Source organism: Ipomoea nil, unplaced genomic scaffold (assembly GCF_001879475.1).
Source record: "Ipomoea nil cultivar Tokyo-kokei standard unplaced genomic scaffold, Asagao_1.1 scaffold0470, whole genome shotgun sequence".
NCBI classification, from domain to species: domain Eukaryota; kingdom Viridiplantae; phylum Streptophyta; class Magnoliopsida; order Solanales; family Convolvulaceae; genus Ipomoea; species Ipomoea nil.
Window position 1 is genome coordinate 45,673 of NW_017616898.1, and position 72,089 is coordinate 117,761.

At 36.6% G+C, this 72,089-nt stretch overlaps 3 protein-coding genes and 1 long non-coding RNA gene across 6 annotated transcripts; 3 read left to right on the top strand and 1 right to left on the bottom strand.

Annotated features, from left to right (window-relative positions):
* The first annotated feature begins 15,680 nt into the window (after positions 1-15,680).
* Positions 15,681-17,388, top strand: LOC109173328 (ethylene-responsive transcription factor RAP2-3-like). Of its 3 annotated transcripts, none has more exons than XM_019322559.1 (2): positions 15,681-15,944; positions 16,581-17,388. In XM_019322559.1, the coding sequence occupies exons 1-2, from the start codon at positions 15,749-15,751 to the stop codon at positions 17,147-17,149; spliced, it is 765 nt and encodes a 254-aa protein (XP_019178104.1). In that variant the 5' UTR covers positions 15,681-15,748; the 3' UTR covers positions 17,150-17,388. The 3 variants fall into 3 exon arrangements, with proteins under 3 accessions (XP_019178104.1, XP_019178105.1, XP_019178106.1); XM_019322560.1 differs by having other exon boundaries at positions 16,587-17,388; XM_019322561.1 differs by having other exon boundaries at positions 16,602-17,388.
* Positions 15,974-16,216, bottom strand: LOC109173329. The gene is made up of 2 exons (XR_002052878.1): positions 16,133-16,216; positions 15,974-16,101 (listed from the first exon to the last, which is right to left on the bottom strand). It is a non-coding gene; the product is annotated as an uncharacterized LOC109173329 (long non-coding RNA).
* Positions 17,389-47,957: 30,569 nt separating the features above from the next.
* Positions 47,958-48,911, top strand: LOC109173322. The gene has a single exon (XM_019322553.1). It carries the CDS (start codon positions 47,958-47,960, stop codon positions 48,909-48,911), a length of 954 nt encoding a protein of 317 aa, XP_019178098.1.
* A 5-nt stretch (positions 48,912-48,916) lies between these two features.
* LOC109173320 lies at positions 48,917-50,668 on the top strand. Its single transcript, XM_019322552.1, has 4 exons — positions 48,917-49,025; positions 49,136-49,876; positions 49,989-50,107; positions 50,270-50,668. The coding sequence occupies exons 1-4, from the start codon at positions 48,929-48,931 to the stop codon at positions 50,606-50,608; spliced, it is 1,296 nt and encodes a 431-aa protein (XP_019178097.1). The 5' UTR covers positions 48,917-48,928; the 3' UTR covers positions 50,609-50,668.
* Positions 50,669-72,089: the final 21,421 nt, after the last annotated feature.

Consider the following 72,089-nt stretch of genomic DNA (forward strand, 5'->3'; position numbering starts at 1 on the left):
GTTAGTGGGTGGCAGCACTCCTTCTTGAATTATCTCCCCATCCTCTTTTCCAAATGAGCACATTCCTCCGTTGTGTGGGTGTAGGATTTGTGACAACGGCAATATCGTGGTGTCTGACTAGGCTCAAGGACATCCGAGTGATCATTCGGTTTGGTTGGAGGAGGGGATGGTATGCCTTCTTGGACTGCATGCACCGGCTGGGCCAGAGTAGGGCAGTAGGGAGGAGCACTCAGTCTCTCAGAGGCCTGCTTCCCTTCTATTCGATTAGGCTATCACTGGTGTATTTTCTCTTATGTCGCTTTTCGCCCGTTTAGAACTTGAGGCGCCACCCGTTTTGCGCTGCCTTTGGTACTTGACTACCTCCTCTGTATCAGCTCACTTATTTGCCAAATGTATGGCTTCTGCATAAGTTTTTGGCCGGTTATCGCTAAGGTCAGCATACAATTTTCCCGACCGTAATGATTCTATGAAGAAGGTGAGCGCGGTCTGGTCCTCTATCCCTTCTATGGCTTGTACCTCTTTTTACCATCTCGCCAAATATACTTTCAATGACTCGCCTTCGCCTTGGTGGATATTAGAGAGTTGGGTTAAATCTCGTTGAGGTTTAATGTTGGCCGCGTAATGGGTCATGAACTTGTCGGCCAAGTCCTCAAAGCTTCTAATCGACCAAGGAGAGAGAGACACGAGCCACCTTTGCGCGGGTCCCTTTAGAGTCGGTAGAAAAGCACAACACATGATCGGGCCTCTAACCCCCAGGACTTGTATTTTGGCTTGGTAACTCATGAAATGCTCCCGAGGGTCGCCCGTCCCATCAAATGTTGTTTATTCAAGGAACTTGAAATTCATCGGTATTCTATACGCCATTACCTCGGGCGTAAAGGGCAACGCGGTGAGTAAGGCACAACCAGGAGATTTGGATTTTTCATCCATCCGATCTTTCAGGTCTCGAACTTCATGTGCCAGGTTAGCTACTTCGTCTGGATTCACAACTTGGTTGCCGGTGGACTCGGCGCTCTCCTCCTTTTGAAACTCGGCACATTGTCTTTTGGCGGCTTCCTTTCTTCGCTTTCTCCGACTCTCGGATTTAAATCGTTGAGTGGACACGATTTCCTCCTCGGCTCCCTCCACTTGTCGGGCAGAAACCCTTGCCCCCAGCGGTTCTTGCGCCGAGCGTCGAATGGCTTTGGGACCCAATCTAGAATGCACAGATTGAGTCCGTTGGCTCCTTCGATCTCGGCTTATTATAGAGACTTTGATTGCCCAACGGTCACTAAAATACGCGGCCCTCCGACTCCTACTGATGTCAACTGGTTGGTCTCGACCACCTTCCTGGCCGAGTCCTGAAGTGACTCGTCTAGTTCATCTTGTCGAGAGGACTCCTTCTTCTTTCTTTGTCAACGAATTCCCCCATCGACCCAACTCTGGCCCAACCTATTTGTTTGGTCTTCTAGGCCCATAGCCCATTCAGGGCCCAGTGAGGCCCATATCCCATCACATATATTGTTAGCCTATCATAAATATATTATTTTCTTCATCCCATAAATTTTAGTGTCAGACATAAATTTGAAAAATATATTTAATAAATTTAAAAAATTTATTATATTTAATATATTTAATATAATATTAATATATTAAATATAATATATTAAAATATATTTAATATATTATTAAATTTCCTCGGTAATCTTTTCATAATAAATGTAATTGAATAATGAATTTATAAATATTATGTTTTGAGCAGCATGGGAACCCGCAACGGTAAATTATACTATGGAGCAATGTGAAACATGAAAAAATATTCATTTTTAATATATTGAAGTTGGTTTATTTGTATACTAAAGATTTAGTATTGGTAGTATATCAAATAATGAGCCTTCTGTACTCAAATAATATACCTACAAAAAATAAACTTTAGTGTAATAAAAATGTACATTTAGTATTGATGGGGATATGGGTTATGAGCTAAGGTTTATTGGGCTTGTGTTATTAGGTTAGATTTGGTAGTACAGGTATAAGGAGGTGGAAGGTTATGAAAGGCGCGGTGGACTGAGGTCGGCGATTGGAACCTGACGTTGGTGGGTGGCTGGTGCACAAAAGGTGGACGACCGACGTGGCTGGCGCACCTGATGCACCCCCCTGTGCACCCTAGTCGTGCCCCAGTGGGGTAGTGCGGGGTGGTGGCGAAGGGTGCTGCGGGCTGCCGTCAGCTGCCCGGGTGGCCGGCACCGATGGGGGCGCTGGCCCCGGGCGCCCGAGGCATGCCTCGCGCCGCCCGGCGTGCCATCTGCGCTCCCTCTTCTTGAGGGGGTGTGGTGTGGTGTGTGAATTGGTGTGATGGGGTGGTGTGGCATGTTGCATGGACGTGGGACACATGGAGGCTAGAGGAGAAGTGAACTAAGAGACGTACATGTGGACGATGCAGATGTGGGGGATTCTAGTATAAATAGGGTACCCTGCCTCTTGTCAAGGGTACTGTCTGAAAACTACAGGCACCCTAGTCTAGTGGTCCTTGGTTTATACTCTTAGCTCATCCACTTGAGTTCGATTCTTGTCAATAGCATAGTTAGCGATAGCCTAGTCTTCGGGCCTTAGTCTTTGTATTTGGGCCTGTATCTCGAGCTATGTACGCATTATTTGGGCTTACCGCATCGAGTAATAATACCATTATTTTCCTACCCCATGTTCTATATCTTTATACTCAGTTTATAGTGGACCTGATTCCAACAAAATTATCAAGTATATTAAAAATGTACATTATGTGCACATTATGTTAGTTGGCCTAGAGGTGGCCACGGGCCGGTTCAAGGTCGAACCAACCCTGAATCGGCCCGGTAAAAAGTGGGTCTGGGCCTCACTGGGCCTGAACCCGGCTTAGCTCGAATCGGAACCGCCTTGTTAAGGGCCCGTTCAGGTCCTTTTAAAAAAATTCGAGGCCCAACACGGAACCGACCCATGGCCCAGACCCAAGCCTAAGCCCGGGAAAACACAGCCATGGCAGCAAAGCATGCGAGCTTTGGTTCCATGGCTAAATGCCTAAAATTTAAAAAAAAACAAAAAAATTAGTAATTTTGATTGTGGCAGCTAGACTTATTACTTACTACTCATCCCTACAACGTGCAACGGCCAAATATATTTGGCCGTTGCATGTAGTCTCTGTCGGAGGCTAGACTAGGCTTGGCCTCCGGTAGAGGCTACTCCTATTCTCGCCTCTCGGCCAGTGCAACGGATAAATATTTTTATTCTTCTTCTTTTTATTTACCATTTTACCCCATAAATACTCTTATCCAATTTATTTTTATCACACAAAAATTCTTAATCCAACACTTTCTTACTTCTACTCACAACAATTCTCCATAAATTAAAAGCAAACCCAATTTAAAAGTCTTTTTTAAATTTTTAATTTATCATCTAACATAATTTAGTGAGTAAAAATCAAATGAACTTTATAAACTATACTACATTTTATAATATTTATAAGTTATCAAATAATATTAAGTCAATAAATCTTATATAAAGTTTTAGTACAAGATTACAAGTTCAAATGTATTTAACGTCATTTATAAATTTTAATTTAGTAGAAAATCATGTTAATTTTAAATTTTGAGATTAATAACAAAAATATTAATTTTAGAAAAGTGTGTGAGTGTGTGTAATGTGTATATATACATTAATTATTATTAATATAACAAGAGGTTCTAGTAGCTTAATTGGGAAAAACTTAAATTGGTAACTAAGATTAAGATTAAGAGGTTAAGGGTTCTGATACTGCTAATTGCCACGTACGCAGTAATTAAATAAATACGAGACCAATCAAAGCAAGTAAATATCTTTATTGATCACGGTGAAGACCCTGAGTACAATCTACTTGGTTGCTCTGAGTACCGACTGACTGCGGTCGGGATTCTCTAACAACAACCTATCGATCGTCCAAAAGTCCCTCACACTGTAGCTATCGCAGGTATTTATAGTCGCGGAGCCGGAGACACATATCCGGCCGTTCGGCATGTCCCCCACGTAGCCACCACGTGTCAACCTCCCGGGTGCCCTGCCTGTCGTCGCATGGAGCCGCCACGTGTCCTTCGTCAGCTCTCTCGCCTAAGGGCTACCGCTCGGTGGTCGACACTGCCGCTCGGGTAACTCCCGGTCGTGTCCCGACCGGGTCTTTCACAAGAAACCCGACCTGTTACCTGCAAAGACAAGAAGAAAAGGACCAAGGCACACGGATCGGGGTAAAGCTATGTCGGTCGGGATATTCCCTACCAGGTTCAAATCTCATTTCAAACAAAAATATATCAATTTATAAAAAAAATTATATATTTAAAACAAAATAAACAATATAATAAATTACGGACCTAGCCCGGGACCGGCCCTGAATACTATGGACCGGTCCCAAACTGTGCTGGCCGAGACGCTAGCCTAGCCCAGGCTCGGACTTACCAAATCAAAAATTTAACTTATTTCTCCTAAATTAATAAGTATTATTATATTTATGAGAATGGAAAATTCTCAAAATATGGGAAAACCTTATTTTTTTTTTTACAAGAGTAAATAACTATATAAATTACTACATGCCAAGCACCTTATGCACAGATGGCACCTGGATTGGATTCCCATATGAGAGGTTGTGAGTTCGGGGGTGTTATTGACTCTGTGTGCTTCAGTAGATTGAGAAAGTAGTTATGAGCAGATACTACAATGTAATAGAGTCATTAAAAAATTACATTGTAGTATTTGTTCAAACATACTTTCTCAACCTAATGAAGCACAAAGAGTCAACAACGGCTCTACTGAGGTTCAATCTCATAACCTCCTACATGGGAGAGGTCACTACATGCCATCCGAACACAAGGTGCTTGGCACCTTAAAGTATTTAATAATCCTTAAAATGTTATTACCCATTCTAACACTAATCATAAATGTGTAACGTTATGAAAATACAATATAAACAAAACGTACTATTTTGTATATATAAACAATTTAATCAACTTATAAGAACCATATCTATAAAGTATGGCATATAATTGAATTAATAATAACATCTTTCATGATTAAACATCTTAATTATAATAAAGTCATATGGTCTTGTGAAAATTAAATGTTGATATTAATAGTTAAATGTTGGTATTAACAACATTTAATTTTCACAAGACCATATGGCTTTAAGAAGCATGCATGCACACCACACGTGCAACCCCAAAGTCCATAAGTTTGAAATTAATATATAGCATAGCTAGGCGGCCGAATATTTAAGATTGTTGATGTGCATATCGAGGACTACGGAGACAAAGATGCGTTATTCGTGCATTTATCGGATACTATCCAACAACACTCTCCAACTTAATTGACGTGAAGTAGGCTTAGTAACATTAAGATTATATTCTCGAATTATTAGTTCTCATCTTTTATTGATTACACACTTAATTCGATAGTATTTGGAAGAAAAGATTAATGTTCGAACTAAGATTGTGATTGTTTGGTCTTTAAAGGTCAATTGTATGTTGCTACATCTAGAGTTAGAAATATCAAAGGTTTAAAAATTTTGATCTGTCGTGACTCTAAAATTGTAATTCAATTACTATTGTAGTTTACTAAGTTCTTAAAAATTTGTAATATTAAATACTATGTACTGTTATAAATATTCTATTAGTGGCCATTAATCTTGTGACTCTCCATTTTCCTTCTACTTAATATATTGTTTATGTTAAGCATATGAAGGGTTGTATGGATTAGTATAAATACATGTGAAGGCTTAATGAAATAAAGGACTCATGTTTGTGCTCTACATCTTGTGTCATTCTTCTCTTCTTACATCTCTACACTTTATAATCTTATATATATAATCTCCGGGCAATTACCGTGTAATCATCACGCAAGAACCAACGAGTTGATAGGCCGAATTACAACACGTTATCAGCACGAATCGCCAACATATTCCTCGGTGAACGGTATGCTCGGACATGTTATAATACATATTTTTATACTAGGCAAGCATGTTCCTATGTTTCATATAATACATGTTTTTATATGACACATGTTGATTCTACACCTCTTGATATGATTATGAAATGCATGATTGATATGATACATATTGATTCTAAAATTTGAAATATGAATTGCACATACTGGTTCGTATATATATGATTGTGTAAATTCCTGAATATATATTTCTGATTTTATTTTTGATTCTTCAAATTGAAAGAAAAGCATGTGATATATATGTTTGTGTAAATAGAAGTGACTTTTCGTATGAAGATGCAATGTATGTATACATATTATTTTCATTTCGCATACTTTGTATGTTATATACCCTATGTTGTAGTGCATTATTATGCTTTTATGGTATGTCATTTGCATGTGATTAGCAATTCGTTTTTGTGACTGATTAGGCAATGAATGAATGGTTTTTAATTAAGATTGTTAAAGTTTATTTTGTGGAAGCTTAAGAGTGAGTAAGACTTTAAAGCTTAATTGATGACTTGGGAGCATCAATTCGGTGTATTGGAGAATGAAATACCACTCGTTGCCTGTAGCGCGAGTTGATGCTATAAACACGAGTCGATGCTTGCTGCATCAATTCGGTGTTTTCGCGCCGATTCGTGCCTTGTTGCTTGTAGCACGAGTTGATGGTATAAACACGAGTTGATGGTATAAACACGAGTCGATGCTTGTTGCATCAATTTGGTGTTTGCCTCACCAATTCGTGTCGCACCATTTCGGTTTTTGTGTATATTCGAAAGATCAATTTGTTTTCTGATTTTATCTTTTGACTTCATCTCGGAAAGTTCATTTTGCATCTAGAAGATGTTAGATTCCTTATTTTGCTATAAACATGTGATATTATGAATGTATATGAGAACATATGATATATGTTTTGTAGATTACGTATTCAATTGTCAAATGTGATTTTATTGAGCTCGCTCATGTCGATAGCAATTATTTCATTTGGGCTTTGGATATTGAAATATATTTGGCATCTAAGAAATCGAGCCAAAATTTTGTTGCTAAGTCACAGAGAACCGATGCCCAGAAGGCACAAGCTCTCATTTTCATACGTCACTACTTGAACTACGATCTTAAAAATGAGTATTTGATTGAAAAAGTCCCTATTGCGTTATGTAAGTCCCTGAAGGACCATTTTGACTAGTAGTCATCTATTGTCCTTCCTCGGACACAATTTGACTAGATTAATCTTAAGTTTTAAGATTATAAGTCAGTAACTGACTATAATTCAACTCTGCATAAAATAGTCTCAGAAGTGAAACTCTAAACAAGAAGTTTTAGAGAAATATTTAATTGAAAAGACATTGTCAACTTTTCGTGTGAGTAATTTGTACTCCAGCAGTAGTACAAGACAACAAATTATGAGAAGCATCCTAAGGTGATTTTAGCACTTCTTGTGGCTAAGAAACATAACTAGTTGTTGATGAAGAATCAAAATGCATGTCTGGTTGATTTTACACAGGTGCCTGAAGCACATAATGTTACCTAGTTGAGTAACTTCATAAGGGGTTGTGGTCGAGATTATAACTAGTGTGGTATGAGTTTCGAGCTCAGAATAAGAAACAAAGTGATCAAGATATTCAAGGACGACCAAACTTATCGAGGCAAAATCTTAGCCAAAAGCAGATTTGCTAACAATGTGGGTCTGAAGGGCATTGATCCCTATGTGTCGCACACCAAAGCATTTGGTCATTGGGGAATGAACCTCATCTTGATGATTCTAGGTAATTTGCCTGAAGCAAATATTGCGATAAATGCTGATAATGAAATGACGAGGTATTGATGAAGAAATGATTGGTGTCATGATAATGTTTTGAACAATGCATGAATATATATTCATGGCCAAAAAAAAAAAAAAAGGGGGTTAGTTCATGCCTGAAGCATGAAGTATCCGAGTAGTTAGCTCATTCTTGAAGCATCCGAGAAGTTAGCTTATGCTTGAAGCATCCGAGAAGTTAGTTTATGCCTGAAGCATCCTAAAAGTAAATTCATGACCGCAATATTCGAAAAGTTAAGTTATTTTTGGATGCAAATTATTATGAGGGCAAAGTGATTTTACTTTACTGATTTTACTACTCAGATTAACTATCTGAAATGTACTATTCAGGAAGTTTACTTCTCAGAGTTACTTCTCTTAATTTGCATGCGTATTTACTCAATTTTGTTCTCATGCATGCAACATGACTCTCGTATGCAATTGACTGGTTGTTAATTCAAAATTGAATTATTATTTTTTCCATAAATCCTATATCAATCCCAGAAGGATTTCTATTATCAACAAATTATGATAATAATCTTTTGACTAAATTTAAGATGTCAAAATGTCGAATCCCTCTCCGAGTATGGCTTATTGCAATTCTGTGTTATTTAAGGGGTAGTATACTATACCCCTTTATAAGAATGATCTTTGACTTATGCCTTACATGATATGATTGATTTATATGTTATTAATTTGAAAGATATGAGAAAATGATATCATATCAGTTTGCCCGAAGCAAACGAAGGAATAAATCATTTCATATTAGTTTGCCCGAAGCAAATGAGGGAGTGGATTATATCATGTGAATTTGCACGAAGCAATTCCCAAACCAGTGAGTGAACTAATGTAAAGTTGAGAATAAGGATTTTTTGGGAGATCTTGAAGATCTATTTTATTTGACAAGCTTCACAGCTTCCTTATGATTGTTGTGTACCCTTATAATATCATTTGATATGTATGCTTTCATATCTGATTATATATGTTTCTCTTAGATGATTGCATATATGTTTTGGGTACTTCATATATTGAGATGCACTTTTAAAAGCTTTATAAACCCACATGACTTTATAGTATAGCATGTATATTTTCTTGTTGGGGACATCAGTTTTATATGTTATTGTTGTTATCACAATCTGGCCTGCTGCATATCATAAGAATTCCCCCTAACACCTAGTACGTGGTATAAAATCAAACATTTCCCATCTGCGTTTTATTCACAGTGTGCAGTCTTTTTCCTATATCACCACCATAGCGTACCTTTGTGGGCATGTATATGTTGATTATAAACCTCCGTCTGTTATTTAAATTCTTAGAGCCCATGATAAGGGATCAATATATAATTAGGTACGCTGACTGCACACTTTATGAAGATCATTTCACGGCATTAGGGGGAGATAAGATCTCAAATTTTATAGATTGCCGAGAAATTCTATGAATGATTGATCTTCAATATTTAAATCCACGTACTAGGTAGACTGAACTAGAAGTTCAGAAGAAGTAAACTGAACTAGAAGTTCAGTAGATAATTAATCTGCCAATATATATACTCATGAGTGACTAGGTCCTATATATTTTCCCCAACTTGGACCATATATATCTACCAATGCTCCTTGACGCCAGAAGCGTGGAGACATGTTGGTATAATCCGCGGAAAGCTAAATCTAGTAGAAAATGATGTCATTCTTGAAATCGCTTAAAGAAGTATGTCCTGCAGATATTCGTCCAGAAGACATTCGTCTGGAAGGCGAAAAACCCAAGTAAAATTATAGGTGCACCCAAAATCATAATACTGGGATGCGGAACGACCAGATAAAAATACCTTTGGGAAATGGCTAGAGTCTGGTTGAATTAGAAATTGCCATTATTTTATATATATGGGAGAAATTTATGAAAAATGTTATAGTTGTCGACAACACAATTGCCTTATAAATTGCTCTTAGTATATGAGAATCTGGATCCAGAGCTAGGCACCAGTAGTGCCTTGATTTTTTTTACGTATAAAAGAGCAATTAAGGCATGTATAGCTCAGCTCGCTAAAACTGTATTCTCTTTATAACACGTACACCATTTAATGTTAACCCTGTAGGTCACAAATGGGTGTTTGTACGAAAGAGAAATACAAACAATATGGTGGTATGATATAAAGCGAGACTGGTAGCTTAAGGGTTTACGCAGAGACCCTGAATTGATTTTGATCAAATATTCTCTCCCACAACATATGGCATTACGTTCCGCAAATTAACATTATTGGCAGTGAATTATAAATTTAGATATGCAGTTGATGAACGTCATGACTAACAAACTTATGGGTCATTAGACGCTAATATTTATTTGTAAATCCCTGGTGGATTGAACACTTTTGAAATAAGGAAAGTGAAAATCGCGACGTGTAGCATTAAATTGCCAAATCTTTGTATGACTTGAATATTATTGACTGAGTGTTTTCCTCCTGAAGAAGGAATATGTAAATAATATGTACCATTATGTGTTCGTTAACGAATTGCTAATGGAGTTATTTATTTATCTGCTCAGTCGATATTGATGGATTAAATGTTATTGACACATAAAGAAAGCTTGGTGATATTAGCTCATGCCAAAAGACGGAGTTTTGAAATAAAAGACTTGGGAAACCCAAGTATTGTCTCGACCTGAAGATCGAGCTTCTCCTTGAAGAAGTTTTATACACCAGTTAGCCTACTTGAAAAATATCTTGAAGATGTTTTATATGGATAAGTATTATTTACTTATCACACCAATGGTTGTCCAATAATCTCTTGAAGTAGATAAAAGACCATTTAGACTCGAAGATGATAATGAGGATATTTTAGGACTAGAAGTCTATTACTTCATTCCTATTGGAGCACTATTATTGAACTAGAAGTTCCATAATCGCATCAGGCCTGATATTGAATTTGCGATGAAATTGCTAGCAACATTTAGTGTTTCCCCCTACAATGAAAGTTGGAATGGTATTTAACATATCCTCCAGCACCTTCGAGGTACAAATATTTTGACGTTTATGTAAGAAACCAATATGTGGTTTTGATTGGCTATTTGGGCACTGGCTCTTTTATTTGATCCCTATGATGCTAAGTCCAAAACTGGTTATGTTATATTTTTACCCCCAATGTCCCATATGAGGACAAATAAGATTGTGTTGCACAAGCAAGTAATAGTTTTGTTAAGGGGAACCTTACAAAACATGTTGCACCTAAATCCTTCTACACACATGAACTCTAGAAGAGTTATAAAATTCTTGTTGCGAATGTTTTCCCCACTGAACAATCTTGCAGATATGTTCACTAAGTCTCTGCCTACATCCACTTTTGAATAATATGTTTATAAAATTGGGATGCATAGGCTTAGAAGATTGTTATCTTCAGGGGGAGCGACAACCCCTAGCTGTGCTAGAATGGACAATCTAGAGGACTTTTGATATCCTAAAGATTATGCTACGAAAGCATATGGTTGTACTCTTTTTCCCTTAGCTAAGTTTTTCCCACGGGGTTTTCTTAAGCTAAGGTTTTTAATGAGGCAACCGATGTTGGTGCACTTGAGTGGATAGTCCTGAAGACCCTTGAAATCTTGAAGACTATGCCCAGAAGGCTTATGGTTGTACTCTTTTCCTTGGCTAAGTTTTTCCCACTGGGTTTTCTTAGGCTAAGGTTTTTAATGAGGCAACCGGTGCAACACATGGATCAACATACTTCGTGTACTCTTTTCCTCGTCTAGGTTTTTCCCACTGGGTTTTTCTAGCGAGGTTTTTAACGAGGCATGAGTATAGTTATTTAATGACCAAGGGGGAGTGTTATAAATATTCTATTAGTGGCCATTAATCTTGTGACTCTCCATTTTCCTTCTACTTAATATATTGTTTATGTTAAGCATATGAAGGGTTGTATGGATTAGTATAAATACATGTGAAGGCTTAATGAAATAAAGGACTCATGTTTGTGCTCTACATCTTGTGTCATTCTTCTCTTCTTACATCTCTACACTTTATAATCTTATATATATAATCTCCGGGCAATTACCGTGTAATCATCACGCAAGAACCAACGAGTTGATAGGCCGAATTACAACCTAAATTTTTAATATAGTTTAAGATTTGTAGTAAGCACCCACCTTAAATATTATTTTAATTGTAAATATATTTATGTTCATAATTTTATCATAGGAATTCACACATAATAATTACTCCCTCCGTCCCGAATTGGTTGTCTCATTTGCTTTTTGCACGCTTTTTAAGGAATTAAAGTAAATGCTATGTATTTTCCAATTATGCCCTTCACTTTTTCACTTTTGGAAATAAAAACAAAAGTCATAAGGGTAATTTGGGAAAAAGTATAATGATGGTGATGTTCAATTTTGGAAAGAGGACAACATTTTGGGACAAACTAAAAAGGAAAGTAAGACATGCAAAATGGGACAGAGGGAGTATTAAATAACAAAAATTTTATATATTAATAAACCTCATATAGGGTATATTTTTATAACATATTTTCGTGCATTGCACGGGACAAATACTAGTTAATACAATACTACGGAAAATGGCAAATTTTCCTCCTGAATTATATGCTTATAGCGCTTTTGTCGTCTGAATTGTTTATATATCCACATTAGCACCCTCAATTTTTTAAAAGTGACAGTTTTTCCCATTTTTCTATTAAATAGACATTTTTATACTAAAATAAGTATTTCATTTATTTTACTTTTCAACAAATTATTACTTATATATGAAAATCAGAATAACTATTAAAAAAAAAAAAGAGCAAACACAATTTGTATAAATTATAATTTAATTTTAAGTTAATGGTAGTAACATTTAAATATAACCACAATTATTCGGTTCGAATCAAATCGAATACTATAGCAATCAAATCAAAATTGAAAATATAGGGACGATTCTGGTTACGGTTCAGAACCGAAACCCAAAAGATTCTCGTTTTGGTTTATTAAAATGGGAAATCAAAACGCCTCCGGTTCATAACCAAAAGAAAAAAAATTTTTAAAATTGTTAAATTTGGATTATTTTTAAAATAGAAATAGAATTTACCAAAAACAAAAAAAAAGTTCGAATTGGCGATTAAAATCAAACTCGTTGGTTTTTCATTTCCCAGGATCATGAAGCGTCGGCTTGAAATCAGAACCGAGGTCATATCTAGTAACATTAATATTAATGTTATAATTAATTAGCATTAATAAATTATTTTTGTTCAAATCTTAATTTTGTTTCTAACATTAGCTTAAAATTATAATTATAATTGAAGCATGTGCTCCATCCATATTGTATGCTCAACACGCTCCCTCATGTGTACAGGCCAATTATTTTTTATGGGTCCCCTCACGTGTGCGGGCCAATTATTTTTTATGGTTTTCAAGCAACACGTGGACCATACTCAACTCATGACATTTGGCATGACTCTGATATCAAATTGAAGCATGTGCTCCATCTCAACTCAAAGCCTAAACGGATAGTTGAATTGCACATTTATGTTTATATATATTGTATACTCAACAATTATAATATTTACAAATAGTGTTTGCTCTTTTTCGTATTTATTATGATTCCGACATATAAGCACTAATTTGTTAGAAAACTAAAATAAATAAAATACTTATTTTTTAGAGTAAAATTTTATATTTAATAGAAAAGGGAACAAAATTTTCACTTTTAAACAACTGAAGGGCTAATGTGGATACATAAACAATTTAGAGAGCAAAAACGCTATAATCATATAATTCAAGGGAGAAAAAAATGTCATTTTCCTTAATACTATTATATGATATTTTGTGAATCAAGTTGAATATATAAGGTGGGTTTATTAATTAAAAGAAAAAACTTTTTTTTTTTAGGATATGATAAAAGAAGAAAGAATTAATTTCACTTTTGGTCCCACGACTTTTGATGTTCTATCATTTTTGGTGCACAACTTTAAATTTTTGTAATTTTGGTGCCTAACTTTGTTATTTTTATCAGTTTTGGTCCTTTCGGCCAAATTGATAGCGAAATGTTGCTGGATTTTATATTTTTAGGGGTAAAATCGTCATCCCAAGGAAACATCTTCAATATCTAAACAAAATTACTGTAAAATCATATCTATAGGTGTTTGATCGATGAGAATAATGGGGAAGACGGGCAGAAACCAGACAACTCTATGGGATTTATAGTTTCAACCATTGGCAAACTCTTCTTTTCCTCTTAATATGATTTTTCTTTTGTTTAAATATTGAATATCTTTCCATGGGATGACGATTTTGCCCCTAAAATATAAAATCAGAAAATATTTTACCATCAATTTAGCTGAAAGGACCAAAACTGATAAAAATAACAAAGTTAAGCACCAAAATTGAAAATATTTAAAATTGTGCACCAAAAGTGATAAGAACTCAAAAGTCATGGGACCAAAATTGAAATTAATTCAAAGAAGAAAAATAGAATTTACGTTATATTTGGACATTTGAGATACAAAACTAGAGAGTAAGAAGAAAAATTGAATGCTTTACATTCAGAGTCTTTTATTTAGCCTTTTGGTTTTCTGATTAGTGATGTAAAAGAAATAACATCCTACATTCATGATATTAGCTTCTGTTTTGTAAAGAGATCTGCGAACCAGGTTACCCATACTATAACTAGGGAGGTCGTTTCTATGTCAGATTGCAGGGAGTGATTTGATGATCCTCCCATGTTCCTTGTGGACTGTCTTCTGTCCGATTTAATAAATTAAGTCCTTTCTTCTAAAAAAAAAAATTGAAGGAAAATTAGTTAAGTGGAACTAATTATAAAAATATTAATTAAAAAAATTATTTATTCTTCTTCTAAAATGTTGAATCCCCAACTCGATTGAGCATTTGGGAGGAGATAAATCACGGTGACTCAATGACTCAACAGACAAGGCCGATTGTCAGTGCACACACGGAATCTATCGACTTTGACTATAATCCTCACACTACTGTTGCCAAAGTTTAAACTTTGGTCTCTTCTCTCAAATACAGCTTATTGAACCATTGAGTTAAACTCATACGGGCATTTGTTGGTTGTTAGTTGTTATCCTTTTGAAGTATTGTTAGTTGTTATCAACAAAAAGAAATGTGAATTATATTAGACTTTAGCATTCAATAAGTTTATAAATAATTAGGGGATGTTTGGTTCATGGAAAATGTTTTTCAAAGGATAACATTTTCCTTAAAGTGGATGAAAATGTTGTTTTCTTGTGTTTGATTCATGGAAACAAAATTCATGGAAAAATGAATTCCTCAAATTTGAGGAAAATAAAATCCTTGGTTGGACTAAGGATTTTGTTTTCCAGGGAAGATGTGAAGAAAAAATAAAATGGAATGTCTATTTTACCCTTGTTTATTTTTTTAATTATATTATTTTTATTAATTTGTAGGGGTATATAAGTCTTTATACTCGTTATTCCTTACAATTCTAAATCTAACCAAATAATAGAATTAGTATTCCTAGTAATTTTTTTTCCACCAACCAAATAATGAAATTCATATTCCTAGTAATTATTTTTCTATAAAATTTCAATTCCACTTCCTTTAAAATATTTTTCGCGAACCAAACAAGCCCTTAGTTTATGAATTAAGTGGTGATTATTATGATAGTTATGCGAGGAAAGTAGGAAACGGATACTTTTTCTCTCCGTTAAGCAATGACAGAATGGTAGGGAGAAAACAACCAAAAAGAGCTTGAGTCCAACCCGCTGGCCCCACCAACTCACAAATCTTACGGACACACACCAAAGTTCCAGAAAACGGATCCGTTACACTCCTCATTTTGTAGCCGTGGACCCCACTCTATTCTCAATTAAAGTGATCAAGCCTTCTCCGCCGTCGGATCTCTCCCCCATATTTTTGTCCTTTCTACCCTTATTTGCTGATTGGCGTAACTGTCTCCCTATAAAACCACCAACAAAACCCCTCTCTCTCTCTCTAACGTTGAGTCTCTAGAAATCTTCACCGGAAAACACAGAGCAAAAGATGTGTGGCGGTGCAATCATCTCCGATTACGACCCAATCTCCGAGCGCCGCCGCCGCAAAATCTCCACCCATGACCTCTGGGCCGAGCTCGACCCCATCTCTGAGCTCTGGTCCTTCAACTCCTCATCCGCCATTAATGGCCTCAAACAAAGCTCCCCGTCCACTCTCCCTGTTGTTACCAACCGCCTAAATCAAGGTAACATTTCTTTTTGTTTTTTTTTTCTTTTATTATGTAAATAATTTTCGTTTTTATTCAGCATACCTATAGTGTATTTCTAGGTAATAAAATGACGTCATAAAAGATAGCCGAGTAATTTTTTGTGGTATGGAATAAATGCATGATGCATAAAAACCTGGCATGTCACATGTGTAGTAATTCACAACGTGGCAGCGTTTGATGGCAGCAGAGACCTGTAACTGCTGCTTTTGAATGGACAAATTTTCTGATTTTTGCATCGGTATGTGGGCTACGTGTGTATATATATATATATACACATACTTACAAGTATTATACATCCATACGTATACAACACGTATATGCATTAATATTGTGCATGAGCTTAGCTCACTGGTTTGGTAAGTAATATTTAAAGAAGATATTAAGATTTGAATTAAAGTGGACAGATCTTTTGTATGGCCATTTAACATGTTTGTTAAGGATTGAGTTACTGTGATTTAAATTTGTTATGTCGGGTCAGTATGTGAGGTCATTGGAATTGAGGATTAAACATTTTGGATGTAATATTGGGCATCATATATGTATATACCTGGAATTATACGTATTTATAGGTGCATGTAGAGGTAACTTTATGATATATGGAGTGACTTGAACTTTTACTGTGCAAAGATGGAGGAGCTGAAAATGCGGAGAAAAGTGAGAAGAAGAGGGCGAGGAAGAACGTGTACAGAGGAATCCGGCAGAGGCCGTGGGGGAAATGGGCGGCGGAGATTCGCGACCCTCAGAAAGGGGTTAGAGTCTGGCTGGGGACGTTCAACACCGCGGAGGAAGCGGCCAGGGCATATGACGTGGCAGCCACGCGCATCCGTGGCAAGAAGGCCAAGCTCAACTTCCCATCTCCGGCGCCGTCGCCGGCGACCAAGCCAAGCTGCGGCAGTGTGGCGGTCAGGGCTCACAGCCCTCAGGAAAGCTCTGACTCCTCCTCTGCTACGGCGGCGAGCCTGAACCCCTCCCCATTGGTGGGAGCGGCGGACGGCCACCATAACCAGGGCGGATCCGAGTTTAAGGTTCAGATATCAGACTTGGAATCGTTCCTCGGACTGGAACCGGAGCCGACTCAGTTGGGTGCCGAGTTCGACTCGTTTGATCCCTTCCTGGTGGGCCCCGTGGAGGAATGTTTCCCTGCTACGCAGCAGCACCAGGTGTTCTACACCGTACCCTGATCATACATATTGTGTGTATAAATATTTGTGATTTCCTTTCGGAGTGTTGTACTTAATACCTAAGAGTCTAAGACGGAGTTTGATGGTTTGTTAACGGCGTTAAACTCCCGCCTATGATAATAAGGTGCACGCGGTTGTATGTGATCCGGACGTATGTGATCTAAGACGTTGTCGTTTGTGCCTGTGTTTTTCTAAACCTAGGATTTTGCCGATAATTTAAAAATGCTTTGGTTCATGCATCTTCTACTTTCTTTTTGTGCTTATATATTTGGTAAATAATTTAATATTAATTGATTATGGAGCTAGATACATAATTTAGTAATATAATAATTATTATGTAAATTATTATTTGGTGTGGGTAGCATCATACATCATTATGAATCTCATAAAAGATTGTTTCATAATAATCGAATAATAATACGCAATTCATAATTGCCTTTTTATGTTCCTTTTGTTTTTCTTTTTGAAAATGTCAATTGTGTTAATGTCATTAAGTAGTTTTTTTTTTTTTTTAAATAATAAAAATGTCATTAGGTAGTTCTTATTCTTTTTGGGTTAAACTTGGAGCTTTGTGATTAATTAATTACTAAGTTAATCGTCTAATTGGCGGTAGTTTTTATACTCTTTTTGACAAATAAAACGGTATTTATATTTGCTAATCACCTTATACTCAGATGACATGTAGTGACTTCCCCATATGAGAGGTCATGAGATCGAGCTTCAATGGAGACAATGTTGACTCTTTGTGTTGTTATTTATATTTAAAGTAATACTTTATATCGAGCACGAACTTTTGTAGTTTGATTTGTTAAAACCCTTAAGGCATGCTTGGTTTGCTAGAAAATGTTTTCTTTGAATTTGAGAAAACTATTTTTCCTTTGTTTGGTTCATGAAAAATATTTTCCTCAAAAATGAAGAAAACATTTTTCATGACTCCCCCTCACTATTTTGTTTTCCATTAAAAATGTTTTTTATGAAAAACAAGTAGGACAATTATGTCATCGCTAACTTTTTTGATATGTCTTCCACTCATTAAATGTTTATCAATTTACTGGTCATATCACTAATTAAAAAAAAAGTAATTAACAATTAAATATCAAAAAGTCCAACCATATAATGTCACATTGAAAAAAAAGATTAGAAAAATAAATATAAGAGAGGTATGTAGCATTATTCATAGAAAAAAATATCATTTTATTTTATTTTTTGGTTTTAATTAAAATTTTCTAAGTAATCGAACACTACAAAATTAAATTTATATAATAAGTGTTAGATATATTAAATATAATATATTTAATATAATATATATTAAATATAATATAATATATCTATAATATATATATAATATTAATATATTAGAGAAAGAGGGAGAGAGAGGAAAGAATGCTTTGTGATTCAAATTGATGATTTAAAATAGTTAATAACAAGCCTATTTATAGTGAATACAAAAACTAGTAAAGCATAAATTTAGGAGATGCATGCTCCATGTATTGTAAAGTCATGACCCACTTACTGCATCCTCAATCTGCATGCATTGCCACAACTCCCACATACTTGGTTTAATTAAATTATAATAATAATATTATTATAACATTGCCTCCTTTAAACCAAGTTGGATATATTGGTCATCCCAATATCTTTCTTCAATTTAAGAAATGTCTCTGTCTTCAACGGCTTCGTAAAGATATCTGCAACTTGACATTCACTTGAACAATACTCAATGTTGATTTGTTTTTCAACAACCAACTCTCTGATTTTGTGATACTTGATATCAATGTGTTTGCTGCGACCATGAAAGACAGGATTCTTGGACAACGAAATTGCTGACTTGTTGTCACAAAAAATAGTTGTTGGTGCTTCTTGCTTGTGTTGTAAGAACTCCAAAATTCTCCTCAACCAAACTGCTTGAGTAGCACAGTTTGCTGCTGCAATATATTCTGCTTCTGCGGTTGAAAGTGCTACAATCTGCTGCTTCTTTGAAGACCAAGAAAATATGGCTGAACCAAGATAGAAGGCATATCCTGATGTGCTTTTCTGGTCTCAATATCTCCAGCCCAATCACTGTCTGTATACCCAACAAGTTCCACAGCTTCATTAGTAGAGTAAAAAAGTCCATCATTACTCGTACCTTTCACATATTTCAGAATTCGCTTTGCTGCAGCCCAATGTGATTCTTTTGGCTCCTCCATGAATCTGCTAAGTATTCCAACTCCAAAAGAAATATCTGGCCTTGTTGCCACCAGATACCTCAGACTTCCAATTAAACTTTTATAAGCTGTAACATTCACATTCTTACCACACTCATCTTTGGACACCTTTAACTTTTCAGCTACCGGAGTTGAAGCTGGTTTGGAGTTTTCCATTTTGAACTTTTTCGAAATATCAACAGCATACTTCTTTTGTGAAATAAAGATTCCACCATCCATCTGAACAACCTCAAGGCCAAGAAAGTAAGACATAAGACCCATATCGGTCATTTCAAACCTCTTAATGAGTGCCTCCCTGAATTCTGAGATTAACTTCAAGTTATTTCCAGTAAAAACCAGATCATCAACATACAGACAGATTAGAACAATATCACCAGAATCCGTGCATTTAACATACAAGGTGTGTTCATGAGGACATCTCATAAAACCACTTTCAACAAAATATGAATCAATGCAACCATACCATGCCCTAGGCGCTTGCTTTAAGCCATACAAAGCTTTTCTCAACCTGTACACTTTATTTTCCTCCCCTTTCTTCAGAAATCCTGCAGGTTGTTCAACATATATTTCTTCTTCAAGAAAATCATTCAAAAAAGCAGACTTGACATCCATTTGATGCAATTTCCAATCATTTTGAGCAACAAGAGAAATAACCATTCGAACTGTATCAAGTCTACTTACAGGAGCAAAAACCTCAAAATAATCAATACCTGGTTTCTGCTTGTAACCCTTTGCTACTAACTGTGCCTTAAAACGGTCAATTTCTCCATTTGACTTGTACTTCGTTCTGTAAACCCACTTCACTCCAATTGGCTTCTTTCCAGGAGGTAAATCTGTTAACTCCCAGGTACCATTCTTTTCAATGGCACGTATCTCCTCATCCATCGCCTTAAGCCAATGAGTTTCTGTAGCAGCCTCCTCAAAAGTTAAAGGATCACAATCTGCAAAGAGAGCAAATTGAACAATCTCTTCATCAGACAGGTCATTATCATGACCCAAAACATAATCTTGCAAGCGAGCTGGTAAGTGGCGCTCGCGCTGAGATCGCCGAACTGACGATTCTGGTTGTGAAGGAGACTGGACATTATCTGGAATCGCTTGCTCATCAACAATATTTTCAACAACAGGAATAACAACTGAACTTTCATCTTTAGCTAACCAATCCCAGACACCATATTCATCAAAAGTGACATCACGACTTATAACAACCTTTTTAGTTTCAGGATTGTAGAGTTTATAAGCCTTTGAAGCGTCACTATAACCAATGAATATGCACTTCTCACCTTTATCATCCAACTTCTTTCTCAATGGATCCGGCACGTGGGCATATGCCAAACATCCAAAAACCTTGAGATATTTGATAGAGGGTTTTCTCCCACTCCAAGCTTCTTCGGGCGTCTTATCACGGACACTCTTAGTTGGACACCTATTCAACACATAGACAGCACAAGCAACAACTTCTGCCCAAAAAGGTTTAGGCAGATCCTTGGATTTCAACATGCACCTCACCATATCCATGATTGACCTATTCTTCCTCTCAGCCACTCCGTTTTGTTGTGGAGTGTATCTAGCTGTCATTTGGTGCTGAATACCCTTTTCTTTCAGAAAATTATCACAAGCAATATATTCTGTACCTCTATCAGTTCTCAAGATTTTAACTTCATAACCACTTTGCTTTTCAACAAAAGCCTTAAATTGTTTGAAAACATCACATGCTTCAGACTTTTGCTTCAGAAAGTAAACCCATGTTTTCCTACTGAAATCATCAATGAAAGTAATAAAGTACTTACAACCTCCATGTGAGGGAACCTCCAACGAACACAGGTCTGAGTGAACAATCTCCAACTGTTTTGTAGCTCTCCTTGACTTGCCCACGGGAAAGGAATCTCTATGCTTCTTCCCAATCACACAAATCTCACATATACGATCAGGGACATTCACAACAGGTAAATCAGAAACAAGTTCCTTTCTCGCAAGATAGTTTAATCCAGAGAAATGAAAATGCCCAAACCGCATATGCCATAACCAATTATCATCACAAACTTCAGAATTAAAGCAAGCAAGGAGAGTATGCTTAATTTTCAAAGGAAATAGTCGATTCTGGGACATATTTACCTTTGCAATCAAGACTCCCTTAGCATCTGCAATGGTACAACACCCCTGAGCAATATGTATTTTATATCCTTTTTCTGACAACTGACCCATACTCAACAAATTTTGGTCTAGTTCAGGAACATAGAACACATCGGATATAAAATTTTGAGTACCATCCTTCAACTGAATAGAGATTTTATCTTTTCCCAAAATTGGCACCTTTGACTTATTGCCAAATGTCACTTCAGACCGGATTGATTCATCCAGTTCAGAAAACAATTCTTTCTTACCACACATATGGTTACTACACCCAGTATCCAAGAACCATATGTTCTTATCTGCAGAAAAACTATCGCTGGCTAAAAGTAAAGTTTAAGAACTCTCACCAGACTTTTCAGCAGTGTTTTCAGCAATGTTTGCTTGATTTCCACGATTGTTGTCCTCATTATACCAACAATCTGCAATCTTGTGCCCATACTTGCCACAATTGTAGCAATGAAATGGAAATTTACCTTGTTTGGTATTACCTCCACCTCTTCCTTGGTTGGAGTTACCACGTCCTCCTCCTTGGTTGAAGTTACCACGACCTCTTCCACTAGAACCTCCTCTTCCTCTTCCACGACCTCTACCAGATCCTCCACCTCTTTGATTAGTGCCAGTCACATTAAGGGTGACTTGACTCTTCAAAGCTTCTTCTGCTAGTGGTTCCGATTTTGACGCAATCCTGTCAATATGACTTTCTACCATACCTTTCAGCTCTGCAATTGATAAGAGCTCGGTTTTGTGTGACTCTGTTATTGAAGCCACCACATGGTCATACTTCATCGGCATAGTTCGAAGAACTTTGTCAACCACTGCACCATCTTCAATCGTATCTCCATATAGCCTCATCTTATTCACCATATCAATAAGACGAGTGAAATACGCATCTACTGTTTCTGTAGAGGTCATCTCACAATTATCGTACAACCTTCTCAACGACTGCAACTTACACTTCTGTGCCCGATCGACTCCTTTGTGTGACACCTTTAAGATGTCCCAAGCTTGTTTTGCTGTTTGAGCACGAGCTAATTGCCCAAAAATGGAATAATGAACACCTTGGTGAATCTGACCCAATGCCAATTTATCTCGCCGTATAGCGCCTGCATCAGCTCCTTCGGGTAGACCGGGATCAACAAAGCTCCAAAGATTTTGAGCTTGCAAATGTGTGGACATCATAATTTGCCAATAATTGTAATCGAGGTTCCCGTCCAATTTGGGACCCGACCATACAATATTGAAATTTGTGGCCATAATTCACTATGAAAAATACCTCGGGGTTGAAAGGTTGACTGGCTCTGATACCAAATGTTAGATATATTAAATATAATATATTTAATATAATATATATTAAATATAATATAATATATCTATAATATATATATAATATATATATATATATATTAGAGAAAGAGGGAGAGAGAGAGGAAAGAATGCTTTGTGATTCAAATTGATGATTTAAAATGGTTAATAACAAGCCTATTTATAGTGAATACAAAAACTAGTAAAGCATAAATTTAGGAGATGCATGCTCCATGTATTGTAAAGTCATGACCCACTTACTACATCCTCAATCTGCATGCATTGCCACAACTCCCACATACTTGGTTTAATTAAATTATAATAATAATATTATTATAACATTAAGTTATGTAAAGACCCTTTAATTAATCTGGTAAATTTATTTTATATGATACTCCGTACAAAATTTCGTCTGTAAAAATTAATACAAATAATAATATTCATTTTTTACAGTATAGGGCAGATCCTCTTTCATCTGTTGGGTAAATTAATAGGTGTAATACATTTCACAATCCCCACCACCGTGACAAACAAAAAATCCAAAATAGATAGATTCAGTTAATCGGTATCGGATAAGATAACAAATGTCACTTCATAAATTTCTTAGGCGATACCACATTATAATAACATGGAAAAAAATACAATTTTGAAAAAGGAAAATACCAAAGAGTTTTTTTTTAGTCACATGGGCATTATATCATAAATTTTCATCTTAGATTCTCAACTACTATTTTAAAAGTTATGGTACACAATTTCAAAAGTTGTGTCATCTTTTGTCCATTTGGCTTAAAATCTCTTCATCAACTTTTAGAAAATGTACTATGTGAAGCACGTAACACGTACTTTTTAAGTTCAAAAATATCTTTTTATGCATTTTGAAGAAAAAAAAAGGAGAAATTTTAGTATTATGATATTCCAGCGTTTGGTCTAGCTTTAACTATTTATTTATTTATTTATCTTGGATGAGAAAAACTTGCCGTCAGTACTCAATTGATGCATTCCGTAAGTCTCATTTTATAACTTTAGCAGGCAAAAGGCTACAAGAATGTAAAAATAACTTTTTTTTTGAATGCTACTGGCTCTATTACATTGTAGTATCTGTTCATATACTTTCTCAACCTACTGAAACACAAAGAACCAATAACGCCTCCACTAAGGCTCGAACTCATAATCTTCCAAATGGAACTCAAATCAAGAAGACCAATATGCCGCTCCCACTTTGAGTTGAACTTATAACCTTATACTTACCAAATCAACAACATGATCAATTTGGTTGGAATTGCCTCCTCAATTATTTATTTTCCACTTTGGGTTCATAACTTTATATTACATTTAATAAAACACTTTTTTTTTTTTTTTTGAAAGCAACACTTACTTTTAATTAGCAGTAAAATAAGCACTTGTAGTTACTTCATATTTCTTACATTGAATTTTACTTTTCTATTTTTAAATAGATAAGTTATTTGAATAACAAATGTATAATTTAGTTATTAGATTGGAAAACTTTTATTATTCTATGTTTTAATATACTTAGTAAATTTTATTATGTTTAAATAATTTAAATATTATTTTTAAAAAAGGATAAAAATTTGTGAATAACTATATCTAGTAGGACAGGGCCACAAGGATGAGTTTTGAAAATATTTATTCACCGGTAGACAGAAGTGACCCAGTAGGTAAAGAAAGTATAGGGCAGTAAATGTAGTCATCTTAACCTATTTCCATCCAATGGATACTAAAACTATATGAACGCTACTACTTTATAACAATGAATTATTGAGCACTTTGAAAGTCTCCTGGCATCACTAAGACACAAGATAAAGGAATGTTTGATAAATTGATTGGGTTAGTGGATTTGACTAATTGATAGCATTAGGTGGGTGATTGAAGAAAGATATTTGATAAATTAATTGAAAAGTTGATCGAAAAAACTTTTTTGAACAGTTTTTTAAATTTTAACATTTTGGAGTAATAAGCTGTTATAGAAAACTAATTAATCAAACACTCATGTTGACTATTTAACCTTCTTTTCAAACACTATAAAATCACCATATATCACATATGCAGGAATTCCAAAACACCTAATATTGATCAAACAAGTTAAAATTGACTAATAAACTATGTTACCAAACAGGCCAAAGTTGCTGTCTAAACATCCAAACCTGCTAAGCACGTCAGGGTTGTGAACAGATCAGATACGCTAACTAGCTAAGCTAGTTTCGGTTAAAGTTACTTCTTCATATGATGTTCACGCATCGCAAAACACTTTTTCAATAAATCAAGCCGGCAAAATCGACATTCTGTTTGTGCTAAATTAGATGAAATATTAATAGTGTAGGCACTTACTACCTACATTCATTATGCATATATACGTGAAGTTGTAATGAAGGTAAGATAAGGGTCTTTCAAGTGTACATTAGGAAATTAGAACTCCCAATTCAATATATGTAACCTATTCGTTTAGACTTGGGCTCTGTTTGACAAACCTAGCTGAAAAGTTATAAGTTAGGAGCTGAAAGCTGAAAAGCTATAAGCTCGGAGCTGAAAACTGAAGAGCTGTTAAGCTAGCTATTATGATTGAAAGTGTTTGGTAAAATTAGCTTTTTGATAAACTGATAAATGTAAAAAGACTAAAAAGAACATCTTCATAAAATTTAAATTAGTTTGTTTACATATTAAAATTTAACATTTTGTCTTTAAAAAAATTAACATTTTGAAATAAAACTATTAGCATAATCATGATATAGCATCTCATAATGAAGTAGCAATATTGTTACAAATATAATAATAATAATAACAATAATAATAATAATAATAATAATAATAATAATAATAATAATAATAATAATAATATTTGCGGTGAAAGTTGCGGATAAAGGAGAAGAGAAAAGGGTTTTAATTGGGAACGGTAAATTATGTCATTTCTTTAAAATAATAAGGATAAAAATAGAAAAAAAAAAAATTAAGAAGCTAGGAGCTTATTTTGGAAACATTACCAACAGAGCTTAAACCTTATTAGTAGCTTAAAATAAACTATAAGCTCCTAAATAAGCTCTGTCAAACAGAGCCTTAGAAACTCATTTTATAAGCATTACAACTTTTGTTCGAAGTGGGTGATCGCTTATCGGAAGGAAGCGTACTTAGCCAGAAGAAAGTCCGACTAGAAGGAAGAAATCGGAAGGGTTTGTCTTGCCTCCATTCAACACTTGTCAAGTGTTTAAGGGCTAATTTTTCAAGAAAACAAAAATGTATCAACCTCTAAAGGAGTTCATATGAGGAAGGTGTTCGAAAACACTAAGGTATAAAAGAGTTGTTGGACACATCTTTCAAGTATATATGACACCTATAGCCCTATCAATGAAGGAAACAAATACATAATAAGCTATAAGAGACCTTTTGTTGAAAAGTTTTGCTTTACCCATGCAAATAGGAAAATAGTCCTTATCCTATGGATTATAGAAGTGCAAAATAAGGATTGTGGAAGCGCGAAATAAGGATTATGGCACTGTAAAATGAGGATTGTGGTAGCTTTTGGACGGCTGCCACTTGCTTGAGTGACAACGAAAGATTTAAATTTGAATCAACACTTAACTCTCAACATCTATAAAAGGAGAATCTCAAGTTTACGAAGTTTCTGAGAATACAAGATAGAATCAAAAGGCTTACTTTCAAGCAACATCTAGTGTTATGTACTACTATAAATCTCTCTTTCTTCTTTACCTCAAGTCTTTCTAATTTGTTGATCGATCCATAATTCACATATTCAAACAAACCAAACCAAGCTACACACAAACTTGACTGTCAAAGACTTATGCTACGAAACTCACAATCTTACACAAGTTTTAAAAGTTTATTCAACCCCTTCGCACTCTCCACCATACATTTATTTACTTAGGACACAAAAGTAATTTTTATATTTTTGAATGTCTGATCTCTTATTTGGTAGAAATGAGGGGGAGGGGGAGGGGGAGGGGGAGGGAGAGTTTTAATTAAATAATGGTAGTAGGTTTCATTTATATTAAGTAATAGGGATAAAAGTGAAAAATAACTAAAATTCATGAATTTATTTCATAAACCGCTATAAAACATGCATAACGTCTGATCGAAAATAAGATAAAATGGGTTAAAGTACCTGCTAGGTCCCTGTACTATAGCATTTTGTTCATTTTAGTCTCGTATCTTAATTTTGTTCAATCCAATCCTTGTACTTTAAAATTTAGAACAATTAAGGATAAAATTTAATACCGTTTATTTTTCCCGTTAAGTTTTCCCACATGGCGTTCGATTTGCCATGACAGATTTTGTCCAAAAATAATATTGTTTTATGCCACACCACAAAAGTTGAAATGGCAATACCATATCACAAAATTTGACATGGCAAATCGAACGCCACGTGAGCAAACTTAACGGAAAAAAATAAACGGTGTTAAGTTTTGTCCTTAATTGTTCTAAATTTTAAAGTACAGGGATTTAATTGAACAAAATTAAGGTACCAGGACTAAAATGAACAAAACGCTACAGTACAAGGACCTAGCAGGTACTTTGACCGATAAAATGACAATTTATTTCAAATTGATAATTTTTTACCAAGCAAAATTTATAATTTATTTACAGCTTAAAATAAGATATAAATTTTAATTGGCTCAGAATTTTAATTTATTAATTTTATTTACAGTGGAAAATTGGTTCAAAATTAGGAAGGTCCCGATCATCTCGGTAGTAATTCAACCCCGGGTGTACAAGCTTGAAACCACAACCGGGAAGCCAGTGGATCAGATTTGGAACTATGAGCATTTGATTAAATTTTACAAGTAGATCTTGTGTTAGGTGCGCTAAGTTGAGGTGTAATTCTTTTCTTTGCTTGATGTTTGGTCGGTGCATTTACTTGAGATGTATGTCAACATCTATTTTAAGCCCGACCAATAGTAGTTAGTAATATTTTCATTTATGTAATTTTCATTTCTGGTGTGTCGTTGATTTTATTATTGTAAGATTAATGGAACTCCGCTCGAAGATGCTCGGTTGAGAATCAGATTCAAGGAGCAAGATCAATGAAGTATCGAGCTCGACTCCTAGCAGATTGTGATTGATTTCGATTTCTATATCGATGAATGTCTGATCACTTGGTTGGAATCCAATCCCTAGATTAATGGCTATCCGATCTCTAGACCTTTAAATACCCGATCTTCGGGTTGAATAACTTACATTGATCCGTGATTTTGGAATCATCAAAGATACAATAAGATGATCGCGGAATGTTTGATCTTAGATCACAAGAATGTGATCGGTGGATTTGTTGGTCTCAGTGAGGGTTAGGGTACAAGTCTAGAAGGGGGAGGGATGAATAGACTTGTATAGTTTTAAAACTTTTTACGATTCGTTATAAGTATCCGAGAGGTAACTTTAACATCTTGAAAGTATGGACAGCGGAAATTGAATTAACCCTTTTAAAGTTGGTTTACACGTAATTTTAATCTTATAAAATTTTATGTTGATTCTCGGGGTTGTCGTTCTCAAAGGATGGGCAATCGTAATCAAATGCCATGATGTCAAACACAAGTCCACAATTGCAATGGAAAGCTACGGGAAAGCATTGTGCAAGGGAGAGAATGCTAAGCAAAGAAATGAAACTAGTAAGGATAGAGTTAGGTGAATTGGATTCCTATCCCTTGTGTGTGTGCGAAGTGAATCAACCTAGGAGTGCAACTAGTAGTGCATAGCCTATGTGAGATGACTTCCAATATCGTTCACCTCTCGGTTTACTAGGCATTTCCTTGGTATGTAGCACCTTTAAGTGACCATGGTCCTAAGGAGCATTTCTACAAACACCTTGTCTACATCTCATTCCCAACTCCGGCCTCTCGGATCTTAGAGGAAATGCAAGAAGGAGAAACTTAGGATCAAGCTACAATCTCTTGTTAGCTTAATCCTTCTCAAACCTACATGAATGTGGTACACTCACATCCAATGAGTCCATACAAGGTCCTCTTACAACAAGGCAACACCACATCATCTCAAATCTATAGATCAATCACATTCAACACAAGATAATAAGATCCAATTCACAAAGGATTCTAGCCAAGCATAGCTAAGTAAATTACCATTGCAATATGAAATCAATCAACAATTAAAGAGTGAAAGCTACAAGAGAATACCGAATTAGATTGCAATAGTTGATCTCTCCTACAATTGTCTCTTGAATTGAAGGTTGTCAATCTTCTTCTCCAAGTGCTCTTCAACAATGGAATTGGCTAGAGATGACTTAGATTCTAGAGAAAGAAATCCAATCTACTACTCTAATTGGGAAAATTACAAGAATGAAATGATGGATGATGTGAGAATGTAAACCTACCTTAAGAACCCTAACTAAGAATGCTCAAGTCTGATTTCTAAAAGAGGGAAATGTTAGATTATGAGTTAGATGGAGAATCCCCCTACAAGCCCTTGCTTATATCCTGAAATTTCCTTTAAGGGTGTGTTTGGAAACCTGGAAAATGAGTTCTGGAAATCATTTTTCAAGTTTCCATTGTTTGGATGTGCCTGGAAAATCAAGTCAACGGAAATCATTTTCCATTGACTTTGGAAAATAGGCTCATTTTGGAGGAAAATGACTTCCCCTTTTTTTGAGGGGAAGTCATTTTCCAACTTTTACACCAACATCACACCACCACCAACATCATCAACACCATACCACCACAACCACTACCACCACCAACACCATCAACACCATATCACCACCACCACCACTATACCACCGCAACCACCACTACCACCACCGCCGCCGCCACCACCACCACTATACCATCGCAACCACTGTCGCCGCCACCACCACCACCATCACACCACCACTACCACCACTACCACCACCGCCGCCGCCACCACCACCATACCATCGCCGCCGCCACCGTTGCCACCACCACCACCACCATACCACCGCCACCGCCACCACCACCACCACCATACCACCGCAACCACCGTTACCACCACACCACCACCATCACACTGCCGCCGCCGCCGCCACCACGACCACGACCATACCACCGCAGCCGCCACCACCACCATACCACCGCAACCACCGTCGCCGCCACCACCACCACCATCACCATACCACCGCAACCACCGTCGCCGCCACCACACCACCACTGCCACTGCCGTCATACCACCACCAGTTGTTATTATTATTATTATTATTATTATTATTATTATTATTATTATTATTATTATTATTATTATTATTATTATTACTATTACTATTATTATTATATAACAAATAACACAACTACCACTACACCACCACCACCATAATAGTTTTGATATATTATTAGTTTTTTTTTTATTATATTTAAAATTATTATTATATTATTATATTATTATATTATTATATATTATTATACATGTTGTAATATTCGAAATAAAATAATTAAAATGTTTAATTATACAATTCTACTCATTTTCCAGAAAATGAACCAAACACACAAAAACAGTTTTCCAGAATGCAACCAAACACTGGAAAGGAAAATGTTTTCCGGAAAATGACTCATTTTCCAGAAAACATTTTCCAGAAGTCATTTTCCTGCTTTCCAAACGGACCCTAAATGATCAATCCACGCCCGTCCAACGCATGTTGACGAGCTATGTTGATGTTTCTGGAATTCTTCCCTTCTTGAGAGTTGTAGCCCTTGAAAATTTCAAACCATAGCCACTTGAATTACCTCATTTGGACACTCCTAGCTCAAGATATGATCAATCTACCGAACTGTCGCCGGAATGCCTTGCAATTGACAATGTTTTGCTTTTTTCTACAAAGGCAATCACAATTAGTCCTAGCTCCTATCTCTTATCAAAATAAGAAATTTTAAGCATGTAATAGGCTCAAAGGACTCCACTTATAGAACAACTAGTATTTTATATGCGCGATGCGCAAAAAATATATGCCCAATATTAAAATTAAATATTAAAAATCTTAGTTATATTATTTTTTAAAAAATAATAGTGTGTGTGTGTGTGTGTGTGTGTGTGTATAATTGTATAATTCATATTAATATTATTGAGGTAAGAATTATAGAAATGATAAATTACTAAATATAACTATGGTAACATTTTAATTAAAACCTAAATGAATTCAAACTTACCATTGAAGGATGTAAGAAAAAATTATTGTATATGCATGTACATGGTAATAATAATATGGAAAGATAAAAGAAGTTATAACGGCAGGGATATTTTTGTCCAAAAAATTATATAATACAACTTTTATAGCACAAGGTACAACAAAAAATTAACGGAAAAAACGGACATAAACCAGGGGTATAACATGGATTGAAGCTTATTATGTTTTTAGATATGCCTCCTAAATAACACACAAAATGTAGCATCTTTGGCACTTATCAATATATATATATATATATATATATACTAGTTTTTTACGCACATTGCGCGATTGAGATAATGCCCAATGTTTTTTTTTAATAAGTACTTTAAAGTATATCAAGGCATGATTATATTAGAATTGTTCATGCATAAATAATTGAAACCAAATATGGGACATAAAGGGAGAGAAAATAAAAATTAGGGCATAAAATTTTAAATATATACTAATATTGAAGAACTAATTGTTGATTGTCAAACAAGGACATTGCGAGGTAGTTTTCCACTTCAATTTGTTGTGTAATTTGAATACTCTTTTTGTAAATAAATCCCCCAAGTAGTTAATATGATTAGCTTAATTATATTTTTTATTATTTTTTTATTTTTTAAAACAATTATTATTATTATTATTATTATTATTATTATTATTATTATTATTATTATTATTATTATTATTATTATTATTATTATTATTATTATTATTATTATTATTATTATTATTATTATTATTATTATTATACCCTTAGGTCATTTTACATGTTAATCTAAAAAGCTAATTTTTTCAAATATCTTTTTACCAACCGTTGATATAATTCGCTGGTCAAATCAGCTAATATAATCCGCTAACGCTAACCGCTAACTACTTTATTGTCAAACAAGGACATTACGAGATAGTTCTCACTTCAATTTGTTGTGTGATTTGAATACTCTCTTTGTCAACAAATTCCTCAAGTAGCTAATATGATTGGCTTTATTAATTATATTTTTCTTAATTTTTTCATGGTATTAATAAAATACTTGGTAAATAAATATATAACATTATTTTGTATTATAACTTTGATATTTAATTAAAAAAATAGTGCACAAAAAAGATAATAGACAATGTAGTAAATATAATCAATTGATGAATTTGAATGTAAAGAATTTTTACATTGGCGAAAAATAAAGACAATATAATATAATAAAATTATTTCTCTTAATTAATTTATTGATAATGAATATATATATATATATATATATATATATATATATATATATATATATATATATATATATATATATATATATATATATATATATATATATATATATATATATATATATATTTTAATAAAGACATTGTAGGGACAATGTAGCGAATATAATCAATTGATGAATTTGAACGTAAAGAATTTTTATAATGGAGAAAAATAAAGACAATATAACTAATGAAATTATTTCTCTTATTTAATTTATTGATAATGAATAATTTTTTTGAATAAAAACATTGTAGATACATAATTCTAAATTAAAGATCGAAATGCATATGTATTATATTTCGTTGTAACTACTAAATTATTATTATTTAATTTAATAAAACTAAAATAGAGTACTAAATACGCCAACTTTGATTGGGATGGGGTTCGAACTTCAAACTTAATATCTTTCTTATTGAAATCAATGAATAAGTTAACGGTAAACTAACAGAAATTAATGGAAAAAGATAATATTTAACGGAAAAGTTAACGGATAATCATATTCATTAATGATAAATTAGTAAATCTTAAGAAAAAATTAAAATCTGATCAATCTGAGCCATTCATTTGATTAAAAAACTTGACCGCCATTTTTTCTACCCATTATAGGCCTAACTCTCTTGCCCTCTTATTAGTATATATATATATATATATATATATATATATATATATATATATATATATATATATATATATATATATATATATATATATATGTGTGTGTGTGTGTGTGTGTGTGTGTGTGTGTGTGTGTGTGTGTGTGTGTGCAAAAACATATGCCCAATATTTATATCTTTTAAAATAACTAACAAATCCCTACTAATTAAAATCTATATGAAATCAAATTTTTTTTATTATAATAATTCAATATATAATGTCTACAAATATTATTATCATTAAAGAATATATAAGAAAATATATGGTGGATGCATGTGCATGATAACAATAATGGAAAAGATAACGGAAGTTATAACGGTAGGGGTATTTTTGGTCAAAAATTTATATAGTACAACTCTAAAAGCATAATGTACAAAATGATTAGCATTAAAAACATGAACATAAATGAGGGATATAACTTTGATTGAGACTTATTATGTTTATTATATATATATATATATATATATATATATATATATATATATATATATATATATATATATATATATATATATATATAGAGAGAGAGAGAGAGAGAGAGAGACTTAGTACAATATCCAAACGTTCACACTTTGAACACAAAGTCACTCGTGAACTCCACCAGGTTTTTCTACTCATCAATGAGTTTACTCCGCCTCTTTCTACTGCTACCAAGTAGAGGGTACAAGTTGGAAAAAAAATTCTTCTTTCTCTAACAAAGAGAGCTTGACTTGATGATCTTGATCTTCTCTTGTGAAAGCAACTCAAGTCTCTTGTAATTTGGATGATAACGTTGTAGCTTGTCTCTCTTTCTCAATCACTTGTCACTAGATGAAAAACACTTGAAAGCTTTGAACACTTGATAATTTTTAAAATGACCAGCACCTTCTTTAGTATTTGAAGAGGGTATTTATAGGAACGTTGGAATAATTCAGTTGGAGGGAAACTAATTTCAAACAGCTATGGACCATCGTGTAGAGACCGACGGGTAATCCTGAGGGTAGGTGGGCGTGTCAAATTTTCCTGTCGTTAAAGACTTAAATTGCGCTGAACATATCTTTTTGTTCTGCAAAAAAATCAAGGCTTTTTAAGGAAATATCTTTCTTGGGGTGTGTTCCTAGGACTCACTTTGCCTTGGACACATTGGCTCATTATTTAAGGTTTCGGAATTTAGGCTTAGAAAATGTCTCGAGCAGTCCTTGTACGAATGGTTAACTAGGTTAACGCTTTGAACCTTAAACCTCTCGGATCCGAATGGTTGACTTTACCATTCGTCCCTTTTACTCCTCGAAAGGTAGGTCCTTCCATCCTTCGACCTTTTGCAACCTTTCGGTTACGAATGGTTGACCTTACCATTCGTTTTTTTTAACACTTCGAAAAGGTAGGCCCTTCCACTTCTCGACCTTTGCAACCTTTCGGTCTTGTAGTCTTCTACTCTTCGAATCTTCAGTCTTCTAGTCTTCTTTTCTTCATCTCAGATCATTCGAGATTTAACCACTCGAGTTACTCTTCGAATCATTTGTTGAGACTGACCTCTCGAGTTAACATTTGAATAGGTTAATGAACTGAATTGACACTTCTTGAGGTAACATTCGAACCATTAGGATGTAGAGTAGAGAAAATCCTAAGTCAAAAAATAAAATAAGTTTGGGGACTAATATTCCTAATCAATTGGTATCATAAAAGTTCAAACACAATGTTCCTAACAGGATCAATGAGGGTTTAATCCTTAAAACATGAAGAAACCCGATCCCTAGATCGGTATATGCCCATACCCCAAGCTTGAAAGGTTAGAAAAACATAGGATGAAATTTTTTAATAAAATCATGCAAAAGCATATAAGTAAGTTCATGCAAAAGGCATATAAAGACAAGTTAAAGAAAAATATGTCTTTTTTTCGGCACAAGTGAGACTGAACTCCCAATCAAAGAAAGTAGTCTACCCGGCACAAATGGGGCGAGGTTCTTGATAAGAGATTCTTCATTTTATCGCCGGGGAGGTCTTCTCTTTCGGCTCCTTGAGTTGATTGATCGCTTGGGTGCAATATAGTGGATTGCGAAACAAACAAAAATAAATTTGTTTTAGATCGTCCTCAAGGATTAGGGGTTGGGTTAGCCAAAGAAAGTTCTAGGCACAAGCATGAAACATTTTATGGAAGCTAAGCAACAAATAATATGGTGGTAACAAGATAAGCATAGAAGTGGAAATAACGAAATAAAAACGATAAATTAAAAGGTAGAGATTGGAATGAGTATTTTTTTATTTTGTTTTTTGTCCAATTGCATCAAACAAAGGATTGAGGGTTATGAAACTTTAGAGTTAATTACCAATTTGGTCCCTCAACTATGAGGATTTCACCAATTTGATCATCGACTTCCAAAATTCCTCAATTTAGTCCCTGATTATGTTTTTTTTTTTTACCCGAAATGGTCTTTAGTGTAATTTGCTGGTCAAACTAAAAGGGTAAAATGGGGATTTGAAAAAAGCATTTTCTTCAGTCCACGGCTATTATCCTCTCCCCCCACTCGTCTTCCGCTTCCACCCGGAAGATTTAGCACTGTTCATCAGAGACCTCTCCAGTCACCTCCAGATCAGCAGGCAGCGATCTCCAACTCTCCCGCAGCCGGTAGCTTTTCACTCAACCCGATTCACCTCCACCTCTGCCGTGACTTCGCCACCCTCATCTCTCTTCTCCGTCGGCACCGTTGGCGGCTGATTTCCTCGATTTCGACGGCATTCAAGCAGCAGGTAACCAAATCGCTTGCAATCGCTACAGAATTTAGGAATGTGTTCATACTCAATCCTCTGCCAAAATCCACGCACTTCTCCTTCCTGATTCACAACCTCAATCCAAATCTTTTCCTCCCGATTCTGAAGCAAATCCAGCTCCACCTTCACTCGAGTTGTACTCGGCCTTATTCGACGAACCATGGTTGCATCCAAGGCCAGGAGTTTACCAATCAGAGCACACACCAGCTTCAACATCTCTAATCAAAAAGATGATAAGGCAATTTTGGCAACGTAATCCATATGGCTGCGAACGGTAAATCTCTCTTCGAGCTCCAATCCGGCAACAACGAGCGAACTGAACCCATTTTCCTTCGATTTCTACTCTGCCTTTCGCCAAAATTCGTGTGCAATCGATTTCTTCAATAAATTTGATGAGCAAGTTCCTTGAATCTAACGATCCGATGTATGCATTGCCAGAAATAGGTAGGATTTTTTGAAATTGAGCCCTAATTGCATCGAGAAGGCATTTTCATCTCCACTCTTTGGTCCACGAATCCTTGCTCGGTCTGTCGCCACCTCGCTCGCCGCCTTGTGCAGATAGGGGTGAGTGATGTCTTCGTCGTCCCTGGTGACTTCAACCTCATGCTGAGATGCTTCAAATCAGATGGTAATGGCGATGCAAAAGGGTTTCAGTTCCGTCAGCTACTCCCTGCTTTGTGGACCAAAGAGTGGAGATGTAAATGGACAGCCAAGAAGGGAAATAAAAGTGAAATTACAAATCTACCCTCAATTTATTTGCTTTAAAAACGCTGGTTTGACTATAGGACTAATTCGGGTAAAAAAAAGACATATTCGGGGACTAAATGAGGAATTTTAGAAGTCGAGGACCAAATTGGTGAAATCCTCTTAGTCAAGGGACCAAATCGGTAATTAACTCTGAAACTTCAACTTCGAGTTCAAGACTACGAACACCAATTCGGTATACTAACACGCCACTCTTGTGATCCAATGTTAGGCGAAATCGAAACACGGGGGTTGTCCCACTCTCGTGACGCTACCAATCTCCCTCAATAAGCACGAGTAATATTGACATTTAACATTCCCTACTCTGTTAAGTGAACCTGAAGGTCGTGAGATCTGGTCCAAGGGAAATTTATAGTTGAGAGGCGAGTCTAGGGGTGTGATAACTTGTGGACTCCTTGCTCATTCGATTGCCAAAATCCCATACTAGACAAGTATTGATACAGTTGTGCAAAAACCTATCCACACAAACATACAAAATATATCACTAAATCATGAACCCTAGGTTGGGTTTCAAACCCTTGTATGAAATCTTAACTATAATAAAGTTATATTGTTTGGGAAGTAATTAATGTTACAATTAATGCCTCAACATCCTTTATTATTAAAAAAAAAAAAGCAAAACATTTGAAAAATAAAATAGCTATATATTATATAATCATATAAAAAATGTGTTCAATTAGAGTTTAAATTTACTCATACAAAATTTGAAATTTGCTTTCCAAATGTAATTATCTTAGTTATTATTCGTATTGTGAAAATTATAATATAGATGAAATACAATTAAGAATAAATCAATGTAATTATGTAAATTCTCTCTATAAGTTTATTTTAATATGCACATAATTAGAGATTATATTAACCATACAAAATTTTAATTTTAATTTTAATTGTAATTTGTATTTTATAAAAATAATAAATACTTGACCAATGGAAGCTCAAAAATGTTATTATATTAAACAATTTAAAATATTTTAATTTTTCTATTTTTTATTTATATTTATAATAACATAATTTTTTTCCGTGCATCGCGCGGGTGAATTACTAGTAAGTATTAAATAGACACCAAACACAATAAACACTACTATCCAACCCCTAAACTACTTTACTCACTCATAATAAATGAACAAAACACGAGAACATTCATAAATAACATCATCCAACAATGTATTAAAGAAATAAAGCTAAAAATAATCCTTCAAACAAGTAAAGATTCACAAGATAAAGTCAATAAACACAAAAACAAGATAATATAAACTAAGAGATACAAAATATTCAAAGATAACAATCTAGTAACAATGAAATGACAAAGAAAGAAAGAAAATAACCTAAACTGGAATTTCCCTACTGCTACAATTCTCCTCTGGCGGCTCTCTCTATGCAAAAGAGGAAAAAGATTTCCAAGGTTCGACACACGTACACCCGCACGGGAGTGTCACTGCCCGTGCAGAAGGCAGGCCACATCGCTGCTTAATGCACGAACAACGCACGGGAGTGCCATCTCCCGTGCGTAACATTCCTTCATGCTACGAACTCTAATTTCTCTCCTTTTGAGCGCCTTTTTCCGGGTTTGTTTTTGCATGCTCTTTTGCTCCAAATTGATCAACTTTTGCTTCATTTTCCATTTTCCTTCCTTAAAAGTGCATTTGGGTGATTCTGAGCACAAAACACAACTTTTAGTTCTAAATCCCAAATAAACACCTTAAAATGAGCATAAAAATGAGTTAAGAATGGGGTGAAATATGATATAAAATGAGAGTCATCAACTCCCCCACACTTAAACTAGTGCTTGTTCTAAAAAAACTATGCTAAGGGCGCCGACAAAAATGGAATCAACAAATGATCAATTAAAAGTTTCAATGAGGCAACAATTTGTATATACAAGTGTTCAACCAAAAAATCTAAAGAATTTTAAGATACATTAAATATATATATCCACAAGTTAAGCAGGTATAGAAAAACTCTTTTTAGTTAAGAACTCTACGAAGATGTTACACTCTTGGAAGATAAAGCTTGCACACTCAAATTTCTTACAGTTTAGGTTCTCACTGCACAGTCCTAAATATGAGATAAAGGTCAAAAGGGCTTGAAATTAAATAAAAAGGCATGAGACAAATGGTCAAAATGGATTGCAAAAACCTAAGAAAACTCAAACATAGCACAAATCCTTATCAACCATACATACCATGGTTCCATGATCCTTATTAATGAAGCAAGGAATGACATAAGCCTCTCTTATCACACTTTTTAAAGGTTTTTTCTCTCTCAATTTTTGCAACTTCCAGAGCAACACCATAAAGAATCAGATTACCCCATCAAAGATCACTGCAAAAAAAAAAAAAAAAACCTATATAATGACGAAACTATTTCGTTGCTAAATTAGGAATGGAATAGCGACATCTTAGCGACAGATTTTAATTTTTGTTTCAAATAGACATTTAGCAAGGGATTAGCCATGGATATTACGGCGGAATATATCTGTCGTTAAATACGTAACTAATTTTAGAGGTAAATTCTAGCGCAAAATATAGCGACAGATTTGCGACGAATTTTTTGCGTGTTCACTTCAAAACTCTTATTAATTTTAACTAGTATTTTCACCCGTGCGATGCACGGAATGGAATTGTTGTAATATACTAAGAATATTTAAATCGATATATAATTATTTAAGAGTTAATTTCACCAGAGGTCGCTTATAGGATTTCTATTACCATCATTAATTATCCCTAATCTACCATAATTAAATAATTTGACCAATTATAAAGAGAGATTATTAAAAAATGCACGGGACAATTTTTTAATTAAAAAATTTAAAAATTCATTAATAAAACATAAAGTTCTTATAGTTTTTTCTTAGAAACTATTTAATAACGCATTTCTTTTAGAAATTGGTGGGCCAAACCGCCTACGGCTGTTTGCGATGGATATATCTCGAAAAAATACACAATTTAAAAAAAACATTTGTCCAAAACAGACAACCGAGTCAAAACTTATGCATTGCCAAACTTTTTACACTTCACAGCTTTTACCCAGAATTATTGTACGAATGGAAAGTAGAAATCAATATATTTTATTGGGAAGAGAGATTTTTAGGAATTGGGCGGAAAGTTAAATTTCAGGATTTTGTTTTTATATATAGTATAGATTAGATGTGCAAAGAGAATTGTATTACACTATTTTAAAATTTTAGTATAGAATATTTACCCAGAATTATTGTACGAATGGAAAAGTAGAAATCAATATATTTTATTGGGAAGAGAGATTTTTTAGGAATTGGGCGGAAAGTTAAAATTTCAGGATTTTGTTTTTATATATATAGTATAGATTAGATGTGCAGAGAGAATCGTATTTCACTATTTTATAATTTTAGAATAGAATTTTTACCCAGAATTATTATACGAATGTGAAAGTAGAAATCAATATATTTTGTTGGGAAGAGAGATTTTTTAGGAATTGGGCGGGAAGTTAAAATTTCAGGATTTTGTTTTTATATATAGTATAGATTAGATGTGCAAAGACAATTGTATTTCACTATTTTATAATTTTAGAATAAAATTTTTAACCAGAATTATTGTACGAATGGGAAAGTAGAAATCAATAAGTATTATTGGGAAGAGATATTTTTTAGGATTTGGGCGATAAGTTAAAATTTCAGAATTTTGTTTTTATATATAGTATAGATTAGATGTGCAAAGAGAATTGTATTACACAATTTTATAATTTTAGAATATAATATTTACCCTGAATTGTTGTACGAATGAGAAAGTAGAAATCAATATATTTTATTGGGAAGAGAGATTTTTTAGGAATTGGGCGGGAAGTTAAAATTTCAGGATTTTGTTTTTATATATATTATAGATATAGATTATAGATATTATAGATTATAGATTAGATGTGCAAAGAGAATTGTATTACACTATTTTATAAATTAAGAATAGACATTTTACCCAGAATTATTATACGAATGGGAAAGTAGAAATTAATATATTTTATTGGGAAGAGTGATTTTTTAGGAATTGGGCGGGAAGTTAAAATTTCAGGATTTTGTTTTTATATATAGTATAGATTAGATGTGCAAAGAGAATTGCACTACACTATTTTAAAATTTTAGAATAGAATTTTTACCGAGAATTATTGTACGAATGGGAAAGTAGAAATCAATATATTTTATTGGGAAGAGAGATTTTTTAGGAAATGGGCGGAAAGTTAAACTTTCAGGATTTTGTTTTTATATATAGTATATATTAGATGTGCAAAGAGAATTGTATTTCACTATTTTATAATTTTAGAATTGAATTTTTACCCAGAATTATTGTACGAATGGGAAAGTAGAAATCAATATATTTTATTGGGAAGAGAGATTTTTTAGGAATAGGGCGGGAAGTTAAAATTTCAGGATTTTGTTTTTATATATAGTATAGATTAGATGTGCAAAGAGAATTGTATTACACTATTTTATAATTTTAGAATAGAATTTTTACCCACAATTATTGTACGAATAGAAAGTAGAAATCATTATATTTTATTGGGAATAGAGATTTTTTAGGAATTGGGCGGAAAGTTAAAATTTCAGGATTTTGTTTTTATATATAGTATAGATTAGACGTGCAAAGAGAATTGTATTACACTATTTTAAAATTTTAGAATAAAATTTTTACCCTGAATTATTGTACGAATGGGAAAGTAGAAATCAATATATTTTATTGGAAAGAGAGATTTTTTAGTAATTGGGCGGGAAGTTAAAATTTCAGGATTTTGTTTTTTTTTTATATATAGTATAGATTAGATTAGATGTGCAAAGAGAATTGTATTACACTATTTTATAATTTTAGAATAGAATTTTTACCCAGAATTATTGTACGAATGGGAAAGTAGAAATCAATATATTTTATTGGAAAGAGAGATTTTTTAGGAATTGGGCGAAAAGTTAAAATTTCAGGATTTTGTTTTTATATATAGTATAGATTAAACGTGCAAAGAAAATTGTATTACACTATTTTAGAATTTTAGAATAGAATTTTTACCCAGAATTTTTGTACGAATGGGAAAGTAGAAATCAATATATTTTACCAGGACTACGTGGTCTAATGGTATCCGGGTTGGGCTTCCAATTGGAAGATTATGAGTTCAAGCCTCAGTGGAGGCGTTATTGGTTCTTTGTGTTTCAGTAGATTGAGAAAGTATATGAACAGATACTACAATGTAATAGAGCCAGTAACTTTCAAAAAAAAGAAATCAATATATTTTATTGGGAAGAGAGATTTTTTAGGAATTGGGTGGGAAGTTAAAATTTCAGGATTTTGTTTTTATATATAGTATAGATAGATTGTTACATTTTAGCGATGAATTTTTTAAATATTGGATTAATAAAACGAATTTTTAAATCCATCGCTATATTATTCACGGCCAGAACAAGTTTTATTTATTTTAGCGCACAATCCGTGGCTATTTTAATTTTAATTTTTTTTGAATCTAATGTTTAACCCTAACCCCCAAAATTCCCTAACCCTATTCTAATTTCTAATATGCACAGAGAGTAGCAGAGAGTAGAAGACGCGGGACGTGTGGACGTCGACGTCCGGTGAATCTCCGGCATGTTAGAATATGGTTCAAATTATGTGGCTCTAATTAATGCATGAAGACTCTTCCACAACCTTCCGCATCGCATATGTCGCATGCTGTCCTTGGCTCTAATTATGGCTTTCTTGCACGTTCTCCGATCTCCATGGGTTACTACAAGAGTTGCGCTTTTCTTGCGAAATTGTACTGTTTAAATAGGAGCTTAGTTTTTGTTTGTAATACACATTTTGATTAATTGAATTCTTCCTTCTTACCTTTTAGCTATATCACACGTGAGCATATATATATATATATATTTAATTTATATTCTCTCTAAGAGATTAATATATATATATATATATATATATATATATATATATATATATATATATATATATATATATATATTTCCCATTGGTCCTTATTCTTTGTCATTTATATATTTTCCCTATTATTTAACTTCTATAATTCTCAATTTTCGATTCTTCGCTTCCGCATTATTCCGCTATATTCCTAACAAGTGGTATCAGAGCGGTTTAATTGAGAGTTTTTTTCAAAGATGTCAACTGTTACCAAGTTTGATATCGAGAAGTTCGACGGGAAAATTAGCTTTTCTATCTGGAAGGTTCAGATGGAAGCCGTTCTAACCCAGAACGGTTTGAAGAAAGCGCTAGCTGGGAAGAAGAAGAAACCGGCTGCAATGACAGATGAAGATTGGGAAGATTTGGATGACAAGGCACGTTCAACCATTCAATTGTGCCTGTCTAAAGAGGTTCTACGTGAAGTGGTAAGTGAGAAGACTACGTCAGATTTATGGTCCGAGCTGGAATCGCTTTATATGGCCAAGTCTCTGGCGAACAAGCTGCGCCTGAAGGAGCGTCTGTACACAATCCGTATGACGGAAGGTACTTCGATTAAATCTCACTTGGATGAATTTAATTCTATTTTATTGGACTTGGAAAATATTGATGTCGTAATTGAAGATGAGGATCGTGCTGTTTTATTGCTTGTCTCTCTCCCTAAATCATACAAGCATTTCAAAGAAATTATGCTGTATGGTAATAGTAGTGATACCCTTACTTTTGACAATGTTAAGTCAAACCTATTGTCCAAAGAAAAGTTTGACTCTGAAATTAAGTCTGAAGACAAAGGTGAAGGCTTGACTGTAAGGGGTCGTTCACTTGAAACAGAGAGTAGCAATAAAAAATCTAGATCCAAGTCCAAAGGACGTAAGTCCAACAAATCCTGTAAGTACTGCAAGAAGCAGGGTCACGATGTGATTGAATGCTTCAAGTTGAAAAACAAGCAAGAGAGAGAAAAGAAGTCTGCTGAAGCTAGTGTTGTTGAAAGTGATTCAGAAGGCGATGTTATGTTATCTGTTAGCTCCGGTGACAAACGGAGCAAAACTGAGTGGATTCTGGACTCTGGTTGTACATTCCACATGTGTCCTCACAAAGACTGGTTCGTCTCTCTGGAACTGGTTGATGGTGGAGTTGTCTTGATGGGTAATGATACCCAATGCAGGGTTAGTGGAATTGGAAGTGTTCAGATTAAAACTCATGATAATGTTGTCAGGACTCTTACCAATGTTCGGTATATTCCTGATTTGAAACGCAATCTGATATCCTTGGGCACCTTGGAATCTCTGGGGTGCAAGTACATAGCTGAAGGTGGAGTTCTGAAAGTCATAAAAGGCTCTCTTGTTCTCATGAAAGCTTCTCGTTCTGGAAGCTTGTACGTGTTGCATGGCAGTACTGTGACAGGTTCAGTAGCGGTGTCCTCATCGATGTCTGATGCGGATCTCACTCAATTATGGCATATGCGTCTAGGGCATATGAGTGAGAAAGGAATGCATCTCCTGAGCAAGAAAGGTCTCCTTGGTGATTCAGGTACAGGTAAATTACAATTTTGTGAGCATTGTGTTTTTGGGAAACAAAAGAGGGTTAGTTTCTCTACTGCTACACACCGTACCAAAGATGTATTGGAATATATACATTCTGATTTATGGGGACCGACTAAATTCCAGTCTATGGGAGGATGTAGATATTTCATGTCTATTATTGATGACTTTTCCCGTAAGGTTTGGGTCTATTTCTTGAAACACAAAAATCAGGCTTTTCCTATTTTCAAAAAATGGAAAATACTTGTTGAGACTCAGACAGGGAAAAAGGTCAAGAAGCTCAGAACAGACAATGGCTTGGAATTCTGTGCGTCAGATTTCAATGACTTCTGTGCGGCAAATGGAATCGCCAGGCACAAGACCTTGCCTGGTAAACCCCAGCAAAATGGTGTTGCCGAACGTCTAAACAGGACATTATTGGAAAGAGCTCGTTGTATGCTCTCTAATGCTGGGTTATGGAAACAGCGTGATTTTTGGGCCGAGGCCGTTTCTACTGCTTGCTATTTGGTGAATAGATCTCCACATTCATCCCTTGATTTCAAAATTCCAGAGGAAGTTTGGTCAGGTAATCCTGTTGACTACTCTATCTTAAGAGTTTTTGGATGTCCTGCTTATGCTCATTCCAGTACGGGTAAATTAAACCCGAGAGCTGTCAAATGCATTTTCCTTGGTTATGCCTCTGAATCAAAAGGGTATCGTCTATGGTCTCCTGATTCTCAGAAAATCATTCTGAGTCGAGATATCACTTTTGACGAAAATGCACTACTTTCTTCTGGAAAAGATTCCAGTACAGGTGAGACGCAGAGTACTGGTGATAAGGTGGAGTTTGAGTTCAGGCCTAATGATAGTATTACTACCACAAATGGTAATACTAAAGATGATGCATCTACAATTACCGCACCTCTCGTCGAGCCACAGCGAGAATACTCTATTGCCCAAGATCGGCCTAGAAGGACAATTAAAAAACCTGCTAGGTACGCTAGTGACGATGAAACCCACTTGGTTGCTTATGCGCTTTCAGTTGCACATGAGGTTGATGGTGATCCATCCTGCTATTCTGAGGCTATTTCCTGTGCCAACTCGTCCAAGTGGTTGGTTGCTATGCAAGAAGAGATGGAAAGTCTCCATAAGAATGAGACTTGGGAGCTGGTAGAGTTGCCGAAAGGTAAACGCCCATTGAGCTGTAAGTGGATTTACAAAAAGAAAGAAGGCATTCCTGGGGTTGAGAAAGCACGGTGGAAGGCACGGTTAGTTGTTCGAGGTTTTGATCAACGTGAAGGTATTGACTTTAACGAGATCTTTTCTCCAGTTGTTCGTCATACTTCTATACGTGTTCTACTTGCTTTTGTTGCTCTTTTTGATTTGGAGTTGGAGCAACTTGATGTAAAGACTGCTTTCCTACATGGAGAGCTTGATGAAGAACTTTACATGTACCAACCTGAGGGATTTGAAGTTCCTGGGAAGGAACATTGTGTCTGCCGTCTACAAAAATCTCTTTATGGGTTAAAGCAAGCTCCAAGGCAATGGTATAAGCGGTTTGATGCGTGTATGTTGGGGCAAGGATTCTCAAGAAGCCAGTATGATAGCTGTGTCTATTTTAAAGAATTTTCTAATGGGTCTTTTGTCTATTTGCTTCTTTATGTTGATGATATGCTCATTGCTTCCCCTGATATGTCTCTGGTTGATGACTTGAAGTCTCAACTAAGCAATGAGTTTGAGATGAAAGACCTTGGTGCAGCAAAGAAGATTCTTGGCATGGAGATACACAGGGATCGTCAAGCGGGTAAACTTTATCTATCCCAGAAAAAGTATGTTGAGAAGGTGCTTGATCGATTCAATATGTCCAATTGTAAACCTGTGTCTACTCCACTTGGTGCACATTTTAAGGTATCCTCTGGTTCATGCCCTAAGTCTGATGTTGATGTGGCTTATATGTCAAAAGTTCCTTACTCTAGTGCTGTTGGAAGTCTTATGTATGCTATGGTATGCACTAGACCTGATTTGGCTCATGCTGTAAGTGTTGTGAGTCGTTACATGCATAACCCTGGTAAGGAACATTGGAACGCCGTTAAATGGATTCTACGGTACCTAAAGGGTACTTCGTCTTTGGGCTTGGTTTTTGATCGAAATTCTTCTGCATCTACTGACATTATGGGATTTGTAGATTCTGATTATGGTGGTGACCTTGACAGACGTCGATCGCTTTCCAGTTATATTTTCACTCTTTGTAATTGTGCTATCAGTTGGAAAGCTACGCTTCAGTCTATTGCTGCGTTATCTACGACTGAGGCGGAATATATTGCAGCCACAGAGGGTGTCAAAGAAGCTACTTGGCTACGAGGTTTGGTTATGGAACTTGGTGTTTCACAAGGTCAGACCGTTGTGTTCTCAGATAGTCAAAGTGCTATCCATCTCACCAAGAATGATACATATCATGCCAAAACCAAACACATTGATGTCAGATACCATTTTATTCGAGATGTTATAACTGCAGGAGATATAACCATTCAGAAGATTCATACATCGGAGAATCCAGCAGATATGCTCACCAAGCCTCTACCTATCACTAAGTTCAAACAGTGTTTGAGTTTAGTCGGATGTTTCAATTGTTAATTTTTCACCGTGAATTTGATCCAAGGTGGAGATTGTTAGAATATGGTTCAAATTATGTGGCTCTAATTAATGCATGAAGACTCTTCCACAACCTTCCGCATCGCATATGTCGCATGCTGTCCTTGGCTCTAATTATGGCTTTCTTGCACGTTCTCCGATCTCCATGGGTTACTACAAGAGTTGCGCTTTTCTTGCGAAATTGTACTGTTTAAATAGGAGCTTAGTTTTTGTTTGTAATACACATTTTGATTAATTGAATTCTTCCTTCTTACCTTTTAGCTATATCACACGTGAGCATATATATATATATATATATATATATATATATATATATATATATATATTTAATTTATATTCTCTCTAAGAGATTAATATATATATATATATATATATATATATATATATATATATATATATATATATATATATATATATATATATATATATATATATATATATATATACATTTATATTTCCCATTGGTCCTTATTCTTTGTCATTTATATATTTTCCCTATTATTTAACTTCTATAATTCTCAATTTTCGATTCTTCGCTTCCGCATTATTCCGCTATATTCCTAACACGGCAACAGGTATTATTCTGACTGACTCCTTAGTTACTGTATTGTTAGTTTGTTACTGATGTCTGCAATCTCTATGCCACTTTTGGGATTTTTAGATGTGGCAATGATCTGTGTCTCGTGCTTGTTGGTTGTATGATTGGGTCAGTGGTGCCTGCCATTGTTGGATTATTGAACGTAGCAAGCAAGCTATGAACGCTAGCTAGCTACATTGTATATGTATGTTTAGATAGATTTTGAAATTTCTCAAACTTTAAACATAATGTTTTTGTGGGGATGTGTGTGTGAGAACAGTGGATAGAGGCCTTGCCGCAGACTCTGTAGATGTAGAGTCTCCAGTTCAAATTTCCCTAATAATCTGTAAAACCATTTCCTTTGTATAAAAAGGATAAAAGGAACTAGTTTAATTATTCTTCTGCCCTTGATTGGACTTTTGTGTTTGTGAATAAAGAACAAACATGTAATGGTTACCAAACCTGCAAATTCCAACCAAATCAAGGACTCTAGATCAAAACTATGACAGAAAGTTCAGAAGTTTAAAATACTCCAATGTCATAGTACTTGTTAAAATCTTGGGCCAGAACTTAAATATTGGAGGTAATTTCTAAGCCAGAACTTAAATTTTCGAGGTAATTTCTAAGGACCAAATTTGATGATTAAGTTTACTAACTTCCAGCCAATACATTTCATATTTAACAGGCATTTCATCTTGTCTAATGCTCATTCTAGATTTCCATTATTTTAATATTTTCAGAAGTAGCAAATCCTGAATTGGTTCTTGAATCTTGAATTGGTTGTATTTGGTTCTTGAATCTTGAATTGGTTGTATTTGGTTCTTGAATTGGTTGTATACTTGTATAAGTTGTATTTGGTTCTTGAATTGGTTGTATTTGTCATTTATTTGAGGTGTTTGAGCTATTTTTCTTTAGGGGAATTAATACTTTAGTGGCATCAACTCCAAGTATGGCAAGTTGCGATACTAATACTTGTCAAAGTGTTGGATCTTCTCAACCATCTACTGTAAAAAGAAAGTCTAATGATATAGGTTGGGAGTATGGAGTAATTCATGATCCGAATAAGTCAATGGACAAGGTTAGATGTTTATTGTGCAAGAAAGTAATGTCTGGTGGAGTTTATCGAATTAAAGAGCATATTGCTGGCATACTAGGAAATGTTAGCAAATGCCCCACAGCTTCAAAGGAAGATCAATTAAAATGTAGGGGAGTTCTCATGATGGCAAAGAACAAAAAGAAGAACAAGAGAGCTGAAGATGTTAATCTCAGAGCAGAGGTAAAGATTGATGTTCATGAGAGTACGAGTAATACTAATAGTATAGATGTTGATGAGTTGCAACAGTTTGGACTTGTGAAGCCACCTCATCAAATTGGCCCTATGGATAAGTTTGCAAATCAAATCAATCATGAATGTTCTTCAAGTTCAGGAAAGGGCAAGGCACAACAACGGATTATTGAGGCATTTGACAAAGAAAGGGGTAACCGGGTGAAAGAGTACATATGCAGATGGGCCTATGAAGCAGCCATTCCATTTCATGCTTTTGAGAGAGATAGCTTCAAGTTGCTACTTGAAGCAATAGGTCAATATGGTCCGGGGGCTCAAGGACCAAATAGATATGAAATGAGTGAGACGTATTTGAAAAAAGAGGTTGATCGAGTTCGAGAAGCTTTGAAAGTACATGAAGCGGAGTGGAAACTAAATGGGTGCTCAATTATGATCGATGCATGGACAGATAGGAATAGAAGAAGCATCATGAACTTATGTGTTAACTCAAGGTTGGGCACAATTTTTTTATCTTCTAAAGAATGTTCAATTGAGGCACACACAAATCAGTTTATATTTGAGTATGTGGAGCATGGCATTCAACAAGTTGGAGAGGATAATGTTGTTAAATTGTCATAGATAATGCCTCGGAAAACATGGGAGCTGCTAAGTTGTTGAAGGAGAAGAGGCCATTGATATTTTGGACTTGTTGTGCAACTCATTCCATTAATTTAATGCTTGAAAGCATTGCAGGTATGTGCAACCAATAGTGTAAAACTATAAATGTTTAATACTTTAAATCTTTAAGTCTTTAATAGACTATATGATATATCAGTAATCACTAATACTTGAATGCCTTGTAGGTTTACCAAGGTTTAAAAGAGTTCTTGAACAAGCAAAGAGTTTGACTATCTTTATCTATGCACACTATAAAACATTGGCAATGATGAGATCCTTTACAAAGAAGCGTGACATAGTTAGGCCAGGCGTGACTAAATTTGCTTCTGCATTTCTTACTTTACAAAATTTAGCTGATACGAAAGTTGAATTAAAAACTATGTTTATAAGCAATGAATGGGATGAATGTAAATTTGCCAACACAGTTAAAGGGAAACATGCCTATTATACTGTTGTGAGTCAGGCATTTTGGCAAGGGGTGGCATTATGCTTGAAGGTTTTTGCACCGTTGGTGAATGTGCTTCGTATTGTTGATCAAGATAAGAAACCTTCAATGGGATTTGTTTATGGTGAGCTTATACAGGCTAAAGAAGACATTAAGAAGGCATTGAATGGAGTTGAAAAAAACTATGAGCCTATTATTAGAATAATCGAAGAGAAGATGAAAAATAGGCTAGACACCCCTCTTCATTTGATGGCTTTCTTGTTGAATCCTTATTACCATTATAAGGATCCTCTGCTTCATTTGGATGTTGATGTTTCTATTGGAAGCATTGAGTTTATCGAGACATATTACTTTGGTGATATAGAAATGCAAAACAAGGTATTAATGGAAGAATTGTCCAAGTATAAGAAGAAAGATGACATGTTTGGAAAATCGATTGCGGTACAAGGTTGTGAGTTTAATGATGAGCAATATGATCCGGGTAAATAAAATAGTAAAATACTAGTTTTAAATTTTATTACATATTTAATATTTTTATTGCTTTAATTTTAAAATTTTAATACTAATTTTGAATTTTCGATACTTTGATGTAGCAATGTGGTGGTCAACTTTTGGTGTGGGAACTCCAAACTTGAAAAGACTAGCAATGAAGATTCTATCTCTTACTTCAAGTTCTTCGGGATGTGAAAGAAATTGGAGTATATTTGAAAAGGTTAGTTAATTTGTATTTGCTTTACATAGTTATTTTATTTGGAAGTTAAATACTTGATACTTGATACTTTAGGTTTTTAACTATCTAAGTCTCTAAGGTAGTGAATTTAATTGTTTAGTTGTTCTAACAAGTAACAACATATTTTGAATTTTACTATTTTAGGTACATACAAAAAAGAAAAGAAATAAGGTGGAATCTAACCGCCTAAACAACCTAGTCATTGTGCAATTTAATGCAAACTTGATGAACAAAAGAAAAAAAGAGAAAAATGTTGAATTATTACTTGCTAATGATGCAAGTTTCGCACAAGATTGGATTGTTGATAATGTGGAAGTTGAGGTTGAAGATGGAGTGGAATTTGATGAGGAACTGGATGAAGCACTAAGACTACGGAGGAGTTGTAGATTGAGAGAGCTTGAAGAAGATAACTTTGAATCCGAAACTGAAGAAGAAGTTGATGTTGTTGAGTTTGAAGATGATGAAAATCATGTGATAGATTAATATGGACAATGAGATGGGGAAGAAAACCTTGAATTTGACATTATTATTATTTGTTATTTACTTTGTTTTGAAATTTGAATACTTGGGTTTTTGTATTAATTTGATGATTTCTTTATTTTGGACTTTTTGGTTTGCATAGACTATGAGTCTATGATTTTATGATTTTATGATGAATTGATTTGGAAGTTTGCTTTGTGAGTTGTGAGTTGTGAGTTGTGGCTTTGTGTTTGTGTGTTTTTGTGAAATTCTGTTTTAATTTTTAGTTCTTTAAAGTTGTATATAATTTACAATTAAATTAATCAATTATGTTCTTTAGATAATTAGGTATTTAGGTTAATATTTTAGTAATTTATTATTTTAGTATCAAATTATTAACGTATTAACTATTAAGTATTTAAGTACGGAGTATTAACTATTAAAGAGTAAAGAAAAGTATTAAACACTTTACATTTATTAACTTTTAAGGGGTGTTTGGTTGGATGTAATTTAGTTGTAATTGAATTGTAATTCAATAATTACATTGTTTGGTTGGAGAGAATTGTAATTCTATGAAATTGCAATTCCCTTCTTTTTTTGAGTTGCAATTAGGGCTGTAAACGAGCCGAGCTGAGCTCGAGCTCGATAAGCATAGTTCGGCTCGAGCTCGATAAGCACAGTTCGGCTTGAGCTCGAGCTTGAGCTCAAAAAATGATGCTCGAGCTCGGCTCGGTAATTTTTCGAGCAGCTTGATTGTTTGAGCTCGAGTTCGAGCTCAATCTCGATTTGAGCTTGAGTTCATGCTCGATTTTAATCTTCAGTTTGATCTATTTGAATTTATATATTTTTTTTTTTGAAGGAAAAATATAGCTTTTATTAAATCAATTGTTCAATACAACTCGGACTAGCAAACAACCAAACAGCTAAATTCATACATAAATAATAAAAAATTCAAAAGTTCAAACTTCAAGAGTTAGGTTTTCCTACTTTGTGAGTTTTAAGTAATATATATATATATATATATATATATATATATATATATATATATATATATATATATATATATATATATATATATAAAATTTAGTTATGGCTCGCAAGCGGCTCGTTTACTAAGCGAGCTTTGACCGAGCAGCTCGCAAACCGCTCGCGAGCCGCTCGGCTCATTTACACCCCTAATTGCAATTCATGGGGGTAACCCATGAATTGCAATTCAATGCTTTTGGGAAATGAAAAAGTGTAAGAAATGACAAAAATACCCTTGTTGATTGTTATTATTATTATTATTATTATTATTATTATTATTATTATTATTATTATTATTATTATTATTATTATTATTATTATTATTATTATTATTATTATTATTATTATTACTATTAAACAAGGATATTTTAGTCTTTATACCACTTTTTCATTCTCATCCCTAATAATTCTATTCTTCCCTACCAAACAATGTAATTTGAATTCCCTACCTTATTCATTTTTTCCACCGAAGTACAATTCATTTCCTTCCTAATTCCTTTCTCCCACACCCGGGTAAAATTTTTTGGGAAACGGTATGAATAGACAATTGAACTATTTAGGGATAGCAATTAAGCTACCAAACTCGAATAAGCTCCAAATTCATCCATGAACCAAATGATTGAGATGTTATGTGTATATTTTATTTTTATTAGGGAAAAAGGTCAAATAGGTTTTCAAACTTTTGCTAAAAAGTCAATTAGTCACTCCAACTTTTTAAAGATGTAATTACACCCATGAACAATGCATTTTGATGCAATGAAGCCCAAATACAGGTAAATGACCAATCATTATTTGTGGACCATGGTCCAAACAAGTTGTATGAACCATATTTTGTATACTGTAAAATAATGTACATTCAATACAAAAATAATGTACATTCAGTACAAAAATAATGTACATTGTATTAAGGGGATGTACATTATTTTTATACTGAGTGTACATTATATTGTATAATGTACATTCAGTACAAAAATAATGTACATTTAGTATATTAAAAATGTACTTTTTCGTTATGGTCCACATAACATTGTGTGGACCCTAGTCCACGCAATAATTTGCTGTAAATGACTTGCTACATAGGTCATTGAAGATCCAACCATTTTCTGGTATATTTTCAGGCTAAAAGTGACTGGCGACTACGGAGAAGGCCAACATTGGATCGCCTTCTCCACCGGATAAGGCAACCTAGATCTGGGTTGCCTTTTCCTGGTGACCACAATGGTCAATCTTTGAAGTTCAAAAGGCCAAAATCTAGAGAAGTTAGTTCAAGATTCCTGTTGCCGACCTCAAACTCCCAGTCGGCTAATAAGATAAATGCAATGTCATCTCCGAATCACGTTCTGTCGCCGATGAAGCAGAAGCGCCGATCATCCACGGATTTTCCAAAGCATAAAGCCATCGAGAAATCGGGTTTCATGGCGAAGCTTTGGCCCTCGTCCGCCCCGTCCTCGCAATCTTCAAGCTCCAAGGTGGACACTCTTGGCAATCACCTCGGACAGAGAGAGGCTAAAAGACCTTGAAGACGAAAATCATGGAGACAGAATGGATAATCCCATGTTTCTCAATTGGCATAATAGTTGATGGGAATTTACCAGGTTTGAGCGCGAGAAAGATAAAAGAGCAAACAAAAAATCACCAGTCAATGATCTGTGGGTCCATGTCCATACACTACACCGAAAAATTCATGCTTCCCGGTAGATCTTTTACTTCTTCATCCTCGTCTTCGTCGTCTTCAAATGCTTATGCACCCATCTTAGACAGCAATTTGGTGAAAAAACTTGTTAAAATTCTGGTTCAAACCATCTCGCAGGGTATAACAATATGAAATGCATAGATAGTTGCTCTCATTTCATACCTGCAATATTGATTTTGACATGGCAACTGCATATATCAACGGGAACAATCGAGCAAATGAGAAGGCCAGTTAATGGAGGAGTAACAAGAACAAATGCAATGGTCGCTGGTCAACAGTATATTGAAGGTTCACGTCAGCTTAAACCGGTGCCATGTCATCTTGGTAATTGGGAATCCTGTGAAAATGATAAACGAAAAAAAAGTTAATGGTAAGTGGATCGAATATGTGTTTTGAAAGGTCAGGATGCGACATGAACAATCCGATATAATTCATGGTGCGGGATGACACTTTAGCCTTAATGATTTAGAAGTAATTATGAACTCCGTGTTGGGGAAAATAGCAACATCAACGCACGATCTGGAAGCCTTTTAAGAAGCACGGACACTATTGGTGTATGGTTGAAAGGAAATCTATGCCGTGTTACAATAAGACTACCTTAAAAACGTTATTTTCCCGGTAACGGTGCAGTTAGAACCCTGGCACGCTTTCGACAGGCTACACAGACCAACTACGGATAGCTTGCACTAGCAATCACGTAGGCGAACCTCACTATTGCTCAGACTTGAACAGGCAAGCATAGAATTATATATTATAATATATATTATATAATATATATTAGTAACGAAGAAGGAATGAAGAAGAAGATGTTTCTTCTTGGTGTGTTTAAGACAAAAAGGACATGCCCCTTTTATAGTACATGGGTAAGAGGAATTCAAACAACCCCATCCACACACTAGCGCAAGAAGGGGAAGTGGAAAACAAAGAAGTTCATGCAGCCACAAATTTGTCCGCACTCCCTGATGCTTCTTTGAATGGACAATTTCAGGGAGTGCGGACAAATTTGTGGCTGCATGAACTTCTTTGTTTGCCACAACTATACACACTTGTCAATTCTCTTACCAATTCAATATTCAAGCAACTCACTTTAAAAACCAATCAAAACACAATTTACTTCACTAGAAAAGCTATGAATGATCACATTATTGAAAAGACTACCAAAGCAAGAAAACAAAATATAAAAATGCACAAGAAATTAAGTTAGCATGGGGTGCCTCTCATAAAGCGCTAGGTTTAACGTCGGTAGCTCGACTCAACATCTGCACTTGTCAACCGTAGTTCAGGTTGAACAAGTATCGAACTACCTTTGCAACGATCTCCTCCATTTCTTCCTTGTCCATGACCAGCAGCTTCCTTCCGTTCTTCATCATGGTTTCACTTGGCTTCTTCTGAATATTCTCCAAGTTTGGGAAACTAGTCCCCTTCTCTTTATTACTCAAAATTCTCGAAAGATAATTACTCACAGGCTCTGTCATAGTGTCCTCCTTTAAACAAGAGGATTTCTCCTCCACTTCACAAAACATGTTAAACTCAATTTTCTCTTCTGGGAGTTCCATAAATAATGTCCCTTTCTTGACATCAATTCTGAATCCTAGAGTGGCTAAGAATGGTCTTCCTAAAATGATGGGGATCAAGGAGTCTTCTTCAATGTCTAAAACCACGAAATCACAAGGGATAAAGTGTTGGTCTATCAGGACCTTAATGTCCTCAAAGATCTCGACCAGATTCTTGATAGAGCGGCCAGGCATTTGTAAAGTCATGTTGGTGGGTACCGGTTCTTATAAGCCAAGCTTTTTGCACAGGAGAATAAGACATAATGCTAACACTTGCCCCTAAATCACACAGGGTTTTTCTCACAAGATATTCTCCTATAACACAAGGGATAGAAAGGGTTTTTCTCACAAGATATTCTCCTATAACACAAGGGATAGAAAAACTACCTGGGTCATTGCGCTCAGGAGGAATAGAATGTTGCAGTGCCAAACACGTGGTAATAGCATTTTCCTTTAGTTCCACAACTGTCCTCTCAGTGGCATCCTTGCTAGTGGTCAACATCTTCTTAAGAATCTCTTGTAAGCATGAATTTGCATAACGACTTCCATAAATGGCATTGAAATTTCCAGCTCACTTAGCCATCTTTTGAACTTGTTTTCCTTTTCAGTCTCCGATGATCTCCATAATCTTTGAGGAAATGGAAGTATGCTCTGACAACCCAAAAATTTATTTTCTAAATTTTATTTTACAATATTCCAAAATAGTCATTTTTTATTCTTCAAAAATTTTATTTTGAAAACGGTGCTTGAATTAATTATTTTGAATTACGTTTTTAAATAAATTCGACACCAAGATTTATTCTATTTCAAAAATCCTAAATTCTCGGGTACATTGTGTACCAAAGTTTTGACCCAAAAGTCAATTTGAGTGAAACCGTCCTAAATTCTCGGGTACATTGTGTTCCAAAGTTTTGACCCAAAAGTCAATCTGAGTGAAACCGGGAGAAATCTGAAAAACCTGAACCAAGTGTTTATCTAGAAAACATTTTTGGAAAAATCTATTTTTGACCCCAAACTATTTAAAGTCATATTTCTAGACTATGTTCCATGTTATAAGATGGACCATAAGCTTACTTGATATTTTGTAGAATCAACCAAATGACCACTTTGCCCTCCACCAATCATTGAGAATCCTTATAGGGTTTTAAACCCATATAAAAGCAATAGAAAGCCGACCTTGCCTCCTGATTCCATTCTTTGTCTTCCCACCCCAAGAGCTCTGCAAGCAAGAAAGAAGAAACACAGTAAGTTTCTTAGGTTCATCCTCATCCATTCATCCTTTGTTCATCTAGCTTCCTTTCTTTAGCTTCAAATCTCTGAGGTTCTCCTTTTAACTGTTGTTGCTTGGCTTGTTTGAGGTATTTAGGTGGTGAAGGGGGTAGTGGTTGAGTTGGGAAGAAGAAGGAATCCATACAAGAAAGAAGAGGCAACAAAGGTATAACCCATGGACTCCCAAATATATATATTTTTTACCATGTTAAAGTGTTAGAAATGAGAAAATGTTGCTTAGAAATGCTAGATTATTGTTGTGGTTCAGCTATTGATGAGTTATTGTTGATCTAAGTTGGATTTGTGAAGTTTTGGGAGTGTTGTTTCGCACAAGAAATGCTTACAGGTGAAGAAAAGGTCTCTGGTGCACACTGTCTGGTGCACCAGATAGCCTCACGGTCCTTGCCAACGGACCTCGAGGAGGTCCGCCGGCTATCACCGTGGAGCAACGGCTCCAGGGGGCGGACCATGGAGTGATCCGCCGCCCAGGGCCACCGCTTGGCGGAGCCAAGTGGTGGGGCTTCTCAAGCCCCGCCACCAAGCTCCGCCAGGCCAACTTTGTTTCTAGCCGGGCTCTCTGTGGCTCAGCTATGTGTCGTTCGGACTGGGACCGTGGGCTCTTGAGGCTCGGACACTCGGGTTCGTTACGACGCACTAGTAGTAGTTAGTTTCGTTGAATTTGGAGTTGAAATGCTTGTTTTACAGTAGAAGTTATGTTGAGAATCATTCTTGTTGTTTACTGTAATTGGTTTACAGTGAAGGAAAATAGAAGTATTTGAGCTTAGTTATTTTGAGCAAGAAGCATGATCATTATTTGATTGTTTTGATTGAAAAGCATGTCTAAGTATTTATTGTTATTTGTTGAGAAGTTTTTAAATAATGTGAGAAATTGGATATGTACAGTACATGATTTCCTTGTTACAATAAAGCAAATTACTAGAGTTTGAAGTATATTTTGAGTATAAAGAGCATGATCATTATTTTCTAAGTATTTGCTAAGAAGTTTTGCTAAGAGATGAGTTATAAGTATGAAATAGTACCTTATTTCTTGATTTACAGTTGAAGAGAAGTTGAGATCATTTTATAGTAAAAGAGCATGACTAGTATTTCATGATTTACAGTGCATCATTTGGCTCTTAGTAAGCCTAAGTTTTTATCAAAAATGTATATCTATTTTGGAAAATCATTATCTAGTTGCATTGAGAAGTTTGCATGATATATGATTTCCAATTTGTAAGAAAAGAGAAGTTGTTGAGAAACTATATGCATGAGCTTGCATATGATAAATTGTTGCATGAGAAAGAAGTGCATGAGTTATATCTATATATAAGTATTGTGAGAAGTTCGAGATTTGGAGGCCCGTTAGGACTATGTCCTTTCGGAAGGAAAGAGAAAGACAGAAAGTTGAGAAAGCAACGGACTTTGCGATCCGTTATGAAGTAACGAGGTCAATATTCCCGAGTTACTAGGTTGGATACTACCCGCCAGGCTTGGAATCCCGGTTAGGGGGTGTGCACACTGACAAGTACGATACCTGATTCCACAGAGTTTGAGAAAAGAACCAAGAGAGTGGTTCTGTGGGCGAGATGAGTATTAGGCTGGCTAGATGCCGAGCCCAGATAGGTCCATTCACATTATGGTGAAGTTCCAACCTTGCCCATGAGTAAAGAAAGTAAGTAAGAAAGAAAGAAAGCGAGTTAAGAGACTCAAGTGAAAGAAGAGAAAAGCGAGTCATTGTGACTCAACAAGAAACCTCCACAGAACAAGTGTTCCTTGATACAAAAGAGCGAGTGTATATGTATTGTAATTTTGCATTTCCTCAGTTTAATATTATTATTAGAAAATATCAACTGATATACTAGACTGACTGATTCAGATACTTGATATGTCAGTAATCCAGTTAGAAAGAAGATTAGTTTAGAGAGAAAAACTAAGGCAGAAAATAAAATGACACATACAATGTTTACCCAGTTCTATACAGTGTGTATCTACATATGGGGGACGATCACCGAGGCGTCCAATCCACTAAGTCATAATCCAATGTACAAAGGTAGAGAAATAACAATCTCACCCAAGTGCCCCACGCAAGGTACGTACCCAGTCTACAAAGGTTTAGTGGATTGTTGAAGTCGGAGAGCCACGCATGCAGAAGGCCAATGAAATCCCTTCAATTGGAGAGCTAACTCTGATGCAATCTGCTTCAATGATGCAGTCCCACGTTGTTCCCACAACTGAGTGATCTTCGCGTCCTTTCGATTAAGCAACGTTAATCCTTCTCAAGTTCTTCATCATAATCAACAAGAACTTAAAACCTTGAGAAGAAACATGATAATCAAAGATGTGTGTCTCTGTATAGCATTGAGTGTTTTTGCCTTCTTAAAACCGTAACCCTAATTCTTGATTGAATGAGGGTACTTATACTTCCTTGGAAGAAACACTCTCCAAAAATATCTTTGATTTGTAGATGGTAGGACGTATTTTGTGAAGAATGAAATCTTTCAGATTCGGTCCATACCTTCCAAACTGATCCACTGATATTCTTTCTAAAACTGTCTTCACAAACCACGTTCAGCATTTTTGGAAACATCTTCCATTTAACATATCATCAGTGGCAGAGCGTCTGTTGATAAAACTAATCAATCAGCCCTACAATAGAAAACAAAAACCAAGCTAAACCCTATCTTAATTTGCCATAATAATATTGTCAATTATATGTTGGGGGTTTGAACAAAATAAAACATTAACAAACTCCCCCTTTGACTATTATTTGGCAAAACAACTCGACTAAGTAGCTAACATTTAGCTAAAGATATAGAAGATAAACAACTGTGGCATAAAGGGAATAAAGTCTGAAATACAACCCATAACAATATCAGCACACAAGCCGTGCTGGATAAAAACAAGTAATAGGGCAATTCTTCACAAAACACAAGTTGGCCAACAAAAAAAAAAAAAACACGCCCAGACAGGGCCAGAAGATACTAACGATCACAACACAAAACCAAAAACCAAAAAAACTCCCCCTGAGTTCATGCACTCCCCCTTTTTACCAAAGATACACAAAGGACACATTAAGCATTTGAGGGACCTTCACTGTCAGGCTTCACATTCTCAGCAGCAGCAGACTCAGTCAAACTCAATCGAAGTAAAACAGTCGCAAGTTCAGTACGGGCTGCATTGAGCTGATTCGTGATAATGCCATTCACAGTCTCTAGCTCAGACACTCGAGCCTTCAGCCGTAGGGACAGCTGGACATCTTTAGCATGTGGCGAATCCTCAACAGTAGTGGCAGCTTCAGAGGATGGAGGAGCATTAACTGGCGTAACATCCCGGATATGTTTGCCGATCAACAGTCGCGGATCAACAGTATACAGCAGAGACGGAGTAATAATCTCACTTTGTATTGGTACCAGACCCTGTTGTAACACCCCGTGTTACGGCCTTCAATCCCGGATTAATTATTAAATTAATCCCGTTAATAATAATTAAATATGATTTAATTCGGTTAGGTCTCCTTTAAATTAATTAATAAAGGTCCACCATGAACCGTGGACCCTTGCCTAAATTAGAGTCCTAAGCCTATTAGGAATAAAGAAAGTAAACCCTTTACTATTCAGATTCTAATTAGGAATCCTAGACCTAGTTATCTATTAGGAATAAAGGAAGTAGGCCTTTTACTATTCAGACTACGATTAGGATTCCCTTTAATTAATTAATATGGTCCACTATGGACCATGGACCCTTATCCCTAAACCCAATCCTTAGTTCCAAAAGGAATAGAATTAGCAAACCTATAATATTAGTTCCTAACCAGGACTCCTAAATATATAAATAGGGGACTTAAGAGGCACCTAGAACCCCCCACCACAATAAACGTTCCACCACCCCAAAGTGCTCCAAGAATCCCCTTAGAAGAAATCAAGAAAGCAATAAAGCTTAAAGAAAGACCCTTCATAGCCAAGGAATTAATTAAGGCTAAGAGGTAACCCATGTCTCAACAAAACCTATTTTCATAGTTATGATTCCACCTTAGGGTTTCCCCATATTATTATATGTTTATGATTTGTGATGATGATTATTGATGTTGACGTGATGATCCCATGAGGGATCTTGATAATCTTGATATTGGGAGATTCTTGATGATTATATGGAGTTCTTGATGATTATGTGTTGTTCTTGATAATTGTGTGATGCTCTTGATGTTTATGTGTTATTCTTACCGAATCTTGCAATTAGAAGACGAACCGTATTCTTGTTGATATAAAAGTGATTAGAACCCTAGGTTGTATCGTATGATCTTACTCTTGGATTATCGGGTGGGGAAATCGCATGTTTGGGTGTTGATTATATTTAGAAAAGCATGATAGGTTATGTGCCGTTCGTTTCTTGTATTTGATTCGTTAATTGTCTACGTGTTGTCGTTAATTGCGTTGTAAAGTGTCTAAGCATGGTTTCGGGTTCCACAACGGTTCCCGGGGCGTAAAGTGTGTGAAAAGAGTCAGTGGGGGGTAGGTGGGGGGTAGGGGACCCGCCACCTACCCACGGCCGTGAAACAACGCCCGGCAGCGGGTAGCCGGCGGGCGGGCAGTTGCCCGCCGGCGACCCGCTGCCCGGAACAGTAATTCCGGCGGGCAGCCGGCGGGTGGCCCCCACCCACCGGCTACCCGCTGGAATTCCCCCACCTTGGGTTCCCGGCTTCCCCGTTTGATGTTCCCCCGATCCCCGTGGTGTCCCAACGGACTCCGTTTATCGTGCCTGTGTCTAGTTTGATGTTTCGAGTACCATTCGTAGGTTTATGAGTCTGTTATATTGCATGCTAGTTGAATTGGTATCCCGTTGACCTAGGTGGAAGAAGTATGAACCCCTTAGGACTATTCTTAGTAAGTGATGGATCACGCATAGGTTTTGTTATACGTTTTCTCCCCCTTCCTAATGTGTAATGTGGGTTGCATGTGCTTGCTATGTGTTATGTGTGTGTTACCCCAATTCGATTGCGATCGGATTGGTTATCCTGAGCTGCGGTTCAGAAGCTGGCTGCGGTCAGATTGATACTCTTGGGCTGCGGTCCACCGTTTGGTTGCGATCAAACGTTTCTATACGAGCTGCGGTTCGTCCTTTTTCCTGGCTGCGGTCAGATGACATTCTCTTGGGCTGCGGTCCACTGTTTGGTTGCGATCAAACACTATGATGAGCTGCGGTTCATCGGTCGGTTGCGATCGACCCCTCCGTGTTGCGATACGGGGCAGGGTGCTGCGGGGCCGTGTCAGAGCTATATGCGCTGACCCTCATGTATGGGCATGCGATTGGTCCTGTGGCGCCAACAAAGTGTGTTATGTGTTGTGACATGGACGAGTTGTGATTACGAGTGTCTTGGGGGATGTGACTATGGGATTTATATTGGGGATTGTTCATGTTGGGTTATGATCATTGTTTATGCTTTGCCTTATCTGCCTTATGTGTTGTGAACTGCATATGCTCGTTATAACTGTTGCTTGCGTCTGGCCTTATCTGTCGAGTCATTCCCGGTTTTTAAAGCTAGAGTTCGTAGGATATATCTTCATGCTCAAAATGGTTTTCGTATATCTATATGTATTGTATTTCAACGCGTTGGAGTGGGTTACCAGCATCTTTCGCTGAACAGATATATTTGGCTTTCAGGCACAGAAGATTAAGTCACTGGAGTGCGCTAGAACTTAGAAGTAGATAGTTTCCCTTTTTGGCCTGCGTGCCACGTTTACGTATTTACGCTTTGAGGATACTAGTTAGTTAGACTGTGCACTTGGGTTCTCTAGCCCAGGTGTGGCATAGCACCCCGAACGCTTGTATTTATATCTTGGGATTTAATAAGATTCTACCTTTATTATAAGTTTTAAATGTCTTGAAAATCTGGGGTGTTATAGTTGGTATCAGAGCTTAAGTTTGACCCTAGGATAAGACTCTTAAGACCGGACTTTAGGACACTAGGCTTGAACTCTAGGTACTTAGGAACATAGGATCCAGGAATCTTAGGACGCGCAGTGAGATTGTGAAACCTACAAATAACCTCCCCTCACTTCATCCCTCTCTGACTTAAAGGAACCTCCCCCCTACGCTTACCACACCAGGTAAGGGTGCGAATAGATAAGTTTACTTCCACAACTGGGTAATGTACACTTACCCGATAAATCGCCTCGTCCTAACTCCCGTCAAAAGACTTGACAAGGACCCTGACCAAAGAAAAGGAAGATTTGGATGACTACTAAGAAGAGGCGTTACAGTCAGGACTGCTAAAAGGGACGGACTGCAATACGCACCAACCCAGGGTAACCACGATAACCCCCGAGTCAGACAAATGACATGCACCTTCCGACAAGTTGCCTTATCTCGGCAAACCCGGGTTGCGGCTACAACAAACAGGAAGGAGAACTAGGACACCTATTAAAGTAGCAAAGGAACGACACCATTAGTCGAATCCTTGGGTGCAAGGTAAGTATATCGCGACACCTTGCGACCCCACCACCCCAATTTAAAATATCATCCACCCTGAAACCCCAGCATCTTGATACCCCTATTTGTTGAAAACTCCCACCCCGAATCCTTAATTACCTTAAGAGAAAATTCGCAACCGTCATGACCTTACTCACCCTTTGTTGCGCTTAACCCAAACCCTCGGAAACCCTAAATTGTTATTTCCCTTACTCTAAGTTCATATCCCCACTCCGTTTGGAAACCCTGTTAAAAACCGTAGAGCAGCATAAGGCCCGTACCCTGCCCAGGGGCGTGAAGAACCGACATTCATTGATTCAATATTAAAATAAGTTGTTAGATAGGAATCGGCGAAGTAGGTGGAGGTTACGAATACGTATCACCCCACCCTTGCACGAAAACCGTGAAGGCTTCACGAGAAACCATAGCCTGTACGTACGCCACCGAAGAACGCCATGCGTTGACAAGAGCGGGCAAACAAATACGTTCAATGTGTCAGGGGCCCTCGCTACAGAAAACATCGTCAAATAGGTGCAACAGGCCGAACCTCAAGGAGGACATAAAGCCTTGCTAAGAATTTCATCCACCAAGGAAGGGATGAAACCCAATAGAACAAGAAAGACTAAACCCGAAACCCCCCTTACCCTTAAGAACCCTCGGCAAGGATTAGGAGTCAAGACCTAGGGGTTTGACCCACTAAACCGACTGGGTCTAGACTTCTGGACATCCGAGGGGAACGTGCACGGAAACCATCACGAGAATTCCCCTGGAAGCCATAGAGACGAAGGGGACTTCGACACGGGAAAAGAAGATCAAACGAAAATCTTAGAATCAAACAAAGCCAAGGAAAAGGGATCACCAGTTCGACTGCACGCCACAACCAAGCCCCAAACAGGCATAATCACTCGAAGCCAAGAGTCCTTAGCCCCTTTCCCTCCCCTTGCCAATCAAGTACCATTTCGTTAAAGAATCCGTCCTATCACTCCAAACCTCGCTCTTGATCCCTCATTACAAACGAACCCGTACAAGGTGGCAACCTTCCTTCCTGTATTACGACCTTGAGACATCGACCCTATCCGCCCCTCGACTTTGAAACCTAGCCCTTGCACTCCTTACACCCCTTTAAACCCAGACCAAGAAAACATAGATACATATATGTATGTATATCTACCTCTAGAACTCGCGCTTAAGGATCAATGAACATTGTACGATGGGTCATCCTATGTATCCAAGTCCCTTTTATTGTGCACAAGGGCATGGGACTTGTCAGGACATGAATCTGTGCATTTTTGGGGTCTTTCCCAAAGGAATTGACTATTCCTAGTCACTTTCCCGCGGGTCCCCAACGGGTCCTTGACGGGACCTTGGCGGGTCCTTGGCAGGAGCTTGGCAGGCGGACGACCGCCCACCTCGCGCCCACTGGTACAATGTGCTGATTTCTTAACCCCTCATTTTATTGATTTGTGGCGCACTTGTGTGCCTCGATTGAGGAATATGAGTCTTGGGTAAGGAACCATGGACCACCCAAACATAGTGTCCTACGTAAAAGACCTTGACGCACGAGACACCATCGGGAAATCACAATCGATTACATTGCACGAGTAATTGAAATCGGATCCTACGATACAACCGACTAGGGATGTTTGGCGTAAAGGATTGCGCAAACCAAGGAGGCGAGTTGGGAACTCGTACTAAGAACCCACGAAAACCTTAAAAGTCAAAATGCTAAGGAGGGACCGGGACTCCTCCAAACCATGGACATCGTTCGAGCAACTCAGAGGACTCCTTACAAGTTGTATGGAATCAAGAACTACGTAGCTCATGGTGCTAAGCAAAAGGGTGAAGAACACATTCGCGCCAAGACTTCAAGGGTCATTAAGGACCCACAAGGAAATGAGGCGACTCGTAAAGTCGCCGAGTCATCCCACAACGAGATTTGGTAACCGACTGCGCTTTAAAAGAAAAAGGGCACGCAAGGACACCTTCATCATTAAAAATAACACAAACAAGGCACAACAATGCCGAACCTCGGGTAAGACATGAAGTCTTACTAAGAATTTCATCCACTAAAGAGGAGATGAAATTCAATAAGAAGAGAAATTCAACCCAAAGTCCATCAACTCCCAAGAGACTTTGGGAAGAATTTGGGAAGTGCGCCCTAAGAGATTGGCTTGGTTGACCCAACTCGGTCAAGACCTTGGGCGCATTAAAGAAGTAAGTGTTGAATCACCACGGGAAATTCCCTCAAGAAAGAAGAGAAGGATGAAACCTTAGCCTGGGAAGCAAGGTCTAACAAGGATCTTAAAGTCAAACAAGCACCAACACCATGGAAGGAGGATCATCAGCTCGTCGGCGCATCGTGATCAAAGCATCTAACCAGATTATTCACTTGGGATCGAGAAACCTTAACCCATCCTAGCCGAATTCCTTTCCCTCCCTCGGAAAATCGGCCCCTTCCTTATTTCAAAACCCTTTCTACCCTTCAGACCCCATTCTCAATCCCATGTTTTAACGATTCCATACAAGTGGCAACCTCACAACCTAAGTTGCAACCTCGAAAACTTGATCCTAATTCCTAAATTCACCGTGTCCTCAAGTTTGAAACCCACTCTCTTAGCCCTGTAAAACCTAATCGCTCCCAAAAACCCAACACACATAGGCGTGCAAGTATACAATTTCCCCGTGGAATACCTTCTCTACAGGACCACGGTTCTTCTCTTGACTCGTTAACCCTGCAATGATTTCCAAGCTTCGGGGACGAAGCTTCTCGTAAGGGGGGGAGAGTGTAACACCCTGTGTTACGGCCTTCAATCCCGGATCAATTATTAAATTAATCCCGTTAATAATAATTAAATATGATTTAATTTGGTTAGGTCTCCTTTAAATTAATTAATAAAGGTCCACCATGAACCGTGGACCCTTGCCTAAATTAGAGTCCTAAGCCTATTAGGAATAAAGAAAGTAAACCCTTTACTATTCAGATTCTAATTAGGAATCCTAGACCTAGTTATCTATTAGGAATAAAGGAAGTAGGCCTTTTACTATTCAGACTACGATTAGGATTCCCTTTAATTAATTAATATGGTCCACTATGGACCATGGACCCTTATCCCTAAACCCAATCCTTAGTTCCAAAAGGAATAGAATTAGCAAACCTATAATATTAGTTCCTAACCAGGACTCCTAAATATATAAATAGGGGACTTAAGAGGCACCTAGAACCCCCCACCACAATAAACGTTCCACCACCCCAAAGTGTTCCAAGAATCCCCTTAGAAGAAATCAAGAAAGCAAGAAAGCTTAAAGAAAGACCCTTCATAGCCAAGGAATTAATTAAGGCTAAGAGGTAACCCATGTCTCAACAAAACCTATTTTCATAGTTATGATTCCCCCTTAGGGTTTCCCCATATTATTATATGTTTATGATTTGTGATGATGATTATTGATGTTGACGTGATGATCCCATGAGGGATCTTGATAATCATGATATTGGGAGATTCTTGATGATTATATGGAGTTCTTGATGATTATGTGTTGTTCTTGATAATTGTGTGATGCTCTTGATGTTTATGTGTTATTCTTACCGAATCTTGCAATTAGAAGACGAACCATATTCTTGTTGATATAAAAGTGATTAGAACCCTAGGTTGTATCGTATGATCTTACTCTTGGATTATCGGGTGGGGAAATCACATGTTCGGGTGTTGATTATATTTAGAAAAGCATGATAGGTTATGTGCCGTTCGTTTCTTGTATTTGATACGTTAATTGTCTACGTGTTGTCGTTAATTGCGTTGTAAAGTGTCTAAGCATGGTTTCGGGTTCCACAATGGTTCCCGGGGCGTAAAGTGTGTGAAAAGAGTTAGTGGGGGGTAGGGGACCCGCCACCTACCCACGGCCGTGAAACACCGCCCGGCAGCGGGTAGCCGGCGGGCGGGCAGCTGCCCGCCGGCGACCCGCTGCCCGGAACAGTAATTCCGGCGGGCAGCCGGCGGGTGGCCCCCACCCACCAGCTACCCGCTGGAATTTCCCCCACCTTGGGTTCCGGGCTTCCCCGTTTAATGTTCCCCCGATCCCCGTGGTGTCCCAACGGACTCCGTTTATCGTGCCTATGTCTAGTTTGATGTTTCGAGTACCATTCGTAGGTTTATGAGTCTGTTATATTGCATGCTAGTTGAATTGGTATCCCGTTGACCTAGGTGGAAGAAGTATGAACCCCTTAGGACTATTCTTAGTAAGTGATGGATCACGCATAGGTTTTGTTATACGTTTTCTCCCCCTTCCTAATGTGTAATGTGGGTTGCATGTGCTTGCTATGCGTTATGTGTGTGTTACCCCAATTCGGTTGCGATCGGATTGGTTATCCTGAGCTGCGGTTCAGAAGCTGTCTGCGGTCAGATTGATACTCTTGGGCTGCGGTCCACCGTTTGGTTGCGATCAAACGTTTCTATACGAGCTGCGGTTCGTCCTTTTTCCTGGCTGCGGTCAGATGACATTCTCTTGGGCTGTGGTCCACTATTTGGTTGCAATCAAACACTATGATGAGCTGCGGTTCATCGGTCGGTTGCGATCGACCCCTCCGTGTTGCGATACGGGGCAGGGTGCTGCGGGGCCGTGTCAGAGCTATATGCGCTGACCCTCATGTATGGGCATGCGATTGGTCCTGTGGCGCCAACAAAGTGTGTTATGTGTTGTGACATGGACGAGTTGTGATTACGAGTGTCTTGGGGGATGTGACTATGGGATTTATATTGGGGATTGTTCATGTTGGGTTATGATCATTGTTTATGCTTTGCCTTATCTGCCTTATGTGTTGTGAACTGCATATGCTCGTTATAACTGTTGCTTGCGTCTGGCCTTATCTGTCGAGTCATTCCCGATTTTTAAAGCTAGAGTTCGTAGGATATATCTTCATGCTCAAAATGGTTTTCATATATCTATATATATCTCTATATGTATTGTATTTCAACGCGTTGGAGTGGGTTACCAGCATCTCTCGCTGAACAGATATATTTGGCTTTCAGGCACAGAAGATTAAGTCACTGGAGTGCGCTAGAACTTAGAAGTAGATAGTTTCCCTTTTTGGCCTGCGTGCCACGTTTACGTATTTACGCTTTGAGGATACTAGTTAGTTAGCCTGTGCACTTGGGTTCTCTAGCCCAGGTGTGGCATAGCACCCCGAACGCTTGTATTTATATCTTGGGATTTAATAAGATTCTACCTTTATTATAAGTTTTAAATGTCTTGAAAATCTGGGGTGTTACACCTGTGATGTCAGAACTCCAAAGATGAGATTAGGATAAGGAAGTCTTACCTTCTGTTCCTTGGATGAATCAGGGTGATAATATGATAGAAGATCCATTTTCCCAAATCAATTGACATCTTTGTGCCGATTCTGAACAGAAGAGCAGCCAGTTTCTTCCCAATAGTATGAAAGTGTGCAGAAGGGAGCCAATTGTGCAGTGCAATGCGGTGCAGGATAACATACTTGGAGGTAAACACCGAGCTTTACAAGGTGTCAAGATCCCCTATAGTCCATACTGGGGTCTGACCACCTGTTAGAGTCTTTGCAACCAAATCCCAGTCTGTAATTTCTTCTTCGTCAACTGCCTTCAAACCATAGTAGTCATTAATCATGTCAGGGCCGAATACATACCACTGCCCTCGAATGAAAATCTGCTGGCACCGCGTCCCAGTAAGGTTGTCAATTTCTTCATTCAGATTGCAGTAAAACTCGTAGGTCAACAGCTTCGAGTAAGGACAAATGGATGATACAGTCTTCAGTAGCCCAACCTCACTTAGCAGGGGTAAAATATCACAAACAGAATTCAATTGATTCTCATCAACAGATCTTTGAACAATAATTTCTCGTCTCACCATTGTAGACCACTTGCCTTGAGCTGTTGCAGAAACAAACTGTGGCTTGTAAATGGAGGTGTCAGGACAGTCAGAGGCAATTTGCACATTGGGAGTGACACTCCTTCCTCTTGACCTGGTTGTAGCTTTCATTTTTCTGGTAGTAGTGGTTGAAACAGTTGCAGGAGCCTTATTCTTGACTGACGATCTCAAGGTTTTAAACACTTGCTGGACAGGTGGTCACTTTCAGCCTTCATTGACTCGGCTGATCTTCGTCTCTTCTCTGGTTGAACAGATTCAATGTTATCATCACCAGTTTCCATAGCCACTTTTTCTGGGACACCTTTGTGTTTGGACTTTCTCGTTTCTCTAGCAGGAGAACGATCAGTGGGACTCGGAGAAACAGAGTTGCTTGTCTCAGACATAGGAGCAGATGAAGATGCAAGGAGTTTGGAAACTTCTCTAATTCTGAAGGTAGTGGAATCTGGATGTGCTGTCTCTTCCACTGTAAGGGACCCAATGGGATAAGAGGATGGGACTTGTGGACCGTACACTTCAGCCATAATTTTCTCATCATCACTGTCTATCTACACAGAAGGATCATTAGGATAAATGACCCTGTATGGTTCAGGCACAGAGGTAGAGGGTAAACCCGCAAAGTATCGAATATGATCAAGACTTTCAGCCAAGGTAGTGGAAGTATAGACAAGAACATCATCAACAGCAGATACCGTTCGTGAGACATCCACTGGGCAATCCTCCACAGTGGGCTTATCAATAGCAGACACATGACCAACAGAAAGTGCAGATCGCTTAACTTCAGCAGAGTAAACAACCAGACTCAAATTATCTACCTTATCAGATTTTTGCACTTTTTCTCCCGACTCACTATCAAGAACATTTTTCGCAGACTCAAATTTTTCAGAAGATAACTGGTGTGGATCATCAGACATAGAAGACTTAGCAGACAGTAGCGTATTTTCATTATCAAATTTTGCAATAGGTAGAACAGACTCAACATCATCAGAAAGTAACTCAGAAGGCTTATCAGGGGAAATCTCAATAGGAGTTTCAGAAGTATTGGACCTGTTTCGCAGAATCTCAAGGAGATGTTTGGCTTCTTCCTCTGCAGCTTGAAGGTAAAGAGGACCTGTTTCTGCAATTCGAGGCGAGACTTCTTCCGATTCCAGAGCTCTTTGGGCAAAATATTGGAGGAAAGCCCCAGCTCGGTTTCCATCTTCAGGTTCACCAATGGAGGCAGGACTAACATCATCACTTGCTTCGGAGGCCAGCATCAAAAGATCGCTTGTATCATCATCCGGCCAGTCCGCATAAAACTCAGGGTAGTCTGAAATCACCGTGACTATGATCTCATCGCGGAGAGCAGAGTCCAGTTTCAACTTCTTCTTCATTGCGAGTTGGAGGAGAGTTTTCACATGCTTCGTTGCATTTTCTGGTGAGTGGGTTTTCCTCCCCAACTTGATAATGATATTCCTTACTGCATCGGCCATATTTGTGAGATTTGGAGAAGGGAAGGCAAAAACCCTAGGCAGAGAACCAGAAGGATTAGTAGATAACAGAATAGTGTTTAGGACGCTTCTTCCACTAATATTGACCCGATGAAATATATAATCCCAAGGGTGATGAACACTATTCAATGCGGCTGTAAGAATGCATGCAGCTGTGATGTGATTGACGCAACGTTATAGCTCCTTTTCAGGGATAAAACGGAAGATTTGAAATTTGAATGAGGTAATTTAATTTTGGTAATCAAGGTTAAGATATTATCTTAACAAAAACAGAAGAGAGATTAAAAAGGAAGTCAAGGGTGTAATTTTGACCCGAGATTGAGAACATCCTACACTCTCCTTCTGTGTTACCATTCTGCCTCACTAATTAATCATGCAGATCCCCAGAGCAGATCTGAGAATCTCAAACTGATTTGCGTCTAGAGGCTTAGTCAGTATGTCAGTCAATTGCTTGTCTGTTTGAATATATTCCAACTCTATCTCCTTTGATTCTACTAAATCTCTGATATAGTGATGCCCTATATCAATATGCTTAGTCCTGGAATGTTGGACTGGATTCTTTGAAATGTTTATTGCACTGATATTGTCACAGTACAATGTCATAGTCCTTTAAATGAGACCATAATCTAGAAGCATTTGCTTCATCCAGACCAGTTGGGTGCAACATCCTCCAGCTGCTATGTATTCTGCCTCAGCTGTACTTAGAGAGATTGAATTCTGTTTTTTTGCTCAGCCATGATACTAAATTCTTACCAACAAAGAAGCATCCACCTGATGTACTTTTTTCTGTCGTCAATATTTCCTGGCGAATCAGCATCACAATATGACAAATTCCATTTCATGTTGATTTTCACCAGTTGTTCCCAACTTCTAACTAGTTTGGCAAATTCCATTTCTATCTGAATATGTCTCTCTTCAAAGTCATCTGATGATATGTACGATTCTTCATCAGTTTCATCCTCTTCTGATTGATTCTCTGTAGCTGTAAAGAAGGCTACGAAGTTTCCAACATTTTCATCAGACTGGTCATCTACTGCTTCATCTTCATCGTCACTTAGGGTAGCCACAGACATAACTTTCTTCCTTTTGAGATATGTATCACACTCAGATTGTATATGTCCGAATCCTTCCCACTCTCGACATTGCACTGACCGATTTAGAGTTCTAACTATGTTAGTTGGTGTACTTCTGATTGGCATTGTTCGGCCGGTCTGGGGCTGATTATTCTTTGTGAAGGATGACGGTTTTGTTTTCTGATATGAGGAGTTTCCACTTTTGTACTGTGTCTTGTTAGGTTTTCCTTGGCTTCTTCAATTGAACCCTTTCAGTATTTTCTTAAAATTCTTTGTTAACAAGGCTAAGGCTTCATCATTTATGTCATCTGTGTCAGATTCTCGATCAGCTTCAGCAACAAAAGCCACTGACTTGCCTTTTCTGCTGAGTCCAGATTCATCATCGGCGAGCACTTGAAGTTCATAAGTATGTAGGTTGCCCATAAGCTCTCCCACACTCTTATTTTCCTAGCCTGTGTTTTCCTGAATAGCGGTCACTTTCATTCGGAATCGTTTGGGCAGAGAGCGAAAGATCATCTTGACAACTCTTTCATTAGTAAAAGGTTCACCAAGTACTGAAGCTCTGTTCATCAAATTCTAAACCCGACTATGGAAGTTAGAGATAGTTTCATCTTCACTCATTCTGAGGGCTTCAAACTATGATAGAACCATCTGAAGCTTTGACTGCTTGACATCACTGGTACCCTCAAATCTAGTTTCAAGAATTTCCCATACTCGTTTTGCCTCTTTTATCCCTGTGACCAAGGTAAAGACTGATTCATGCAGAGATCCTACAATAGAATTCAGTGCTTTATTATTCAGATCAGAGGACGACATCTCATCTTCAGTCCATGTCTCCATAGGTTTGACCTTAGCATATCCATCAGCATTCTGCACTGTCGGAGGACTCCATCTAGTGAGGACAGTACGATACACTCTGGTACCTTGTGCTTGAACGTAAATCTCCATTCGAGCCTTCCAGAAGGAATAGTTATGACCATCTATTTCTGGTGGTTTCATACTTGCATCCATCCTGAATCAAAAGACAACCAGCCAAAAACA

What these genes read in the sequence shown, in the direction of transcription:
- LOC109173328 (XM_019322559.1), top strand. Translation starts at nt 15,749, where the DNA reads ATGTGTGGCGGTGCAATCATCTCCGATTACGACCCAATCTCCGAGCGC. An exon ending in TACCAACCGCCTAAATCAAG is followed by an intron (nt 15,945 to 16,580) that starts GTAACATTTCTT and finishes AGTGACTTGAAC; the next exon opens with TTTTACTGTGCAAAGATGGA.
- LOC109173322 (XM_019322553.1), top strand. Translation starts at nt 47,958, where the DNA reads ATGGCAAGTTGCGATACTAATACTTGTCAAAGTGTTGGATCTTCTCAA.
- LOC109173320 (XM_019322552.1), top strand. Translation starts at nt 48,929, where the DNA reads ATGGGAGCTGCTAAGTTGTTGAAGGAGAAGAGGCCATTGATATTTTGG. An exon ending in AATGCTTGAAAGCATTGCAG is followed by an intron (nt 49,026 to 49,135) that starts GTATGTGCAACC and finishes AATGCCTTGTAG; the next exon opens with GTTTACCAAGGTTTAAAAGA. An exon ending in ATTGGAGTATATTTGAAAAG is followed by an intron (nt 50,108 to 50,269) that starts GTTAGTTAATTT and finishes TTACTATTTTAG; the next exon opens with GTACATACAAAAAAGAAAAG.